This window comes from Dipteris shenzhenensis, chromosome 8 (assembly GCF_047967505.1).
Source record: "Dipteris shenzhenensis isolate YYH24624 ecotype China chromosome 8, Dip_SZ_1.0, whole genome shotgun sequence".
Taxonomy (NCBI): Eukaryota; Viridiplantae; Streptophyta; class Polypodiopsida; order Gleicheniales; family Dipteridaceae; genus Dipteris; species Dipteris shenzhenensis.
In genome coordinates, this window is record NC_141603.1 from 21,979,254 (window position 1) to 22,051,342 (window position 72,089).

The 72,089-nt window shown below is 41.8% G+C and overlaps 1 protein-coding gene across 1 annotated transcript; it reads right to left on the bottom strand.

The window, feature by feature from the left end:
• Positions 1 to 9,137: 9,137 nt before the first annotated feature.
• Positions 9,138 to 38,515, bottom strand: LOC147899279 (uncharacterized). The gene is made up of 5 exons (XM_087377681.1): positions 37,881 to 38,515; positions 36,431 to 37,360; positions 24,613 to 24,657; positions 10,945 to 11,604; positions 9,138 to 10,451 (listed from the first exon to the last, which is right to left on the bottom strand). Exons 1-5 carry the CDS (start codon positions 38,310 to 38,312, stop codon positions 9,507 to 9,509), a joined length of 3,012 nt encoding a protein of 1,003 aa, XP_087233807.1. The 5' UTR covers positions 38,313 to 38,515; the 3' UTR covers positions 9,138 to 9,506.
• Between the last annotated feature and the right edge of the window lie 33,574 nt (positions 38,516 to 72,089).

Below are 72,089 nucleotides of genomic sequence, written 5' to 3' on the forward strand. Positions count from 1 at the left end.
AGAGCAGCATGCAGGTGATGCAGGTTGGGTAGACTAGCAGAGGTCTATTGTAGGACATGTGCTTATGGTCACAGGTGGTACAGAGACATTTTCTTTGCACATTGATAGTTCAGGTGCTATGGACTTAGCACAGAAGCACGTGGTGGTGAGAGTTTACTCTCCCAGTGAGATCTGGCATGAGATCTTCGTTGATAGACATCTACAACTTGTCATTTTCTATCTTGCAAACCTGATGTCTGCTAGCAACTTATCCTCTATGCACTTTGCACATTGTAAAGTGCTGATGGGCATAGGATGATGGTCTGGTCATCTTGTTTTTCAGCCTATGGCTAATTGTATTAGATGTATACTATACTCCCTTAAAGGCACACTGCCTTTAAGTGGGAGGTTATTGGGGTAAAGTGCAATGTGCCCACCCACTGTATAGTGCCCATGTATACTCATATATATATGATAGAGGAATAAGCTGGAGTAGCTTTTGCTTCACCACTTTTGGTATCTCCTTATCCCTTTGTGTGTGCTCTCCTCTTCCACACTTTGCTCCATATTTTCCCTTAAGGCATCTAGAGGTCTTCCTCATCTCTCCATAGTCGTGGGAGAGAGCTATCCACAAGAAACACAAAAATATATACAAGTGACTCTTGTACCAACCAACCCTAGGCCATGCTACCTTCGGGTCTTGCATTTCACCTCACAAAACCCTTCAAAGTCTTCATGAAGCGCTCGAGGAAGAGCAACCATCGTGCATGTACAGTGCCGCATATAGCAATCTCATCCACCAAATGCACTATGAGATGTAGTTGGCTTATGAGAATAGAACGTGAAAACGTCTCCTCCACTAAACAAATCACCTCCATAGACATAACTTGAGCATCCTTACGCATGGTGGGATCTATTTTCTTTGAGCTCACACACCTAGAAAGAAAAAAGTGCACCATATTAGCAATATGAATACCTTGAATCAAGCATTGATACGCTTCACATTTGTATAGTGTAAAGTACCTCACAAGTTCACCCATCTTATAAATACAATCCTTCACATCCTTCAGTGCACTATGAGAAATGCTAGTAGGTAGTATGAACTGAACACATGAGTGATGGTTGATTAGTTGCTTCTACACTCACAAATTTGAAAGGAAAAAGAGATTATGCCAAGTCATACTTACTTGGAGCATCTTGTGCCAATCATGAGATTTCAAGCCTTGTAATTGCTCTACACCTCGTTTCTTGCTCTTTGTGAAGGCCCCCTTTAAACACCTCTAGTGGGAGTACGAATTGTAGTGATAGCTCGCTTCACTCCACCACCATCTCTTTCGTTGATAATGTCCATGGTGGACGGGGTAAAAAGACACACCCATTTGGCCCTTCTTGTGGCCAAGCTTCACGTATCCTCCCTGTGGTGCATAGATCCTCCCTTATGCTCAAGGAATCTTGTGTCCCATTCAAATGTTCCCAAAATTCTTGAAGATATGCATGGGATCAAGTAGGTGAATGATCTTTAGGTGGGACCAATATGGTAGCCGATAAAAGATGGAGTATCTAAACAAAATATGGTGTTAGCATGCAATCTTTATTTTCATTCAATATAGAACACAATAGTTACGAACCCTTACCGACTCATGCCACGTGGAGGAGGAGTCATGGAAAGGTCCGAAATTTGCTTCCAAATCTTTTGCAGTGAGTGGCTGTGGGGAGACTTCATTCCAAGGGGCAACATATCTAGGATGATCAGGTGGGATAAATTGATGGTGATTCTCATAGATGACCTTATTCAAGTCCTTTGACACTGAAGCCGAAGGACCACAAACATGACATGGATGGTAACCCGATGTAGTGAGACCTAAACAATAGACACAATTGCATAATCATGGTGGGTTCCCAATACCACATCGATTGCCTACTTATAATTAAAAGTTCAATGCTTACCTGAACATTGGCTATAGCCTGGGAAGTCATGCATCATCCACATCAACACTGCCTTGCATGTGAAGTCTCATGAGAAGGGAGGCCTACTTAGGTCATGCACCTCAATACGTCTCCAACGTATCTCCAGCTCATCAATCAAAGGCTCTAGATAAACATCCACGTTTTTGACTAAGTTATGTTTCCCTAGAATTAGAAGGGATAACATAATGTCCTTTCTTAATCGCCATAGAGGGTGGAAGATTATAATTCACCAATATCAATGGTCATACACTCTAAGAGGTGCTTTTGAGACCAAATGGGTTCACACCGTGCATACCTAATCAAAGTCTCAAGTTCCTAAGTTCTTCCTTGAAACTTAGCCATGTGTCCTTCCATGCAGGAGTGTCTGCGGGAGATCTCCACTTGCTATCGGTTGATCGATGGGAGGAATTTCGTGACATAAGCTCTACAATGGATTTGCACTTGAACATATGTTGGATGTGAGGGATTATGGGAAAATGTCGTAGAACCTTTCTAGGCACATCCAAATTTTTGAGATCTGCTCTATATCTTGACAAAACATGCATGCCTCAGGATCGATGGAGTGCTTTAAGGCAGATGGAACCTATGTGGAGACATGATGAAGAGAGTGCTCATGACATGTACCTCAAGTCATTAGGTTCCAAGATAGATTAGCTTGGACTCATAAACAGAATCTTGAGTGAATGTGCATTTCTCTCTTGTACTCAACAATACATGATAGGCCTCTTATATAGAGAGTGCCCTTGAAATAGTCAATTGTGTGGGATCCTCTCATCCACATATCTCCTTGTGGGTATCCTCAATCCACATCTCCACATCATGTAGTCCACATCCTAGGGTGGCTACTTGAATTCTTTCCTTAGCACATACCTTAGCCTTTAATCTATGTTCTCATGGCACCATATCTCAACACCTACCCTTGGTGCCATGATCCTTTGGCTACTGCAAGGTGATCAGATGTGAGTTATAAATCCATCACCTCCCCTTAGTACATGCATTGCTACTTAAGGTAGTCAAGTGTGGTTTACATGTCAATACCTCCCCTGGGTGCTTTCATAGCTACTCTCAGGTGGTCAGGTTTGATTTACAAACATATAGGCTGAAGGTGGCAATGATGTTCCTTCTCAATGCTTGATGTTAATGTCGCTATCTTCTTTGCTTGACGTAGCTTGATGCATGATGCTTTGTTTTACCATGTGCCTTGATGCTTTATGTGTGGATGCCATGTTCTATGATATGGTCATCTCATGCACTTGTGCTTTTGGCATGCTTTTTGCATTCATGCGTCGCTTTTCCATTTATTGCAAAGGTCTTACCAATTGATTTCTTTCAATATTGGCATGTCTAATTGTGTATAGTGATACTAACTTAACAAGCATGTAGAGCTCAAAAAGTCGATCACTTTTTCTTTTTTAAGCGTGCGCAAATTCTTCCTGGATTGGAAGTTACGCCTTGTCGAAGTTTTGATTAAGAAATTGCGCCATTGATGATGTGGCATGGGGATTCATATGCTGAATTCAAACTGTGCTTAACAAGGGCCTCTATGCTTAGGTGGCACTTGGTGATATGGCATTTAACCATTCCTGAACCTAAACCAGACCTAAACTAGCTTGTTGTAAACTCGACTGCTGGTGACTTAACTGAACCAGATAGCCTCAACCAAGGTTAAGTATGCTTAACCACAGCTACTTCTAATATGCCATGTGGCACTCTACTAACCATTGCATGGGCTTGAAACTTAACCAGAATTGAACCATGGTTTGGTCCTATCTGCAACGTGTCTTTTTGGTAGAGACCTTGGAGAGAAAGCTTTGAGCTGTTTATGGCATCGCTCGTGGAGGAGGCGATGCTTTTGCAAAGAGTCACAGGCAACGGTTGGGTCTTTCAAGGTGTTTGGAGAGGGTGTGAGGCTGCTGGTGGATAGTAGAGAGAGATCCAATGGAGGTGCAATCGTTGGAGATCCGTGAAGCTGTAGGAGGCGGCTGTTCTAGCGTTGAAGACTACCGTGGCTGCAGATGGTTGTTTCGCAGATAGTCCATCTCGTTGGATGGAGAACTCTACTTGTTTGGAGGAGGCACAGGATGTAGATCGTCTACTACAGCATAGCAGCAGGTTGTGGAGCCTAGGTGCTATCACCGCTAGAGAGGGTCGAGCGTTGGAGCCTCATCTATCAAATGTTTAGCTGCCTTTGACGTGAGTTGTAGGCCGTTCGAGAAGAACCGACTGGGCGGAGCTTTGAAGGTGTTGAGAAGTTCTGCCCATTAGCGATGTTTGGAGGTACCCGTAGGAGTTGAATCAACTAGAGTGACATTATTGAAGAAGCGCTTGTTGCTAGAGCTGTGAGGCTGAGGCACCTTAGGAGCAAGCACGGTCGCCCATTGTGGTCATTGCGGGCTTTCTTGTTTGTCACAATTTTCAAGAAGATGGAGCTCGGTCCATGTGAGCGTTGTAGTTGCTTGGAGCGGTGCTCGAGTTGAGGCTTGCTGGAGTCTCTGCTGGTTGAAGGAGGCTGTGGCATCACCCATGAGCCTTGTTCACATTTGGAGGCTCGTTTGTTGCTTGCCAGAGGAGCTAGAGACTGCGTTGCGAGTCAATGGCAGTGAAAGAAGCTAGTAGCCCATGACGTTGGAGCTCGTGGGGGCAGACTGTTGGCTGAGCAGCCGTGTTGATTTGTTGAAGAATAGTAGTTGCTAAGCTCTATGGCTCAGGCTGCAGGAGCTTGGCTAATCGAGAGAGCTAGAGGTTGTTGCAGCATGGAGTAGAGGCTACTACAGTCAGTCATTTGATGCGCTGTGAGTCTTAGAAGGTGCCAAGGGCTGTTGGAGTAGAGAGACTTAATGGAGAAACAAGTCGAGATGGTCACCTCCGTAATGATCTCTCAAAGAGATGTCTATAAGAGTCCCTATCTCTTTCGGAAAACTCATAAATGGTTTGGAATGCTCTCAAACAAGCAGCTCTCAAATCCCAATGGAATGAATAGAATTTTCTCCTCTCAAGAAGAGAAGAAAGCACTAAATAACCTTTCTCACATGGATGAAAGTTCCCTCGAAAGCATTTTAGACAATAGTCTACACATGAAGACCGTAAATGAGAAAGTATTCTAGTAATTGATCCATTAGCATAATTCACCATGTTTACAAAACTAAAAGCTTACTTGAGTAATGCATTCAAACTTGCATTGCTCCATCCAAAAATCCTCTGCAAGTTTAGTAACTCAAGGGAGGCACGTAGAGAATAGAGAATGTGCATCCCTCAATTATTGGTGTCGATGCTGCAATAAAAAGATTGTCCTGCTCCATGCTATCATCCCTACCTAAGGACTGATGGGCAAATAAATCTGGACCCATATCATTGAACACCTCCTCCTCCATGGCCTCATGAGGTAACAGTGGAGGGCTACTATCACCATCACTCCATGCATCCATAACGGTCCCTCTTGAAGATCCCATCTCATATTGCCAACGCTTCGCCTCCTCACGAGATGAGCTGAACTCTTTAACACTTACCATGGATATGGTGTCATCCCATTCTCCGTACTTTGAGATGTGACTGAGTGCAATTCTACGCGCACGATACATGTTTCCTTAACATCGATCACACATACATTTGATTTTTTGCTCCAACCGCATTTCTCGATGGTGGATACAGAGGGATTCATCCTGACTGAAGGTACTTGTTGAAGATGAAGGCATCCTACAAATAATAACAACTCAAAATGAAAGTTCAAAATATTAGTGCTTGCAATTTTTACCCCAAAACTGTGTAACACATCTATCAATGCGTGTATCAGAGCATTTATTCTGTGCAACGCGTCTATAGGTGCATCTAATATACAATATAGATGTGCCAATAGACATGTTTTCAAATGCGCTAACTGGTTTGTAAACCTACATTTCCTTCATTTACTCACTCCGCTGCACTTGCATTCATTTCAACTTGTATACCCATCTCCAAGCAACTTACACCTCATCTCCAAGCATACGCATTCATCTCACTGAGAATACAAGAGAAGAGGGTGAAGAAGGAAGCCACAAGAGAAGAAGAAGAAGATGCTTTTGAGAAGAAACAGAAGAAGCTTTTCATACCTCTATCCAAGGTAAGTCTCTTGTTAGTTGCTCTTCTCTCTCAATCTATGATGCTTCTTGTTCTTATGGAAAGTTGTTCTCTTCAGATTCGTCCTTTGTCACATGCAAAAAAGAATGTCTTTGGGTACTTTTGTTCTATGTGGGGGTCGGTCGATCGATCAGTCTGTTGTTGTCATTTTTTGTTGAGATTCTCTATCGAAGAGCATCTAATAGTGCATCAAAATGTATTTTGAACTGTGCACCCATGCCTATAGATGCGCTATTAGCTGTGTGTATAAATGCGTTGCAACAGTTGTCTCCCTCTTCAACCCTTCTCCTTCTCCTTCTCCTTCTCCTTCCCCTTCCCCTTCCCCTTCCCATCTCCCTTATCCTTCTCCTTCTCCTTCCATTCTCCCTTCTCCTTCTCCTTCCCATTCCATTTTCCCTTCTCCTTTTTCCAAATTTCCTTCTTCTTCTCCTTCTTCTTCCCTTTTCCTTTTGCTTCTCCTTCTCTTTTCCTTTTTTCCATACTCATTCCTTCTTCTTCTTCTTCTCTTTCTCTTCTCTTTCTCGATCCTTTTCTTCTCCTTTCCCTTGCATGCATGTTTAAGTTGAATTTTCAATGCTTAAGCATTCATGAGGAAATAAGGGATTGCATTCATGATATGGAAATAAGGGATTGCATGAGGGAAATTGGGACTGTAGCATGAGGGTGGGATAGAGAAAGAGGGCATGCATGATGGAAATCAGGGGATTGCATGAGGGAAACCATAGGATTGCATGAGGGGAATTGGGATAAAGCATGAAGGCATTGATAGGGAAAGAGGGCATGCATGATGGAGATAGAGGATTGCATGATGATAAGCACATGCATGATGGAAATACTCTTTCATGCATATGCATAACTCTTTTATATATGCATATGGAAAGAGGGCATGCATGATGGAAATAAGGGATTGCATGAGGGAAATTGGGATAAAGCAAGAGGGCACGATAGGGAAAGAGGGAAATAAAGGATTGCATGAGGGATTTCCATTTTCTCTTTTCTTCTCTGCTCTTCTTATGTTCATATCTTTTCTCTTTCCTCTTTTTCTCTTTTCTCTTTTCTTCTCTGCTCTTCTCTTCTTTCTTTCTTTCTTTCTTCTTTCTTTCTTTCTTTCTTCTTTCTTTCTTCTCTTCTCTTCTCTCTACACTTGTTTCTTTCTTCTCTTCTCTTCTCTATTCTTGTCTTCAACCCTTCTTCTCTTCTCTTCTAATCTTCTTCTCTTCTTTTCTACAATTCACCATGTAGCTAGGAAGCTCTTCAGGAGCCTTGCCTGACCCTTGAGATCCCTTTTTACAGTAGTTATATAACATTTTGGATCACCCTCCCACTCCACAAGGGACTTCTTGTAATAGAGGCTCCCCAAACACAACAACACATTGCATCCAAAGACGTGCTTTTAGACGCATTTACTGAATTTTTAAAAATAGTGGTGAGTGCATCTATTCGCACATCTATTAGCACGTCTACAGACTTGCATCTATAGGCACATCTATATAATAGAGGGATGCACCTATAGATGTGCTATTAGACGCTCTAATAGTCGCTCTATTGTGTGGTTGCAGGAATCCAGTTTCTATAGTGTGCGATGCAATTCTTACACAGCCAACAATATTTTAATTTGCACAATGATGATTAGAATTCTGAATAAAACATTACAACTCCAAATCATTTACATCACAAAGCATTCATTGATAAAACATTGCACAAGGAAATTGAATGCCAAAAAATAAGAGGAGTGTATATTAATTCATAGCCCAAAAAGTACTTGTATATATATATAGCACGAAGCCAAGCCACCTGTGGCTTCAAGTTCAAAAAAGAATAGCTAGCACTGCCAATCAGCTTGCATATATAAGAGTATAATATGACATCATCTAACCAACTAGTTTGAATAACATTGCATTTCCAAGGCAAGAGAATGTATAGTATAGAGTATCAATTAACAAGTTATTACTACCAACAAGTTCGTAGCATGGATTCAAAATCATTCAACATGAATAGACACTTCTAAATACCATGTAACACATGATTATAATGGGATACTACTCAACCAACTAGTTAGAGCAATATTACAACTTTTTCAAGGTAACATAACCTAGAGTATTGATCGATGAGTTCGGTCCATCTCAGCACTAGCTAATTATCTAGTAAATTTGACATCAATAACATGCAAGTTGGAACATGGGATTTTTTTGTTATAGGATGTTAAATATTGACTAATGAGTTGGTTTAATATCTCCAACATCATTGAACTTCATTCAACATATGTACCAGCTAGCTAGTCACATCTTGCTAGGATCTTGAAATCTAGTCATTCAGTATAAGCTGAACCTATCATCTAGAAAGTATTCTATAGGTAAGTTTTAACTTTTTATATAGGTTGAACCAATCAAAGACTAAGACAACACAACGGTGAGAGACATCCTATTGGTAAAAGAAAATCTATTCAAGTCAAACTTAAAAAATAAGCATCATGTAGTGCGAGTGCACATGTGTGTGTTTGTGTGCGTGTGCGCGTGTGTGCATGTGCATGTGCGTGTGCACCTGCATGTGCACGTGTGAATGCATGTGCATGCATGTGTGCACGTGTGGATGCATGCCTCCATGCACAAGTGTCACTCAAGGCATTGGTAGTTTTAACACTTTAATTCATCCTCCAATGAAGAAAGAATATTTTAATGATGTGAGGTGAACATTAGACATTTTGTGTGCAAATATATGTTTTCCCTTTAGCAAAGCTTGTGGTAAGGCATCCTTAGCTTGCAACACTCCCACCATATTCAATTCCATTCAACTCAATCCCATTTGTTGCATTTTATAATAAAAGCCACATCACCATGCCCTTTCATCATACACCAATAAGACCTTATTAAATAAAATAGCACACACTCCTAAATGCAATCACATCCACATAAGGGGTCCAAATAAAATGCAAGCATATGAAAAAAAGTATGGAGGCTCTTATACTGGCCCACCACTCGTTTGATAATAAGGGGACAATGAGGAATCAAATGAGCTCATATTTGGTAAGACAACTAATTAAGATGCTTCTATAGTTGAATTAAAGAATAATCAAATAATAATTAAAGAATAATCATGTCTCAAAGTCAATTATGGCAAAAAAACAAGACAAGGCCAACCTTTAGGAGAAAAAACATGTACCTCAAATGCACCTTTTATGATGTAGGGGTCTCTAGTAGAGTGAATTCTTGGGGAGAATGAGGAATCAAGTGAGATCATATTTGGTAAGACAACTAATTAAGATACTTCTATGGTTTAACTAAGGAATAATCATGGCTCAAAGTCCATTAGGGCTAAAAGCAAGACAAGGCCCACCTTTAGTAGAAAAACATTATAATCATCAAGAGTTAGTTTACTAGGCTATTTAATAATTGGGACAAATGGCCTCATGGATGACTTATGTAGGGCAATAAAGATCATTACGATAATTAATGGGGATATGTGGCGAGGAACTCCGGGTCTTGACGAAGCTTTTGCAAGGTGCTAGAAGCTAAGCACATGCATACTTCCACATCACTAGGAGCCTTCGGGTTGCCACCAAACAACACCATCTCCCCATTGGGCTCAACCTTGGGAGGGCGAATAGCAACTGGTCGACCCCACCCAAAATCCACTTGGTACACTGGGAACCTAGGTGAGCTGGCCACATTCATCATTCTACCTGAGAGCTGGTGTAGATTGAACTCCTGCATTAGTTGATTGTCATGCAACTCAAGCCAATGCATGAATGCTTGTAGGTTGCTCTCCTGACATTGTTCAATGGTGGCGTGGATCTGGCCAGCAATCTTGTCGATCCCCTGAAAGATGAGGGTGCCAACAGTGGTGTAAGCAAAGTCGAACATGATAACGTTACCGAAGTAGCCAGGTGGGAGGGGCGGGGAGAGGCGAGAGCGGCAATTGGCAAGGATGAGGATGTAGATTGGCTGGGACGGAGGAGACTGGCGAGCGAGGGTGACATGGCGCCAGAAGTGGGCGCAGAGGACCTCGTAGGTGGAACGAGGGGGGGAACCAGCGAGGCGTTTGAGATGCTGAATGGAGGAAGAGGAGATGCGGAAGAGGGCCTGAACCAAGGGGTCGTCTTCTCCGGTGCCCTTATCTTTTCCCGGCCCGCCGTTCCCGGTCGTCTTCTCCGACGCGTCCTTCTCAACCTCTTCTGCTCCATCTAAAATCTCCTTGAAGCCTAGTTTTGCCTTCTCCTCTGATGGATTCTTCAGCTCTAGCCTCCTCCTATCGTGTACTGGCTCCAGCGATAGCTCCACCCCCCTCGCTGTCTCCCCCCATGCCACCATGAAATTCCACAGTGATTGCCCGTCCGCCACCACATGGCTCTGCGCCACCGCCACCGCCAGCCCTCCGTCCGAGAATCGTGTTGCCTGTCCAACAATATCATTCAATCAATTCCGCAATCTTCCACAATCGATTATATCTCCTACTTGCTTGCATCCAGACTACAGTCCCATCCCATCTCTACAAAACGGGCGTAGCCTCAAGAACACTTCGCACAACTAACAATATGAGTCTTCAGCGCCTTAACATCATCGATATTTAAGACCATTCTAGACAACGCATGCACCTATCTCAAACTCCACATCGAATACCTTCTACTTCAAGCTCGAAAGCGTCTTATATAAGTTCGACTGAGAAAACCAAAGGCCGACTGAAGACCATGCTGATTGTTCTACATGGGGACTTCGAAGCTTAACAGCAAAAATCCAGACAGTTTTGTATTAGGGTGCCCACCTTGCACCGAGAGTATTTAGGTTGAGCATAGAGGCTATTAGATCCACAATCGATATATACTTTCAGACTAGCTTCATTGACCCAACCGTAAGCTTAAGAGATCGTCTAAGCCTAATCTTATCTCACCTGCACTGATAGCAAAGGACTCGTGTATAAGCTTTCTCCTTTGTGCTCCACGTGCTGGCATAGATTGTCGAAAAAGGCTTTCATCTGGAAGCCATCTTGTTCCAGATAACTCAACGGCAAATCGATCGAAGCCTCCACGAATTCGACGCCCTGATCGTTGCAATCGATCACCAGTCTTCTATCCTCCCCTAGTGCCAATCTTCCCGCCCAGGGATAGTAAGGGACAAGCACATGCGACAAGCTTGTCTTCAAAGTATCAATTGCCTTTGACAGACCTTCAAAACTGGCCGTGTAAAATATAACTCTCCGGTTGTAGTGTATGTCCTGCCAGAAAATATCGAGACCTGGGAGAAACATACGCCCTATCTTTGTGGGCGTAACCGGCACGATGACGGACTTTTCCAGCAAAGTTACTCGAGGGTCCGACTCCATCGCTTGTGCAGTTCTCAAGTCAATAATATGCGGGACAGCAGGAGATTTGGCTGGCCAATTCAGATCGAATAAACTGGCCACAATAGAGAGACTACTTGAACGATTTATCACTGACTTGGGTGTGCGAGTAGTTCCAAGCACCCGCAAACAGGAGGAATATTGCAGCATGCGATTCGGGGAGGTCGTTGAAATGGGCAGGCTGACAGAGACCGCAAATAATTTGCGAGGCTGTGAATCCCAGAGTGAGTGAGGGATTATCCTTATATATATTTATTATCCTTATATTACATATAAATATAGAGAGAAATTTAAAAGGAAAGTAACATTTTTCCAAACCCCCTATTTATTGGCCCGATAGAAGCAAAAAATAGTTTTCTTTGTCTTATCTCATCTCATCTCATCTCACTATGCCACGTGTCATCAGGTGGAGAGCCTAGAGAGCACCATGTATCACATGACTACGAACACATAGGAGGAGAGCTTAGAGAGGGAAGCGGCACACCTTTCAATGCTTCCCTCCACTCCCCCCCTAATTTGAATCAGTTCCTCCTCATGTGCTCTAATATTCCAGCAAAGCTAAGCGCGCTCATTATCATGGCCTCCGGGTACATCGTCATCCCTTCCTTACTTCCTCTTGTTAGATATCAATGCTCCACTCTCGTGTAACTACGCGGGAACCAGCTAACTCTACTTGTAAGCCCCCCATATGAGGAGAAGGCATTTGAGTAGCTCGGTTATCCGGTAGGTCCAGGTTTGGACACCAAATGGGGGCCATCTGTGGCCTGATGGCTGGACGGCTTCAGATAGAGTTGGCACACCGCCAACTAGGCTACATGCAAGTGCGGAAAGGCATCCCTTGACTGACTGCACTGAGGGTAGATGGAACATTTTTCGAGGCAGCCCACTCTCGGGTTGCGGGGCCCGTTTGGAGCCTCCGATAATCCCGGATGGCTGTGGGCCGAACGGATGCCGTAGGTTAGTTGCTCTGTTTTGTGCACCGGTTCTATCGTATGGTCGGTGGCCTATTTCGGGACTAACCCCCAGTCGACTATTTTGGGCGGACTGGGTCGGCCACCCAATTGAGTCTAACCGACTACAACTGGTGGCTATATAAGAGCAAGCCCGTGAAGCCCATTTTATCACTGGGTATAGCAACCCTGATTCCTTAGCATCCAACCTCCATCTTCTACTGTTTCTGGCACACCATCGAAGCTTCTTTCACAGGAGCGCACGGTTGGGAGGCAGCGCCATCTATTGTATCAGTTCTGCAGTAATCAAATTTTTGATTCTCCATACTATCTTGTTTTCTCTCTTGCGTACGAGATCTTGTTATCTGTTGAGCACAGACGTATTATTTTCTTACATGGTATCAGAGCCTGGACTCTAGCAAGAAGATTTGGTAGTGTGTTTCTGTTTGCGAGCAGATTGTGAGAGATGGCCCAGCCCGCAAGATTGCGAATCCCACCGTTCGGTGAAAGCGGAAAGTTGGACGGCTCTAGCTATCCTCTCTAGAAGTTCAAGATGAAGACCATCCTAAGCGCATATGAGCTTTGGGACACTGCTACTGGGGTGGACGTGAGGCCGGTTCCGAGACTGGATCCAGCCAATGCAGGACTACAAATAGTACCAACTGCGGATGAGATTCTCGCGTGGACAAGAAGAAATGCAGATGCGATGTGTTCTATTGTCTGCAGTGTTAGTGATTCCATGATGGCATTAATTCAACATGTCACCACAGCGGAGGAGGCATGGACGATCTTGGAAAATCAGTACAAGACCACGAATCACACGCGGATTTAGAATCTAGAGACTCAACTCGCGAACGAGAAGTTGTCTGATTTTGAAGCAGCAGAGAAATTCATCACTAGGGTGAAGAATCTGCACGATCAGATGACTATGATTGGCATCACCATCACCAGCGAGAATCTAGCACGAAGGTGCATACGGATTCTCCCACCAAAGTACGACGGTCTTGTTATGGCACTGAATACGCAGAACAAAAATCCACCCCTCAACTTTGAGGATTTCAGTGCGATGCTTCTAGAGGAGGAGATGCATCAAAAGACGAGGACTGGAGAAGATTCGGCTTTCTGGACTGGATCAAAGAAGGGTAAGGGTAAGGACTCTGGTAACCCATCTTCTTCTGATGATAAAAAGAGAAAGAAGAAGATCAAGTGCTTCTATTGCAACAAGGCAGGGCACAAGCAGAATGAGTGCCGAAAGAGGATTACAAATGAGAAGAATGGAGTCAAGAAAGAGTCCAGCAATAGCACACAAGCAGTACTAATAGAGCTGTTCGTAGCAATTGAGGAGATTTACACAGAGGCAGTTCATGTACCTGTGGATGAACCTTGGATCATTGACAGTGGTGCATCACGCCACATGACCAGTCAGAATGATTGGTATACCTCTCTACAACCGGTAGGGAATGACATCATGGTAGCAGTCGGCAATGATGCAAAATGTCTAGCAAAAGGAAAAGGTACGATTGCTCTCAAGTCAGATGGAGTTGTAAAACAGTTGTCCGATGTTCTTTATGTGCCATATATCAAGAGGAACTTGTTGTCCGTTTTTGTGATCACGGATCAGGACCTCAAAGTCGATTTGATAAGAATGGTGCACAGATTCTGGATCTTCAAGGGAAGGTCATTGGAAAAGGTACACGGCACAACAACATTTATGAACTCTCAACTTTCAGTGCTTGAGTGGATGTGAAGAACACTAAGCTGTGGCATGAGAGGTTTGGTCATCTAAACCTTAGTTCTTTGAAGGAGATGGATAAAAGTGGAATGATTGTAAACCTACCAGAAATTTTAGATTTGCCCGATGTATGTGAAGCTTGCATGATGGTTGGCAGCCCTTTTCTAAAGAGGCTAGCAGGGCAAAGGCTCCTCTAGAGCTCGTTCACACGGACCTCTGTGGAAAGATGGAGATGGAAGCTTTGGGTGGTTCCTTCTACTTCATGACGCTGATCGATGACTATAGTAGAAGGATATGGATATACTTCCTGAAGATGAAAGACGAGGCTTTCAGTAGGTTCAAGGAATGGCATGTAATGGTCAAGAAAGAATCGGGGAGGCATGTAATGGTCGAGAAAGAATCAGGGAGGAAGGTGAAGAAGCTGAGATCAGACAGAGGTGGAGAGTTCACATCGACTGAATTCGAAAGTTACTACAAAAGTCATGGAATCAAGAGGCAGAAACCCTCGCCACATACATCACAACAAAATGGAGTAGCAGAATGCAAGATGTGCATCATCTACGAAATGGGCTGGAGTATGATGAAAGGGAAAGATTTGCCAAAGACTTTCTGGGTTGAAGCATCTAACACTGCAGTTTACATCCTCAATCGTAGCTACACGAAGGCTGTGAACAAGATGACTCCACTGCAAGCCTTTTCTGGTAAGAAACCTTCAGTTGCACATTTCAGAGTTTTTGGATGTGACAATTTTGTGCATGTCCCTGATGCTACCAAGACCAAATGGGAACCGAAGAGTCGGAAGTGTATTTTCTTGGGCTATAGTGAAGAGGCAAAGGGTTACCATCTCTATAACCCTGTTACCAAGAAGGTAATTATAAGTCGCGATGTGGTCTTCTCAGAACAGCCACATCAATTGGAGGAGGATGCTTCCTTCCCAGACAACTAGGACCAAGATATCCATCTAGTACCGCCACCAACAGCAGACCGAACTCCCCCAACGGTGCTTGGGAGGATTCAAGACAAAGAAGATGAAGAAGAGCCTGCAGAACCACAATTGCAACGGCCATTCCTGAAGTGGGTAAAGCAGCTTTTGGATGGCAGAGAACCTCTAGCCATTGAGGACGAACCATCCGAACACCACCAGTCCAAGAGATTAGAGGAGCAAAGAAGGGCGCAGGAACACTTGGTCAACTATGCTTTGATGATAGAAGTGATCCGTGCTGAAGAACCCAATGTCTTGAAGAGGCACAGGGCGATGATAGGTGGATGGAGGCTATGCAGTTGGAGTATGGCTCCATAATGAAGAATAACACTTGGGACCTTGTGGATCGACCACCAAAACACAAGGTAATCGGAACCAAGCGGGTGTACAAGACCAAGTACAAGTCCGACGACACGTTGGATAAGTACAATGCTCGGCTCATGGCAAAAGGATTTGCACAGTGTTTTGGCTTTAGCTACCCAGGGAAGTTGGCCCATGTTTCAGATGGATGTGAAATCTGCCTTTTTGAATGGAGATCTTAAGGAGGAGGTATACGTGGAACAACCACCAGGTTTTGAGATCCCCGATTCAGAAGGTAAAGTCTACAAACTGAAGAAGGCACTTTATGGGCTGAAACAGGCCCCACGAGTGTGGTACCAGCGAATTGATGCCTACTTTCTACAAAATGGGTTTAGGAGGAGCCCATCTGATGCAAATTTGTATATCTTTAGAGAAGGAGGCAGGTGTATGATCGTGGTCCTTTATGTGGTCGACCTTGTCATAACATGGAACCATGAAGAGAAGATCTCGCAGACGAAGCATTTGCTAGGAAGAGAGTTTGAAATGATAGACCTCGGACTGATGCATTTTTGTTTGGGGATTGAAGTTTGGCAGGAGCCAAAACAGATCTTCATTTCATAGCTGAAGAATGCTGGAGAGATACTGAAGGCATTTGGCATGGCTAAGTGCAAGACAGTTGGTACCCCTATGGAGGTTGATGTGAAGCTCTCAAACGAGGATTCATCACCACTGGTGGACGAAGCGAATTACAAAAGGCTTGTGGGCAACTTGATCTACCTGTGCAACACACGGCCGGACATCAGTTTTGTGACTGGTGTACTAAGCAGGTTTTCCAATAAGCCTCGGGAGAACCATTGGAGGGCAGGGATGCGGGTGCTGAAATACATCAAAGGCACACTTGATTATGGCATCACCTATACCAAGGGCAACATCTTGATTGGATTCTATGACTCAGATTGGGCAGGAGACGTGGATAGCAGGAGATCAGTGATAGGGTACTGTTTCTCACTTGGATCTGGAGTTGTGTCATGGATCAGCAAGAAGCAACCCATAGTTGCTGTTTCTTCTACCAAGGCCGAGTACAAATATGCATGCTTTGCTTCTTGCGAGGCAGTGTGGTTGAGGAGGATTTTGGGGGACATGGGTGCAGTGCAGAACAAGCCTACGTAGTTATCATGTGACAATCAGAGTTGCATGGCGATTACAAGGAACCCGGTGTTCCACGCTCGCACAAAACACATTGAGATTCAATATCACTTTGTACACGAGCTGATCATGGATGGAGAGGTCGACTTGGTGTACTGTCCGACTACAGAGAATGCTACGGACATCTTCACGAAGGCTCTTGGAAGAGACTTGCTAGAGACGCATCTTCATCGACTTGGCATTAGGCCAAAAAAGTAAGTTCACTTGCAGGTGGACATTGAGGGGGGGTGTTAGATATCAATGCTCCACTCTCATGTAACTACGCGAGAACCAGCTAACTCTACTTGTAAGCCCCCCATATGAGGAGAAGGCATTTGAGTAGCTCGGTTATCCAGTAGGTCTTGGTTTGGACACCAGATGGGGGCCATGTGTGGCCTGATGGCTGGACGGCTTCAAATAGAGTTGGCACACCGCTAACTAGGCTACATGCAAGTTCCTGGGGCAGCCCACTCTCAGGTTGCAGGGCCCGTTTGGAGCCTCAGATGATCCTGAATGGCTATGGGCCGAATGGAGACCGTAGGTTAGTTGCTCTGTTTTGTGCACCGGTTCTATCATATGGTCAGTGGCCTATTTTGGACCCCAGTCGACCATTTTGGGTGGACTGGGTCGGCCACCCAATTGAGCCTAACTGACTACGACTAGTGGCTATATAAGAGCAAGCTCGTGAAGCCCATTTTATCATTGGCTATAGCAACCCTAATTCCTTAGCATCCAGCCTCTGTCTTCTACTGTTTCTAGCATGCCATCGAAGATTCTTTCATAGGAGTGCACGGTTGGGGGGCAGCGCCATCTATTGTATCAGTTCTACCGTAATCAAATTTTTGATTCTCCATACTATCTTGTTTTCTCTCTTGCGTACGAGATCCTGTTATCTGTTGAGCACAAACATTGTATTATTTTCTTACACCTCTTTCACTGCACTTATCTCCTCCATGGCCCCTCTCTTTGCAGTGCCTCGCAGAAGTCTTCCATTAATCACATCTTCCTCAACCACCAAAAGAACTTCAAAACCTCTGTTTGCAGTGTCTTCACTTCTCCACCTTCTTCGACAAAGATCGCTTTCTCATGGGCAAAGAAATCTCCCCACACATCTACCGCAGCATCGCCACCTATACGGTGGGCATTTTGGTGTTGTTACCCAAGTTCTTCACTACAGAAAACTGACCTATGTAGGAGCTAGCAGACACCAAGAATCGCAAGTCCGAAGGTTTCCACATACTGCCTCTCTTCTACCATCTATGAAGAGATACATTCAAGGATCCTTCCGTCTGCAAGACCTGAAAAAACGACAAGGCTGGGTGAACAAGGAGGGAGCGCTTTGCTGGAGGTTGGCTGCTCAACATGGTATGCATCCACAAGGACCCAATGGCATGGACTTCCGGAATGCCGTGATTGAAGCAATCTGCAAACCAGTTTGAGTCCACATATTCATTCTCATGCATCTTTGAGTCACTCGCGCTTACCTCCCTCCACTCACAACTCCGCCATCCTACTACCATCGACTCAGTCCCTCCCAAGTCTGCAAGCATTCCGTGGCTGCTACCTCCATGTCTTCATTGATTGATGGATCGTTTGACCCTCGGGTGTTCATGCCGCCTTTCATGATGTTGCCTTTTTTGCGTCTTGCCTTCCATGTCCTTGAGGCTACCAGAGGATACTCTCTCAGTTGGTGATGATGTCCTTCAATGTCCATGTTTTTCTCAATGTTTTGGCAAGCGTTGGGTGTTGCCGTTTTGCTTTCAAGAGATGGCTTGAGTTCCAAGTGGTCTGGGACGATTGCTGCAAGCGTAACTTTGCTAAGCATAGGATTGAGTACGAAGGCTTGAATTTGAGTGTTCAAGTGAAGTACTTGATCTTCTATTCCGAGTTGATTTGTAGGTGGAAATTATCTATTAATGTAGCTATGGATGAAGAAGTTTAGCAGGCCGTTCCTCTGCTCCTGAAAGTTTCAAGGTGCCCAAGGAGGAAATCTACTTCTAAAAAGGTTGTGGACGAGCCTATAGTCACAACCACATAACATAATACAATAGTATGCTCCTCTATTGCATGCGGCATGCGAAGTCTCGGTGTAGCTCACTCCACAGCATTGGAAGTCACCAATCAAAGCCTTTATCATCGATTGAAGGCTAGGGCAACATAAGAGGTCAAGGGGAGCAAATTCACACCCAAAAGCATTATTGTTTTTCAAAAACTCTGATGACAGCCAAGGCTAAATCTAACAGTCAATCATGAAAGGCACTCTACTATCATATAGTGAGGAATGGATTTCGCTCTTGGATTTTGCTTCAAGGACGTCACTACTTGAGTACCATTCGTGACTTGCCCTCTACATCTTACTAACTCATGATGACAGAAGACTCTTTCTCTAATAACTTTGCAGGCCAACAAACCTAGATGACCTTCAGTGTTGGAGTTGAATGTGACAAATGCATTGAGTGCAACGACATTGCTTGATGGCTAGTGATTGGCTCATATTGCCCTAGAGGTATGCCAGGATTTGTCTCTATTTAGTTTCTAATTATTTCCCACTTTCTAGATGGATGAAATGCTGGTGTCTATCATAAAGAATTTATCGGTCATCTACTTGGTGCATATCACAAAAGTGTCTGACTTCAGCACCATCTTCAGCACCATGTATGAACTTTATGACCCCTGCATAGTGAGCTGGGGGCTTCGGGACTGTGTACGAAGGCACTCTTCCGGATGGCACCAAGATCGCAGTGAAGAAGCTAGAAGGAATCACCTAGAGTATCATTATAGATTGAAGCATAGGAGCATGCATGAGGAAGGTTTTTTGCAAAAGAAGAGTTTAGCGACAATGTCTTTTTAGGGGGCTCACATTTTTTAAGGTGAGTGAGAGCTTGTTAACATTTCAAGGCAGAGTCAGAGGTTTTTTAGCCACCTTGTAATAAAAATAGCACAACACTAACTAAAGGGCTGTGACCTTATCCTACCATGTGTCTAACCCTATCCAAAAGGGTAACCTTACTTGGGTCAGTTATGTTGAAAAGCCTAATTGGATATTGATTGGCGCTATTAGTGCTTCAAAATTTCTATTCCTCCAGCAATTGCTAACGGCTCCTTCTACCAATCTCAAACAAGTTGGACATAAAATGGGTTTGCGACATGGGGATCAGACATAATAGCATTGAATCCAAAAGTCTAAGTTCAGCATTGTGGGCGATTTATTTTCACATCAACTTTCTTCATCGACACATTGCATTTCAATCAAGTGATCGTGTAGTGTAAGGAATAGGAAAGATGCTTGTATATGAAAAAAAACATCCACCTCCCCACTTGGAAAATTTATGCCCTTGTAGTTAACAAGCTGCAACATCGAGAGGGCTTTTGTGTTTACTTTGTGATTCCACAAAGGATCCCAATGATGGAGTGGTGGTGTGCAATCTTTTGCATGAGGTTTATTGCCCTTCACATTGGTCACCTTATTGGTTGCCTTGAGGTGTTTAGAGATGCATCAAGAAATGCAGCAATGCTATAAGTGCCTTCGAGATGTGTGTACAGGAGTTTCTAGTAGATTTCTTGTTTGATAGCCCTTCTAATGTCAAAGGCACCAATTTAGGTTTCAAATCTCGAATAACATCTAGATTGTGCCTTCCATTGGCATAGTGGGTGGGCTAGTTCACTACCCACAATGGAAACTATAATACTGCTATTTGGATAGAATTGGCAATGAACGTGGAAGGTGCAGGTCAGCTCTCTTGCCAACTTGTCAAGTTCATATTTTTCATACATTATAATCCTTAATAAATGAATCTTTTTCATGAGCTACATATAAAGTATCCAAAATGAGAAAATGTGGACCTGTGAATAATAACTAAAGGAAAACAAAGTATTTAAAACTTTCAAACTTCTTAGGAAACTATTCCTATTCAACTGCAAGTTTTCTTTCCCAAAAGAAGAGTTTTGAGGTCTTTTGAATAGGGAGAATCATGTATTATTAAGTTTCTTTTTGTTTCCAATCTACGTTACCATTCAAATTCTCTAGGAATTTACTAAGCTGGATTACTTGGAGAAGCATCTATGGACATTATTCAATAATATATATGCATTTTTTGCATCATCTGGAGTAAATGATACTTTTGAATCTACAACCTGTCCCTTTGTCTATAGATTTAGAAATTGGTCTTTTAATTAGAAAGTGATATATATCTACAACTTAGTTAAGTAGCGTGATGAGGTTGTGATTGTAACAGAGCACAAGCATGAAGGAAATCAGGTCTTTGATAAGGGCAAGAATTCTAGAAATGAAACAATAGAGGGTATCCCACATGGAAGACTGATAGAACATCCCAAGAGTTTGCATAGAATTCTTTAGCTATAGAATTCAATATTTCTTTACTTGTGTGTACTCAATAAACATGTGTATATGTGCAAGCCAGTAAATAGACACTGCTCCAAAGGAGTTATAAACCAACCAAAATATATTTCCATCCAGCCACTAGACACAATACAAACAAAATCCAAAGTCCCACCAAATTATGGTCCTCTGGCCTTAGCCCAAAGGGTCATTGTTTGCTTGGGTGTAGCCATTTTTGGTGAGGTTTAGGGACTTTTCTATATATGGAACACACTATTCAAAATTTTTGGACTTGTGTAAAGTCCAATTTGAGAAATGGACTAAAAAACAGTCCAAAATTTTTGAATATACTAGTAATGTTGTTTTTTGAACTAGATTTGACAACTCAAAACAAAAGATTTGATGATTAAGTACTAAGAACATCAATGCATAACCAAATCTCTTACAAAGGTGGTCTACATAAACATCTTCATAACTTCTTGTGAATTGAGCTACTATCACCTAAGAACATCAATAGATGACCAATAATAGATGACCAATTCTCCTAGAAAGGTGGTGTAAATAAACACCTTTATGTATAAGTGGTGTGCACACACCTTTATGACCATTTCTTTTAGAAAGGTGGTGTACATAAACCCCTTAGAAAGGTAGTGTAGATAAATCCTTTTATGTGTAAGTGGTGTACATATACACCTCACTTGGTATTAAAAAACACCCTTAACTATAAAAATACATTTGACATAAAGTTTAAAATACACCATTAAGTATAAAATGGACCTCATAAACAATCTTTATACACAATAATGAGAGTAAAGAAATAAAAAAAGTAGTAAACTTTTTAACACCCTTAACTATAAAAATACATTTGACATAAAGTTTAAAATACACCATTAAGTATAAAATGTACCTCATAAACAATCTTTATACACAATAATGAGAGTAAAGATATCAAAAAAGTAGTAAAATTTTTATTAGATATTCGCTTTACATAGAAGTTCAAAACTTGTGATTACAAAGCCGTTAGCCATTATGTTACTCAGTACTAATGTCCTCAATGCAAGGCCCTTGACTACTAGGGTCCTGACTAATAGGCTGCTCTAAGACAATACCTATGTCCTCAATGCACCCTTGACTAGCAGGGTCCTGACTAATAGGCTGCTCTAAGACTAGAGTCTCAGTAGCAAGGTCCTCATTAGTTTGCTCTTCAGTTCCAAGCACCTGACTAGTAGGCTGCTCTAGGGTCTCATGACCAAGTTCTTGGTGAGTAGGGACCTGGCTACTAGGTTCTTGACTAGTAGGATACTCTGGAGTCTGTAAGGTCATGGTTGAAGAACCATCTATGCCTCCTGGTAACTCCTCCTGATCATGCTTTGCCTCTCGTCCATACCTTCTTTGAGTAAGGCTTCCTTGCTTGATCCACTTGCATGTCCTTCACCCAAGATCAAGGGTGCCTTCCTCACTTTTAATTTCAAGGGAAGTGCTTCCACCTCTTTAGCCTTACCTTTTCCTATGACTTGCTGTACTACTACTTCTTGCTGCTGCGAGCCTTCCCATATGATGAGTGGAACCTCCTTGACTCTAGTTGACAATTGATCACCCTTATTCTTTGTGCAGATTTCTTCTTGGCATAAGTCATCGGATGCAGAGCTTTCATCCTCATCATCACCTGAGCTAGAATCATCACCCTCAGACTCACTACCCTCGTCTTTGACATTTTTCTCACTACCCTCTTCTTTGACATTTTCCTCTTTAAAGAAGGTAGTGCAACTGTAATATGTGTCAAAGAACTCAATTTGATGGGGGATATCAATGACATTTACATTTCTACCTTGGCATAGCAATTTCTCAGTAGCAAAACCCATTATACAATGCTACTTCCCACCCATCATTTAGTAAATTCTTTGTCATCTCTAGTATCACATTAGGATCCATCGGTTTTCTGTAATCCACCATTGCTACATTAAGCTTAACCTTATTGTCCTCAAAGTAATGATGCTCGAGATCTTTTCTTATCTGCCATAGGACCTTCTATGATAAACCGCACAAGTTCAACTACCCGTGACACTGCAAGGTCTTGCAATTCATCTATGAAAAATATGCATGGCATCTCCCAAGCATGACCGCTCATTGTTATGAAATGCTCTGTATCAATGCCATTGATGTGTGCAAATTTTGTATCATTCTCTGATAGTAGGATATCATAGGAGAAGCTGAATGGAGAACCATCATCTAAACCACCAATTGCTCTACCTTGGGCAGTGGACTGCAAGACCTTTTTCTTGATGTCCATATATTTTGTCTCAACAACCTTTGGCATTTTAGCTCTTAGATCCTTTGTTGGTGTGGCATCTGCATCCATTGAAGCCAACCACTTTCTAGCCCATGTCTTATCAAGGAGTTGACCTAGGCTAAGTGCTTTCTTCTTTATCCACATCAATTAATTTGCCAGCTAACTCATCATCAGATTTCAATAAAAAGAATAGTGCTGAGAGAGCAGCCTCACTTTGAATCATTCGGGTGACCACTTCATCCAAGTTGCCATGCTTGCTCTTCTTTCCAAAGAAGCAGTCACAACTTAGGATCTTCTTGCATACTTCTTCTATTATTGCATCTGGAACAAACCTTAATGCTCTCCACCAAACAATAGACATCGTTTTCTTTATTTCTTTCCTTTGAGTTGCAGTGTGCTCTAGTGCCTCAAAGGATATCTTCCTTATTTCATATGCTTGGCAAACATCCACCATGCTCTGAAACACTGAGTCCTCGTGAAAGACAATGCAAGTAACATCCCTGTATCTTGCAACGGCGGTGTTCAAATCCTTTGCCTCAACCTTATTACTTGGTATGCCTTGCGTATTGCTTACAACACCTTTCAAGCATCTATAGAACCGAGTCCTCTTTGCCATGTACTCAGATGTAGGTCTCCTACCCTTCACTGTTTGTGGCTTTCCATAGCCCACCATAATTCCCTTGCCTTTATCAAGATCTCAAAAAGAGAAGAGTTTTTTTTCAACCTAAATGGAGCAGAATTCAGCCTTTCTGATTCGAGAATGTACTTCGAGTCATCGTTAAATATGCATACATGACAAATGACCCATTGAAACTTTTCCATCCACTCAATCTGTGGTAATTTTCCTTTTCTTCCCTCATCAAGGGCGATCCTGCAAGCTTCACAAAAGGTTGCCCATCAATGCGCTCAAACTTGCATCTTTTCAAGAATCTATTCTTTGCCAGCATGTATCTCTTCTCGATGTCCTCTTTGCCATGTACTCAGATGTAGGTCTCCTACCGTTCACTGTTTGTGGCTTTCCATAGCCCACCATAATTCCCTTGCCTTTATCAAGATCTCAGAAAGAGAAGAGTTTTTTTTCAACCTAAATGGAGGAGAATTCAGCCTTTCTGATTCTAGAATGTACTTCGAGTCATCGTTAAATATGCATACATGACAAATGACCCGTTGAAACTTTTCCATCCACTCAATCTGTGGCAATTTTCCTTTTCTTCCCTCATCAAGGGCGATCCTGCAAGCTTCACAAAAGTGTTGCCCATCAATGCGCTCAAACTTGCATCTTTTCAAGAATCTATTCTTTGCCAACATGTATCTCTTCTCGATGTCAGTCCCATATCGGCTTTGGTACAAAGCCTCTCCACGAACAAAGTCGCTCCTTCTAAAGTTCTCAAAAGCATCAAGAAAGTTCACGTGCTTTTGAAATGTGACATCAGGCAATGTAGGATCATCTTCTTGAAGTCTCTTAAACACCATAGGACAAAGAGTGATATTAGTGGCAACTCGAGTTCTTGTTTTCCTCGTATCTTCATACAATTTGCAAGCAAATGCCTTATCTATCTTTCTTTGATTTGTGAACAATGAAGCTCGATCAATAAGCATTGTGGCCACGCTGAATTGTGAAAATCCCCAAATGTACCCCTCATCCTCTGGAGGATGTAAGTCTGCCACACTTATAGAAAAGTCTACGAGACTTGTATCTTCTTCTTGCGGATCCTCCTAATCATCGCTATCCAATTTTTTGCTTGGTTTTACGTAGCTTGCACTTGAACGATCTGCATGTGGAGTAGGAGTTATTTTTTTTCTCTTTCTGGGAATAGCTGTAGAACTTGAATCTGCTCCACGATCACTCCTTCTTATTCCTGTAGTTGCAGCAGTCGATGGTGTAGGTACAGTTGGAGATACTGTAGTTACTACTGCAGATATTGTAGTTACTCTTGTCGGAGTTACCATAGTTATCGCCACAGATATTGGTGGTACAACTTGAGGGTTACATGTTATAGATGACGTACTTACTACTATACTTACTGCTGCTGAAGGTACAACACCACCACTTGGAAATGCATCCCACATTTTCTTCAATGCTTCTAAGGCACTAAGTAATTCTTGGGATCCCTCAATTGAATCTGGTAAGGGCTTCAAGAAGTGCTTGTGCGTAACTCGTAACTTGTAAACCACCTTGCCGTTCTTCCCTTTGCACACAACTTCTATCAAATTGTTTTCTTTAATGTTGATGTTTGAGACCATGCCACCATTTCTTACTGCCTCTGGAGAATATTTCATGCTTTGACACATTCTCTATAGTGATCACCAAAAAATACTTTGAATTTCGCTCCATAAAATACCAAGCATATTCAAGGTATTTGAAAGACACCTTGGAACCAAAACTAGAAGCCATAGTTTTTTGAAAAATAATCAAAAATAAAAAATGAGAATTACAATGATTTTCAAACTCAAAATATTAAAAAATTTCTAATTACATATTGTTTTAAGTTTTATTTATTTTTAATTTTTAAAATTAAATTAACTTGGCTTGATTACTCTTCACATTGTTTGGAACATCGTTGTCTTGGTCTTTCTTTGTGTATCATTTTCTTAGTCATGGTCTTCATCATTTCTTGCAACTGATTTGTCTTGTCCTAATATAGCTTTTATGAAAGTCTTCCTTGATAACTTTTAAATATTTGGGAAAAGAATGGAACATATGCAACACTAAGGTTTATGTTTTGCAAAAGGTAGAGTTTGTGGTCTCAGCTTAAACCCAGCCAAATGTTAATTTTTCATGAGTAGAGGAATTCTCCTAGGGCATATTATCTCACAGGAGGGAATGGAGATAGATCCCAACAAAGTGTCATCCATACAACATGCAAAACCACCCAAAAACATAAAGCAACTATAGAGCTAATTTATAGGCTAGATTAAATGGCACTCTAGTTTTCTTAGATACCTTGCTCATATATGCTATCCACTCACAAAACTCACAAGGGGAAATGAGCCATATATCTGGGGTGATCCACAACAATATGCTTTTAATATCCTGAAGAAAATGTTGATGGTAGCACCTGTACTACAACCCCTTGACTTGACTCTTCCATTTGAGGTTTTTGTTGATGCTTCCGATGCAGTAGTAGGTGTAGTGCTTATGCAGCAAAAAACACCTAAGTGGTTCAAACTAGTTTAATATGCCAATAGAATCTTAACAAATCATGAGAAGAACTATGCAATTATAGAGAGGGAAGCACTTGGAATGATCTATGCATTGCACAAATTTAGGCATTATTTATTGGGCAACAAAGTGAATTTTCATGTAGACCATCAAGCTCTCATTTACTTGGTGAATAAACAACAATTAATAGAAAGATTGGCAGGATGGATGCTCTTGTTGCAAGTTTGACTATAGCATTGTGCATAGGTCTAGAAAGCAACATGCCATTGCTAATTACTTGAGCAAGCTGCAATCAAGGGAAGCTCCAATAGGTATACTAGATGAACTTCTCGATGTAGACATTTTTATGGTGAGAATTGAAAAACCCCAAATTGGTATGATAAAATGATGTTCTTTCTTACTGATGGTTTGATCCATGAAACATTAACTAGAGATCAGAGGAAGAAACTTGTTATACAGAGCATCCCTTTCCTAGTAATTGATGGTGTTTTGTATAGAAGAGGAATTGACCAGATGATCAGAAGGTGTGTGCAAGATCATGAGCACAAAGTTGTCCTAGCTAAAGCCCATGGAGGACCAGCAGGAGGACACTTCTCTGGAGATATTATGTAGGTAAAAAGATTTTGCAAGCTGGTTTGTGGTGGCCTACAATTTTAAAAGATGCTCATAATTGGGCCAAAGCATGTTTGCCATGTCGGAGAGATGATAGGCCACTTGACAGTAATAGGATGCCCCATCAACCAATTCTCCCCTTGGGAGCTTTTCAAAAATGGGGACTAGATGTTATTGGATCCATCAAACCTCTAGCAAAGTTTTCAGGTAATCAATATATTTTGGGTGCCACTGACTATGCGTTGAAGCTGTAGCACTCAAAACATGCAAGGCTAGGACTTTGGCACATTTCATTTATCAAAACTTTGTCACTAGATTTGGTGTTCCTATTGAAATAATGTTTGACAGAGGGACTGATTTCATCAACAAAATGATTAGGAAGATGACTAAAATGCACATGATGTTGCATAAAAGGTCTACAGCCTATTACCCACAAGCCAATGGGTAGGAGGCTGAGAGCTCCAACAAACTGATGAAAAAAGTGTATAGAAGAACAATACCTGATCACCCAGAGGATTGGGATCAGCACTTGGATTCAGTGCTGCAGACACTTAGAACATCACACAAGGTTGCAACTGTATTAACACCTTTCAGATTGGTATATGGCTGTGAGGTAGTAGTCCTATGGAATTTCTCACAGGTAGCTTGAGAGTGGCAATAGATAATAGACTATCCCCCGAAGATTCCATCAATGCCAGATTAGAACAACTTCTACAATTGGATGAGGATAGGCTCACAAGCTCACATACTCTTGATACTATTCAGAAAAGGAAGGCAGCATGGATTAATAGAAACATAAAGTTCAAGTTGCTCAAGAAGGTTGATTTAGTGTTGATGTTCAACACAAAGTTGGGACAAATGCCAAGGAAGTTTAAGTTGAGATATGATGGCCCATTCAAGGTACTTGAGGTTTTTGATTAAGGCACCTTCCAATCCGCTGGCCTTCATGGCAATGCATTTGACAGACCAGTGAATGTTTTTAGGCTAAAACCTTATATTGGGCTTGCTAGAGATGAGACAACTTGTTTCTTTTGTGTTTGTTGGAGACTTCTGCCAAAGTCTGTTGTACACAAATCCTTCAGCCTGAATAGCTGAAACACAAACATCATCTTGATTGAGGTCAATAGAGAGCTACAGAGAGATTGTATTTATCTTTGCTTGAGTGGGGTCAACCTTCGCAAGTCCCCATTCTAAGAAACTGGCCAACCTCAAGTAACTACAGAAAAACACAAAATTCAATACCAAACTAGCTACAAGAATTGCAACACAGTTGCATATACATCCCTTGCCTATCCATCGTTTACCCGACCTATCGATACACACACAAGTTGCAAAAATCCTTATGAATTGCATGTATCGAATCACCGATAGCATCACTCAGAACCATTATTTGAAAGTGGGACTTGGGAGGATTCCCTAATATCGTGTTTAGGATGGACTCCACTTTCAAGTAATGGGTTCAGATTTGACCATGTGACCAAATCTTAACCATATTGAGAAGTCCCAAACTATTTGAAAATTCCCAAATTCCCTAATATTTTCCACTCTTTTCTTATTTTCCCCTCTTATTTCCTCTCTTTCATCCTCTTTTCTCTCTTTTCATAAGCATATGCATTTGCATATGCTTATGCTTATGCATGCGCATATATTGCTCATATGCTTATGCTTATGCATGAGTATATGCTCATATGCTCATGCATAAGCATGAGCATATGCTTTCTGTCTTTTTCTCTTTTTCCCCTCTTTTTCTCTCTTTTTTCTTCTTTTTCCCTCTCTTTTTTCATTCACTTTTCCCCTCTTCCTTCTCTTTTTTCATAAGCATATGCATCTGCATATGCTTATGCTTATATGCATGAGCATATGCTCATGCATAAGCATAAGCATATCCTCTCTCTCTCTTTCCACTCTTTTCTTCTTTTCCCCTCTCTTATTTCCTCTATTTCATCCTCTTTTCTCTCTTTTCTCTCTTTTCATAAGCATATGCATTTGCATATGCTTATGCTTATGCTTATGCATGAGCATACGCTCATATGATTATCCTTATGCATGAGCATATGCTCATATGCTCATGCATAAGCATAAGCATAAGCGTTAGTTTTATTAAATTGAATTTGAGTTTTAATTTCATGATTGTCTTAAGTAATTAATCGTCTTTTCACTTCTTACCTACTCTTGTGTTTGTTTTTGTTTTCGTGTTCGTGTCTGCGTTTGTCCAATCCCCACAAATTAGGCATGGCATCATGTCGCACGTCCTCTAAGTACGGAACCCCTCGTAGGAGGAGACATCATGATTTGTACTCTCTAGAGGACTTTGATTCCACTTGGCCGATTCCTCAAGGGCCTACTCATGTGACTACCCCTTGCCCGACTCCTCTCGTCCCTAGCACTGTGATGACCCCTTGGGGAACTCCTTTGCTAGCAGCCCATGGCTTCATTGGGAGGAGTCCCGATGAGTTTGTCGCACAGATGAGTGATGCGGAGGCAGCGAGATTCTTCTCTCTGGTATCCCACAGTACCTCTACTATTCCCTCTCCTGCACTGACGGCTCGACCTACTTCAAAGTCGTCCCCTCTAGTCCCTTTGATCGAGGGGTCATCACTTGGGCATACCCATTATAAGGGAAGGAAGACTAGGAAGGGTCGACGCTGTTGTGGTGACTCGGGGGATGTAGACGAGTCAACACACTCACATCCCTATAGGTCTCCACTTGGTCATGAGACCCAGTACCAGTTAGGTCCCTTGCCCTCTCCCACTCCCACTCCCTCTGCTACTTCTTGCTCCATAAGTACTCGCAGTACCACCCCTCACTCTAGCTTTGCTTATTGCCACTCCCATGACTTCTCCTTTCCCCTCGAGGACCTGTACTATGAAGTCACTAGGAGTGGAGAGATAATAGAAAATAAGAAGGGCTCAGAAATCCTGAACACCATGAGGCGTTGATAAGCCACCACTTCAAGAGCGACATAGCTACTAACTGACGGTACCAAGATGACGAAAAGAAGAAGGCATTCATCGAGAAATTGAAAAGACAATACCCTAACCCCCCAAATTGAGAGTTCAATGAGGATTACATGCGAGAGCGCATGTGCACTGTCTTGAAGCATCGTAGGTCAACCTCGCAAACTTCCATTGCAAAGGGGAAGACTAAACCCAGCTGGGCAGACAAAGCTAGCTTTTGAAGAAGAAGTACAGGGACCAACCCCAAAAGTTTGACAGTCAGAGGAGGGCTGCAAGGAGATGGCTGGACACCATAGGTGCTTCGCACGTCGGTAGTGGCCGACGGGTTGCATGGGTGGTAAGTCTACTTCTTCTCATTTAATTTTGTTTTATTACATATTGCATGCAATTTATCTAACCCTCATAATTTGGGCCCACAGTAAGCTGCAATCGGTCACCTTCCCACAAACAAAGAGATGAGATGCGCATTCCGCATAGGAGCAAAGCCGTGGTTTATTGATATGGAGGTGCAAGGAGTGATAGTCAATTGGGCTGAGGTGGTTGCTCGCTTGGTATAAGTCTACTCCTACTTGTAATCTCACTTTTTAAATTGTTTTATTCTTTAAGTTCCAATCTAGTTTCTAATTAATATGGTTTCACTCTTAGGGCACAAGCTTGAACGTCCCATCAGCGGAGGTGAGCAGTGATGACAAGGAGGTAGGGAGGAGGTAGGTCTCAAGGGATTTGGCTTACACAGCTTCGACGAGGGCCAGGCAATAGGTATAGCTCACGAGGGCCAGGGATCATGCCAGCGCAACCACAATGACAATTCAAATGATAAGTAGTAGTAGTAGTAGTTTGCTTATACTTCGGTGTGCTTATGCTTTTGTATGTCGGCTCATTTGAGTGATTTTGTATCACCCTTTTTGAAAGGGAAATTTTGTAACAAACAAGGTTGTATATACTTTGGCATCTGTCTCTTGGCTCGTTTGAGCGATTTTGTATCACCCCTTTCATCAGAGAAATTTTGTAACAAACAAGGTTTGAGAGTTTTATCTTGCCTGTGTGCTTGTAAACATTCTTTTGTAATGCAACAAAAAAAACATTAGTGGGGCAAAACAGGGCTTGCTGTGGCCCTATTTAGCCCCACTAATGTTTTCTTAAAGTTTTGTTAAGGGTCGCTATATAGCGATGCTTTACCAGTGTCTCTATATAGCGACCTTTACCAGTGTTGCTTATATAGTGACATATCTTTTTCAATGTTAATAGCGATGTAAATCGTGACTTTTGCAGCCATTAAAAAAAAAAGTGTAAAAAAGGTCAGTATTTCCGTCCAAAAATGGCATATGTCTTGTAGTGGATGAGCATTAGTAGTAGTTTGTATATACATAGGTGTGTATATGCTTTTGTGTGTCGGCCCGTTTGAGCGATTTTGTATCACCCTTTTCGAAGGGAGAATTTTGTAACAAACAAGGTTGTATGTACTTAGGCATGTATATGCTTTTGTCTGTCAGCTCGTTTGAGCAATTTTGTATCACCCTTTAACAAACAAGGTTTGAGAGGTTTATCTCGCCTATTTGCTCGTAAACGTTCTTTTGTAATGCAAAAAGGAAAACATTAGTGACTAAAAATGGTGCCATAGCAAGCCCTGTTTTTCTCCACAAATTTTTTGTGTGTGTTATGTTAAAGGTCGATATATACCAACTCTTTACCAGTGTCAATATATACTGACCTTTACCAATGTCGGTGTATATCGATGATTATATACCGATGCACATTTTTTGACGGTAATAATGACGTAATTACCGACCTTTTTTAGATTTCCCGCAAATTTGCAATGACTAGGTGGACTTTGATCCGTGCAATCATTTTATGGTTCTACATAACTATAAGAATTTGATTCTATGAAAGTAGGGCCATTGTTTTGAGGTACTATGGCAATCAAGACTTGGTCAACAATGCACAGTGGATAGTTTTGTAGCCTTTTTCTTGAATCTTTTGCCACTATTTTTGCTTTGCATTCATATCTTTCTTTCAAGATCATGACTAGAATATCATCACTAAATCATTATGTGAATGGCCTAGAGACTATGGGGCTTTGTGATTGTAGAGGCTTACTCATCTTCCTTTGAGAGGATTTACTTATAGAGGACATTTCAATCAGTCACTATGGAAGGCTACTAAATGTAGAAAGAAAGAGAATGTTGATTTATTAGTGTTCAGAAATTTGATATATTAGAAAACCTTTTGAAAAAATTTATTGAAATAGTATGCCAAAATGTGCCAAAGAGGATTTATAAGGTGAAGTTGAAAGATATAACTATCAAGCAACCAAAAGGTTCATGATGCCCATTGAGGTACTTACACGGTGACTATGATATTTCTCAATGATAAAGGTACTAAGGTGCTAGATCTATTGTGGAATTCATGATAGATCCAAGGGACTTATAATGCCATTGAGAGTTTAAATACAAATTTTTTGGGAAAGGGCCTACATAGCTTTGTGGAGTTTTATTTCTCTATAGATGTGCTACTCTCAAAACTAGATTACACAGAAGAAATAGTAGCATAAGGAATTTTTTGGAGAAGTGGATGGTGTGCTAGTCTCAAACCTAGACTACACATCAAAAAACGAAGCATAAGAATTGTTTTGGAGAGGTGGATGATGTGCTTCATGTGGGACTCTCTGATCCTCTATGTTCTTCTTCTTGTTCCATATCTTTTTATGGGGAGCTTTTCTTGTTTTTCTTGTTGCTATAGGTCATGGGATCTCTCATTAGTTGCCTATATGGATTGGACTCTATAGCATTTATTCTCTTGAAAGAAATGTTGCCACACCTTTGTGATGGTTGAGAAGGTCCTCCATCTGAGTGAGTATTATCAATTATGACTCCGTATCTACTTCTTAGGGTGTGGCCATGTGCTTAAATGACTTTTATTCATGTAGTCCATCATGAGCAATAAGTGGAGAGGGTAGAGAGGGGGGGTGAATGTAAAGGATAAGTGTGTGAAGAGGTGATAGGATTTAAAGGATGAGTGTGTGGAGTGGATAAGGATGGGAGAATATAAAACGAGAGAACAATAAAAAGAAGCTTATTTCCTTCACATAGGGCCTAAAATCTTGGATTTTAAAAAGGAAGGCCTTTTAAAACAAAAACAAAAAAGCCTTAAAGGACTAAGAACTTATCAAAATTTGATAAAATATCATTAAAACATAAAACTATTGACAAAATGTGGATCTTATCAACTTTTCTACCATCATAGATCATTTGACTCTATCCATGGATGCCCTTCCCTTTGATGAAATGCACGCCATCTTGCATGCTCTAGTCTTGGTAGTGAGAAATTATGAATTCTCCTTCTTTCCTTTGCATCTACCTTTTGCACTACTTAAGACCCAAAGATACTTTGTATGCTAAAGTTGCAGTAGCCCTTATTTCAGTTCAACTGCACCATCAATGATCATTGAGCTAACTATAGCATTGGACTACTTTTAGTACTACCACCTCCATGTTGGGTGGACAGATTATATGCACATCATGCTTCCCAATGAGATCTCTCAATGCCTTGAGATGACCACACTCCAAGGCTTTTGTAGTGCCATGCCATGTATGGTGCATGAGCACATAAAATGTGCGAACAATGAACAAACTATATCTAAGAAATCACAATACAAAAACCAATTTATCAAAAAGTATAAAATCTCACAATAATGAGAAATGATTTTAAAATGCCACATATAAAAACTTACAGTGTGTGGAGTGGTTTTTTCTACATGCCATCTCCATATTCATGGAAATTTAATTTACAACAACCATAAAAGTCTTGACATCATCTTCCTCAAACCTTTTTCCTTTGAAATATAGGTACTAAAGCATCAAGGGATAACCATACTTGAGCTTTTTCCAACCTTTTCTAACCTTTTCTCTTGTTCATAATAGGCATTGTGCAACTTTCTCCATACACCAAACTCATTGGCATGCTTAAGTCTAGCATTGGTTTTCTATATAGATAAAGTCTCAAAGCTTTTATACCACAAAACTTTGTTTGCATAAACTCGTCTAATTTTGCCAATTTTTATAATAATTTTAAATCTTTACTTGGCCAAAGTGCAATCCACTATTGAAAGAACTTTCTAAAATTTTTCAATCATCTTTTGACTCTCTTCTCTAGCTTCAAGTTATTTGCTGCATCATTGATATACAAATGAAAAACTTTTTACATGGTCCATTGAAAAGTGTATGCTATTCTAGAGGAATGGATGTCTATGCAATATGTTGGGCCTTTTTTATAAGGATTCTAGACCTCTCTTTGAGATAGTAACTAAAAATCTAGCTTATAATAAAGGTCAATGAATGGAATATAAACAATGTATATGAATGGGCAGCCACATGTTCATTAGACCAAGCGGATAGCTTATTTGCATGGCTTGGATTCAAGGGTTTTCTTTGCATCATGTCCTTGGCATGAAATGGATCTTCCAATTTGGTGTTTAGACCAAATTGACTTGTTGTAACTATTTTGTTATTTCATTAAAAATGTGCCTTAAGGTGTAATCACATGGGATATTTTAGGTGTTTGATGTTTTTTAGTGTTTGCTAAACTAACATGTTGATTGGTCTTTTGAAATATTTTTAGCATTTGCCATTGTATAATTTATAAAATAAATAATATTATACATCAACATTAGAATGTTTTTTTAATAAAATCTTATATTTGGAAGAACGATTCATTTTTTCTTGTTTGTATATCTATTCCTTGGGCATGTTACTTGCATCTTAAATATCAACAACTATGTATAACTTCATTATCATGTCAAAACTTTGTTAATGAATACAACGGTGAGTCATGGCACATTATCTAGCCAAGTAGGAGAAAACCAAAGCATTCTAGATGATACAAGTACTCTTGCCCTACTGGGAGATTTAGCGAAAGTTGCATGCTAGAAAGCTTTTTTGCAAAGGAAATCCCCAACTAGCCTCAAAAATAGTGAAAAAGATTACTCCCAAGGGTGTTTTCCAACAGAGTTGGACAAAGGTTTTCTCTAGTGGGTGTGCAGATTGAGCCATAAAAGATTGCACATGTGCATGGACACAAAATCATACTACAAGGAATGTGGAAAAGTTTCTCATTCTAGTTGCATTTCGATGTTCTTTGCACAATAGTTGTACAAACATTTTGAGATGGGAAGGGAGGTAGACCTCTCTAGTACAACTTCTTACAAGAAATGGCATGTCTCGAGAAGTGGAGATGAGTTTGTGAACTCAACTCAGTATATCTTACATGTCAACCTTTGTTTTTCAGTTCTAAATATTCTTTCTTATTTAGAGATATGCAACATGAACAACTCATAGTACAACATATGTAGAACATCCATTGGTTAAGAAGGCAAGAAGTGCAAAAAGTGTCTTATGCAATGCATACATACCAAAGGGTTCGTATGATGTCTTAGGAATATCTTTACAATTTGGACCCACAAATTAGAAGCATTTGCATAGGCTGTCTTGTGGATCACAATTTCATACTTGACTTTGTGGATGGTGTGACTAGCTTGAGTGACATGAGATTCTAAGAAATTCAATTCTATACAACTTCTACATGATAAGATTCTTTCTTTACAATGTGATATTTCTAACCATCGTAGCAAAAAATTCCATGTGACGGTTTAATTGCATTCGTTTGTGAAGGGGGGAAGAAATTAATTAATCAAATTTGGAGTAAAAGTGCATATTTTGTATAATTGAAGAAAAATTTTATCATTTCCCAAAGTTTGCTAGGGGCATATATTTTGTATAATTGAAAGTTTGGTAGGGGCAAATATTAAATGCTTGACACTAGTTCACTATTCAGTCTACTCTCTTCACAAAGTCATATCTATCACTCTAATGACGATTCTTGGCTCGAATTGATCATTTGCATCCGATTCCTAATTTTGTGAAGAAATTCTAGGAGCGTGTGTGCTGTCTGAGAGGAAGGTGCGAGAGGGTCAATTCACTCTTTGTTTGCATGCTCAATTAACCTAAGTTGTTTTCATTAATTAATAATTTGTTTGCATTGTGTTGATTAGCAGAGAGAGAGAGAGAGAGAGAGAGAGAGAGAGAGAGAGAGAGAGAGAGAGAGGGGGGGGGGGGGGGAGAGGGGGGGGGTGCAGAGTGAAAAAGAGAGGAAGGGGAGATATAAGGGAGTCGATGAACGGAGGGGAGCCAGAAGTTTCCGAAACCCAGAAGCTTCACCACTGCCTCATATTATCGATTAACATCGTAACCTTAGGCTTTGCCAAAAAAAACAACTCAACCTTAGCTTAATTAATTGCTTTGATCAAGAGTGGCAACTAATACAAATTACGAATAAAAGTCATAGTGGGCACCTTTTTTTTAATAATTAAAAGTTGGGTAGGGGCAAATATTTTGTAATAATTGAACTAAAGAAGCCCATGAGGTCTAAAAGAGGCTAGGCACATCTCCGTTAGAGAAAGGACTCTCTAATCAATTTGAGAGAGAGTTTAGTAGGCTAGCAAATAATGGGAACAAAATGGGAAGATTATGATAGATATGTGGCGAGGAATTTGGGGTCTCGACGAAGCCTTTGCAAGGCGCTAGAAGCCAAGCACATGCATACCTCCACATCACCAGGAGCCTCTGGATTGCCACCAAACAAGACTATTTCACCGTCGCCCTCAACCTTGGCCGAGCGAACAGCAGCTGGTCGCCCCCACCCATAATCCACTTGGTACACTGGGAACCTTGGTGAGCTTGCCACATTCATAGTTTTGCCCATTGGCTTGAACGCATGCTCCATTCGGTTCTCATGCAGCTCCAGCCAATGCATGTATGCTCGTAGGTTGCTCTCCTGGCATTGTTCGATGGCGGTGTGGATTCGACCGGCGATCTCGCCAAGCCCCTCACAGATGAGCGTGCCGACCGTAGTGCAAGCGAGGTTGAACATGATGACGTTTCCGAAGTAGCTGGGTGGGAGAGGAGGGGAGAGGCGGGAGCGGCAATTGGCAAGGATGACGAAGTAGGTGGGCTCCGAGGGTGGAGATTGGCGAGCGACGGTGAGGCGGTGCCAGAAGTGGGAGCAGAGGACCTCGTAAGTGGAGCGAGCGGGGCAACCGGCGAGGCGTTTCAGGTGTTGGATTGAGGAAGAGGAAATGCGGAAGAGGGCCTGAACCACGGGGTCGTCTTCTGACGTGTCTTTTCCCGGCGAGTTCCCGGTCATCTTCTCCGACGCGTCTGTCTCCTTGTTTCCAACCTCTTCTGCTCTTTCTAAAATCTCCTTGAAGCCTAGTTTTGCCTTCTCCTCTGATGGATTCTTCAGCTCTAGCCTCCTCCGATCGTGTACTGGATCCCTCGATAGCTCAACCCCCCTCGCCGTCTCCCCCCATGCCACCATGAAATTCCACAGTGATTGCCCGTCCGCCACCACATGGCTCTGCGCCACCGCCACCGCCAACCCTCCGTCCGTGAATCGTGTTGCCTGCCCAACAATATCATCCAATCTTCCACAATCACATGCTTGCATGTAGTGCCATTACCCTCTATCCTGTCTCTACAAAATGCATGTAGCAACATAACACGCATCCTCACCTCAGTCCTCATCAGCACCTTAGCATCATCGAGAAATAAGAACATTTTAGGCAAAGCATGCACCCAACTCACCACATCGAATACCTTTTAGTACTTCAAGTTCAACAGAGAAAATTCGAAGGCCCACTGTAGACCATGCTGATTTTTCTACATAGACGTACGGACAACTTCAAAGCGTCACAGCAAAAATCGAGACCGGCGTGCACAGCTTGCACCAAGAGTATTGTGGGCTGCCCTGTAACCGTTGAGCACAGAGGCCTTTAGCCAGCGCTCTTGGATCAACAATAGACACTTGCAGACTAGCTTGATTGACCCTTGCAGATTGACCCACACTTCTACGCACAGTTTGAGACCCTAAACTTACGAGCTTATATTAACTTGATTGTTCTTACGGATATATGCGGGCTCACCTGCACCGATAGCAAAGGGCTCGTGTACAGGCTTTCTCCTTTGTGCTCGACGTGCTGGCATAGGTTGTCGAAAAACGATTTCATCTGGAAGCCATCTTGTTCGAGATAGCTCAACGGCAAATCGATCGAAGCCTCCACAAATTCCACGCCCTGGTCGCTGCAATCGATCACAAGTCTTCTATCCTCTCCTAGTGCCAATCTTCCCGCCCAGGGATAGTAAGGGACAAGCACATTCGACAGGCTTGTCTTCAAAGTATCAATTGCGTTTGACAGATCTTGAAAGCTGGGCTTGTAAAATATAACTCTCCGGTTGTAATGTATGTCCTGCCAGAAAATATCGAGGCTCGGGAGAAACATATGCCCTTTCTTCGTGGGCGTGACCGGCACGATCACGGATTTTTCCAGCAAAGTCACTCGAGGATCTGAGTCCATTGCCCTTCTACTTCAGAGTGCAATTCTCCAATCAATAATATGCGGGACAGCCGGAGATCCTTTCAAACTCTAGTTCAATTGATCAGGTCGAATATAGTTGAGCGACACACAACAGCTGCATAAGGCGACTATACTTGTACCAATTATCACAGGCTTGCGTATGGGAGTAGTCTTTGATAACCAGAACAACTCAAAGCGTTCCTGAGTTCCAAAATTTGCAAGCACCGGTGTCAAAGACGATTAAAAGTACAAGCAGGAACGGTGCGCATGGGATTGACCTGAGATCTCGCAAATTGCGAGTCTTGGCAGGTCGACGGAGGGGGATCTCAAATACGTAGCGTTAGGGAATGGAACTGGCGAGCTTACAGCTGGGAAGCTCTGTGAAGCTCGAGGGATTTTTGAAGTGGAAGGTTGGGAGGAAGACTAGACTATTAAGAGATTACGGTTCTGCAGATCCGTGATGCTTTCCGTTGGACAATATACGCTTTGACTGGAAGTCGTGCCGCACCCACAAGGCGGCAGAAACCAATATGGCAATATTTTGGAATATCTAAAACAATCTATTTTTGCTAGACACCTGTAAGAGAAGGTGTACACGTAATCTAAGATCTCGAATGCTGTCCTTGCTTTGGTTTTTGGCCTGCCCTTGTAGGGTAGGTCTTAGTAACGTATCTTCGCTCACCAAAACGAAAATTATTTTTGGCGTGATTTTTTGTTGCATCTCCATTTTGTTGCCATCGGATTGGCTAGTTAGCACGTGTGTCAGTTTTGTTCACGCTAGCAGAACTCCCTGTTGTGTCTCCACTGTATGGCTAAGTGCAGTCGTCTTTGCACCTTGCTAATCGCACATGTCGTTGCATTGCTTCTTCCAAACTTATCTGCCATTGGGTCATTACAAAGCTCGTTGGAGGCCGTGGGATACAATCGACCATTCCAGCTTTGGCATAGATGACGAGCTCAAAAGCGTTTCAAGAGTCGATGGATACCAGTAGTTGCAGTGCGAGAGGCATGGGTTCTTTGAAGCATGGCGTCGGTGCGTAGCATCCCCTATATTCATTCGTTCAAAATTCTTTTCCATTCTTTTGAGAACTCTGTATAGTTGCTGCTATGGTTCTACGAATCGTGCTTTGTTGTAGTTACACGAATTGTGGTATGTGCTATGCAGGGGCCGAAGGAGGAACGAAATACATTTGCGATGCGTGCTTGGAGAAGTGAATTCATACGTGCCGAAGATTGGAGGCGGAGGACAAACGGAGGCCATAAATATATGTATAATATTTGAAGTTGCTGGTCCCATCATCACGGGCATTCCAGAGTCCATGCAGGTTCTCCTCTGTCGAGCCCATGGTGAGCGAGAACCCCCAGTAGGAGTCGAGGTGGTTTTTGTCATTTGGCCAGCGAGCGTTCCATAGTGCGGTGCAATGTTGGAGACTTTGCATGTCTACCTTGCATAAGCATGTGCGCAGTTGCGGGTACGTGCTACCATAGCATAGGACTCTCCTTTGTTGGGTTTAACAAGGGCACATCACAAAGAGTCAGCTAGAAAGTCTTTCACTTCGACCGTTTGTAGAGCCTCTTGCATTCTCTTGCAACGAGCTAGAAACGATGGCGCTGGGGCGTGCAAAAAACGTTTCATTTGTAGTTATTCTCCAACAGAGTTCGAACGTTCTGCGCTTATGGAAGACTTGGTTGTCTCCATGTTGCCCACTTCCTTGACGATCGCATTCATTGGTGGCCACTCCAAATGAAAGGCAACTTGACCACTCGCATGCTTTTGTCAAGCCAGTGTTTTCCAGAAGGTGAAAACCTTGTGTCAACATGTTTTCTCCCACCATCCTCACTCTTAGAGCTCATTGCTTCATACATGCATCCACTTCAATGCATGACATAGATTTCCACCCATGTCCCCACAAGAGCACACATGGTCAGACAAATTCATGTAGGTAACACTTATTTCATTAATTTTGGACTCATATGTCTACTTTTGGACTATTCCTTAAAATCCTTCCCAACTGAAAAGTTTACTTTATGAAACTGTCATTCGAGAATCAAAAGTTTACTTTCTGGCACTATCATTTTCACATAAGACATTTCAAAATATATCTCTACAATGTTGTACAAATAATGCAAAAACTACTATTAAATCCTAAATTTGTATTTCTTGTTTATAAGAATCATATTCTTAAAATAAAAAATCCGAGTTATTAGTTTAAATCCATGAAAAACCATGCTATTGAGGATTCACAACATTTTAAAAATGTATACATAAGAGACCTGTAAGACTCTTTTTACTTTCAATGCAGAAAACTATAACACTCTTGAATATTCAAGAAATTAAAAGGTTTATATACACATGAGACATGATGGAAGCCTCTTTTGTACTCCAAAAAATAGCAATAGCTATGCTTGCAATTTTACATTATCATGTCATAAGTTTTACAACAAATATTGCTCTGGATGAGTCTTTGTACAAAGGATCTCCTGTGGCCTTTTCAATAATTTAATTTTTCCTTTACAATGAGTTTAGTACAAATGGGCGATCCAAACATTTGCTTGTTTGAATGTCCTTTTCTATCATGATCATAGAAATGAGCGATCCAAACATTTGCTTGTTCAGAATGTCCTTTCTGTCGTCACTTGTCGCTTGGGTGCCATCTTCATTCACTCTCATCTGACAACCACCACCACCTTCACTCTTTCTCGATATTTGAATGGTGTTATCATGGGCATTCTTCATTTGCGCTATCTCCTTCTACTTCCTCTCGGGCGAGCATCTTTGTGAACTCTGTAATGTGCGTAATAATTGGTTGCGGTAATTTTATTTTGTCTTCTACATCATACCCCATGTGCTTCTTTGTTTTCTTTGACCTTGATTTCCAGGATACTATGATTGTCTCTGTGGAAAGTCTTGAAATTACTTCATGGTTTGGGACCCACTCCTTTTTCAAACAACTACTATACAATGTACTGTTATCTTGGTTCTCCTTCCTGCCCCTTGGCTCATACCATACCGCTGTAAATGTTGTAGCTCTCCCCCGGTCATCCATGCTCACGTCAACTACTTTCGCAACCCAAAACTTCACGTTCTCATGTTCATCATCCAATGGTCGAACTGCAACAAAACAATGGACATCTATGTCTATTACTATTTCCATTTATAAGAGGCCTTATTTGATGTCCTGAACTTCGCCTTCTCTTATCATTTACAAGAAATCAAGACAATCTCGTGAGTAGGTATTCATTTCTTCTGCTTCCTTTCCTTTGCCAGACATTTTCTCTACAACCGTTGATGTCATGTAAGTTAATGGATCGCATACATGTATGCTTACAGCATGTAGATCGCATTGCTTTTAGCATAACATCTTCATTCATTACTCTTATTCTCTTTGGTTGCTTTTCTGGATCTGCCTGCACTCGTTGTCTTTTCATGCATCTGTATGTTCGTTTTGGGACCTTCTGTTCATTCTTATTTGGATTTGTGTAGTTCTCCTTGTAAGATTTGTTTGTCACGTTGTTTTCATGAGATGTTGCATCCTTGATCTTATCACTCTGACAGTCAAATACTGAATATTCCTTTGTTGATGTCATCCTTGCTTTTGATACATTCGTCAAACCATTTGTAACATTTACAAGTTCACAATCAAAGTCAAACACCGAATAGTCCTTTGTTGATCTCATCCCTACTTTTGATACAATCGTAGAACCACTTGTCACAATGGCATTAGAGTGTCCCGAATGATCTTCAAACTCATCTATTCCTGAGAGAACATCACTCATTGATGCACTTTCTATGGATTTCATAACTCCATAGTCAGTGGTGATAGAGTGTCCAGAATGATCTTCAAACTCATCTATTCCTGAGAGAACATCGCTCATTGATGCACTTTCTATGGATTTCATAACTCCATAGTCTTGAAACTCCTCTACTCCAGAGAGAACATCACTCATTATACTATCATGCATGATTTCCATAATTCTATAGTTACCTGCTTTGACTCCAAGAACTTTATCAGTATCCATGAAGCCATCCATGCTTGAAGATATAACACTTTTGACATCTTTGCCCAAGTTCTCAATGTGCATGAACTCATCCACCCCGGATAAGGCATCACTTGTGAAATATTTTTCTTTCTCGGTACCAATGAACTCATCGACTTCTAATAAGACGTCAGTGCTATAGTTGAGTGCATTGGAATCATCCATCTCTGAAGGAATAGAGCTTGGTACATTGGCATATTCTTTCAATTCTTTGATGTTGTAGTATACATTATGTTTATCATTAAAAACCACATGCCGAGTCTTTCCAATCTTTAAAAATTGCATGCTCCATCTCAAATCCTTACCTACCTCATAGTAGGGACCATCCAATGACATTGAGTTATCATCCATACCATCATCAGTAACTTTTTGAATTCTCATCTGCGCAAATGTCCAGTGTTCAACTTGTTCAAATCCCAAGACTTGACCTTCTGCTACATACTTATTTGTAAATGATAACATTTGTAAAATATCTCCCACTCTAAAATCCAAAGATATGCACTTTGTATTCCTGATGGCATGTGTTGGATAAGTCTCATCTCTGTTCCATGCAATAAATGCTTTGTTGGAAGTATTATAGGGCATAACATCTCCAAGGATTTCCATATCCCCACACTTATGCTTTAGCTCAACATGTGCACTAAGAATCCTTGATACGATAACCGCCACCTTATCTTCGCCAAGTCTTCTAAAGTGACAAATAGAATTTGGATCACTTTCATGGATTGTAGCAAATGCAACTACTTCTCTTTTGCAACATAAAATCACCTTCATCCCCGGAATAAATTTTGTAGCCATCTCCTTTGTGAGTTTCCTCTGCAAACAAGCTGTAACAACCATTATAAAGAACATTAGTCTCTTCTCAATAATCTACTTTATTAATGATTTAAAAATCCAGAACGTGTTTGAAAATTTAATTAGACACTAACCAATAATAACCGTAAACCAATAACAACCCTAAACCGTAAACCAAAACAACCCTAAACCCTAACCAATAACAACCCTAAACCCTAAACCCTAACTCCCAAACCCCAAACCCTAAACCCTAAACCCTAACCCCCAAACCCTAAACCCTAAACCCTAACCCCCAAACCCCAAACCCTAACTCCCAAACCCTAAACCCTAAACCCCAAACCCTAAACCCTAACTCTTAAACCCTAAACCCTAACTCCCAAACCCTAAACCCTAAACCCTAACCCCCAAACCCTAAACCCTAAACCCTAACTCCCAAACCCCAAACCCTAAACCCTAACTCCCAAACCCTAAACCCTAAACCCTAAACCCTAACTCCTAAACCCTAAACCCTTAACCCTTAACCCTAACCCCCAAACCCTAAACTCTAAACCCTAAATCCTTAACCCTAACCCCCAAACCCTAAACTCTAAACCCTAACCCCCAAACCCTAAACTCCTAAACCTTAAACTCTAACTCCCAAACCCTAAACCCTAACCCCCAAACCCTAAACCCTAAACCCTAAACCCTAACTCCCAAACCCTAAACCCTAAACCCTAACTCCCAAACCCTAAACCCCAAAACCTAAACCCTAAACCCTAAACCCTAAACCCTAAACCTTAAACTCTAACTCCCAAACCCTAAACCCTACCCCCAAACCCTAAACCCTAAACCCTAACCCCCAAACCCTAAACCCTAAACCCTAAACCCTAAATCCTAAACCCTAACCCCCAAACCCTAAACCCTAAACCACCAAACTCTAAACCCTAACCCCCAAACCCTAACCCTCAAACCTTGAACCCTAAAACCTAAACCCTAAACCCTAACTCACCAAACCCCAAATCCTAAACCCAAACCACGAAATCCTAAACCTTAAATCCTATGAGTGTTTTCAAGTAATATCATTTATTTAAGTAATAGTTTTAATTAGAATTCATAAGTAATAGTGGAATTGATAGTTGGGAGGGTGGTAGTGGGAGAAAGGGAGAGTGGGAAAGTGGAGAAAGGGAGTGTGGGAGGGTGGTAGTGGGAGAAAGGGAGAGTGGGAGAGGGAGTGGGAATGGGGGCGGTGGGGGTGGGGGTGGGAGGATGGGAGTGGGAGTGGGAGAGGGAGTGGGAATGGGGGAGGTGGGGGTGGGAGTGGGAGAATGGGAGTGGGAGTGGGAGAGGGAGTGGGAATGGGGGAGGTGGGGGTGGGGGTGGGAGAATGGGAGTGGGAGTGGGAGAGGGAGTGGGAATGGGGGAGGTGGGGGTGGGGTGAGGGTGGGAGGATGGGAGGATGGGAGTGGGAGTGGGAGGGGTGGGGAGTGGGAATGGGAGGATGGGAGTGGGAGATGGAGTGGGAATGGGGGAGGTGGGGGTGGAAGTGGGAGGGGTGAGGTGGGAGGATGGGAGTGGGAATGGGGGAGGTGGGGGTGGAAGTGGGAGGGGTGGGGTGGGAGGATGGGGGAGGGAGTGGGAGTGGGGGAGGTGGGGGGGTGGGAAAATGGAGTGGGAGTGGGAATGGGGGAGGTGGGGGGGTGGGAAAATGGGAGTGGGAGTGGGAGTGGGAGAGGGAGTGGGAGGATGGGAGTGGGAGGGGTGAGGTGGGAGGATAAGGGTGGGAGAATGGGAGTGGGAGTGGGAATGGGGGGGGAGGGGTGGGGGTGGGAGGATGGGAGTGGCAGTGAGAGGTGTAGGTGGGAGGATGGGAGTGGGTGGGAGAATGGGAGTGGGAGTGGGAGTGGGAATGGGGGAGGTGGGGGTGGGGTGAGGGTGGGAGTGGGAGGGGTGGGGTGGGAGGATGGGAGTGGGAGAGGGAGTGGAATGGGGGTGGGATTGGGAGTGGGAATGGGGTGGGAGTGGGAATGGGGTGGGAGGATGGGAGTGGGTGGGAGAGAGAGAGAAGATAATCTAATAGAGAGGCCAATGGGAGAGGAGATAATGTTATAGAAGGACCAATGAGAGAGAAGCACTTAAAACCCTAGTTTTTCTTATATATACTCTTCTTCTCTCATTGTTTCTCTCATTTCAACAAGAGCAAGAGGAGAAGCAAAAAGAGGAGGAAGAGCAAAAGCAAGCACAAGCAAGCACAAGCATCGATTTCAACTTTTTTCCACGTACTTTTTTTAAAATTTGTATTCTTTGAAATTTTATTATAGAGAGAGAAAAGTGAAGGAAAGATTTTTAGAGAGAGAAAAGAAGAGAGAGAGTCTTGCTGCCTCCGCAGCAAAAGAGAGAGAGAAAGAGAGAGGGAGAGAGAGGAGAGAAGGGGGGGGAAAGAGAGGGGAGAGAAAGGGAGGGGGGAGAGAAGGGGAGGGGGGGAAGAGAGGGGAGAGAGGGGGGAAGCCACGAGGGGGGGGAGAGAGAGAGGGGAGGGGGAGGCCGCTGCCGCGGCAGCGCAGAGGGGGGGAGGGAGGGGAGGGAGAGGGGAGGGGAGAGGGAGGGGGGGCGGGGAGAGAGAGGGGGGAGAGGGAGGGGAGGGGAGGGGGGAGAGGGAGGGGAGGGGGCTGTTGCCGCTGCCGCGACAGTGAGAGAGGGGGAGGGGGGGAGAGGGAAGGGGGGGCGCGGGGGCAAGGGGGGCGGCGAGAGAGGGAGGGGGGGCGGGGAGAGAGAGGGGGGAGAGGGAGGGGAGGGGAGGGGGGAGAGGGAGGGGAGGGGGCCGCTGCCGTGGCAGCGGCAACGAGAGAGGGGGAGGGGGGGGAGAGGGAAGGGGGGGGGTGGGGGCAGCGAGAGGGAAGGGGGGGGAGAGAGAGGGGGGGGCCGCTGCCGGTGCCACGACAGCAAGAGAGGGAGGGGGGGGAGAGAGAAGGGGGGGCGGCGAGAGAGAGGGGGGAAAGGGAGGGGAGGGGAGGGGGAGAGAGAGAAGGGGGGGGCCGCGGCCGCTGCCACGGCAGCGAGAGAGGGGGAGGGGGGGGAGAGGGAAGGGGGGGGCGGGAGCAGCGAGAGAGAGGGGAGGGGGAGAGAGAGAAGGGGGGGGGCCGTGGCAGCGAGAGAGGGGGAGGGGGGGGGAGAGGGAAGGGGGGGGGACGGGGGCAGCGAGAGAGAGGGGAAGGGGAGAGAGAGAGAAGGGGGGGGCCACGGCCGCTGCCGCGGCAGCGAGAGAGGGAGGGGGGGGAGAGAGAGAGGGGGGGCGGCGAGAGAGAGGGGGGAGAGGGAAGGGAAGGGAGGGGAGGGGAGGGGGAGAGAGAGAAGGGGGGGGCCGTGGCCGCTGCCGCGGCAATGAGAGAGGAGGAGGGGGGGGAGAGGGAAGGGGGGGGCGGGGGCAGTGAGAGAGAGGGGAGGGGGAGAGAGAGAAGGGGGGCCGCGGCCGCTGCCACAGCAGCGAGAGAGGGGGAGGGGGGGGAGAGGGAAGGGGGGGAGGGGCGGGGGCAGCGAGAGAGAGGGGAGGGGGAGAGAGAGAGAAGGGGGGGCCGCGGCCGCTGCCACGGCAGCGAGAGAGGGAGGGGGGGAGAGAGAGAAGGGGGGCAACGAGAGAGAGGGGAGGGAGAGAGAGAGAGGGGGGAGAGGGAGGGGAGAGGAGGGGAGAGAGAGGGGGGGGGAGAGGGAAGGGGTGGGGAGAGGGAAGAGAGAGGGGGGGCCATTGCTGCGGCAGCGAGAGAGGAGGGGGGGGAGAGAGATAAGGGGGGGCAGCGAGAGAGAGGGGGGGGAGAGGGAGGGGAGGGGAGGGGAGAGAGAGAGGGGGGGCCGCTGCCACAGTAGCGAGAGAGGAGGGGGGTAGAGAGAGAAGGGGGGAGATGCGAGAGTGAGAGAGAGGGGGAGGGAGAGAGAGAGAGGAGGGGGGGGCCGCTGCCGCGGCAGCGAAAGAGAGGGAGGGGGGGAGAGAGAGAGAGAGAGAGACGGGAGAGAGAGAGAGAGGGGGAGGCCGCTGCCGCGGCAGCGAGAGGGAGAGAGGGGGGAGAGAGAGAGAGAGAGGGGAGGGGGGGTCGCGGCAAGTGAGAGAGAGAGTGGGGAGCGCAAGTGAGAGAGAGGGAAAAGGTGAGGAGAAAGGGAGAGAGAGAGAGAGAGGGGAAATGAAGAGGAGAGGAGAGAGTAGACTAAGATGAGAGGAAACGTAGACTAGAGCAGAGAGGAAAGAGAGAGAGAGAAGAGTGAGAGAGATGAAAATTTAGAGAGGGAGGACACGAGAAAGTACGATCGAGATAGAAAATCTTACCAATGAAGAGGAGAAATGAGTGGGCGACGATCGAGACAAGATAAAGGAGCTACGATCAATGAGGCATATGAGAGGAGATTGGTATGTGATTTAGTCGAAACTTAAACAAACAAAACTATAAACCTTGGTGTTTGATGAAAATTTAGAGAGGAAGGGCACAAGAGAAAGTACGATCGAGATAAAAAATCTTACGAATGAGGAGAAAAAATGAGTGGGCGACGATCAAGAAGAGATAAAGGAGAGATGTTTTGATGGAAGAATTTGGGAGCTACGATCAATGAGGCATATTAGAGGAGATTGGTGTGTGATTTAGTCAAAACTTAAACAAACAAAACTATAAACCTTGGTGTTTGAAAAGAGAAACGTGTGGAAACTAGAATTTCAAATTTCCTGCCTTTTTTTAAACTATGAATCCTTGTGTTTGAAAAGATAAACATGTGAAAACTTGAAAATTGTGATAAAAGACAACCTTGTGTTTCAAAAGACAAACGCGTGGATGTGAAAATTGTGATAAAAGACAACCTTGTGTTTCAAAAGACAAACGCGTGGATGTGAAAAGACAAATGTATGCTAAAAGCAAAACTTGTAGAAACTTGAATTTTAAATTTTTCTTTGTTTTTGAATTTAAAATGAGTTTCACTTTCATTTTTAATTTACTAGTTTAATTTAGACTATAATGCATTTTGTTTTGGAATATAAAAAGTATAATTTTAATTTTATTACATTTTAAATTAAAATTTTAAAAGTAGTTTAACTTACATTCGTTATTATTACTTTAATTTATTTCTTTTTAGGGAGAATTAATATATTCTTCTAGGTAAATATTAATTTTTTAATTTTAAGTCTTGTTTTCTTTATTTTACGTTATTTTTTCATAAACTTTAAGTTAAACTACTTTATAGTTTTTATTATTTAAATTCAAATTTATTAAGATTTTAACTTCTTATTAATGTGAATGTAGGTAAATATTAAATTTTTAATTTTAAGTCTTGTTTTCTTTATTTTACGTTATTTTTTCATAAACTTTAAGTTAAACTACTTTATAGTTTTTATTATTTAAATTCAAATTTATTAAGATTTTAACTTCTTATTAATGTGAATGTTCAATTCTTACGAGTTGTAAGTAAATTAGTTTTTGAAAATATAAATTTTATCTTTTTTAAAATGAGAAGGGGAAGGGAGAGAGAGAGAAGGGAGGGGGCTGCTGCCGCGGCAGCGAGAGAGAATGGGGGGGGAGAGAGAGAGAAAGGGGTGGGAGGATGGGAGAGGGAGAGGGAGTGGGAATGGGGAAGGTGAAAGAATGGACGTGGGCATGGGAGTGAGAATGGGGAAGGTGGGGTGGGAGGATGGGGGCGGCAGCGAGAGAGAAGGGGGGGGAGACAAGGGGCGGAGAGAGAGAGAGAGAGGAAGGGGTGTGAGTTTAAAAAAGATAAAATATAAATTTTATCTTTTTTAAACTCACAACCTTAGTGTATTAAAAAGAATAATGGAAAATAGATTATTTTTTGCTTTTAATTCGCAACCTAAGGATATTAAAAAGAACAATGGAAAAAAAATTATTTCTTGCTTTTCTTCGCTTCGACGGTTGGTGTAGTCTAGATTAGCATAGATTAGTTTGTCCTTAGAGGAGAGAACTCCAAAAAAACCAATCAAAGACATGCTCAAAATTTCCCGACTAGTTCCTAATCGGAGTCAGTCCATTCGTTCACATTCGGTTTCACAGTCACAATAACCCTACCATTTAAGCAACGATTAAGGTTTTTAAACTTTCAAGATGATTGAAAATTGTATCAGTGGACATGACAGATTACAGTTGTGGAAGTTGACAGAGCATTTTACACTTATATCAGTTGTGGGAGTTGACAGAGCATTTTGCACTTATATATGACAGACTTCAAATTTGTATTCAGAGATCATTGTAAATCCTTATTTTTTTTCACATTTATGCTCTAAGCCTTGTAAAGCCTTTTAGGCTATTTCCAAAGCATTTATGCTCTAAGCCTTGCAAAGCCTTTTAGGCTATTCCCAAAGCATGAAATTGATACTTATATGATTGGGAAGAATAAAAACTTGAGGTGTATTAATGGGATTCATTGTACTTTTGATTTTTCAAAGTAATTGTAGTTTGTCAAAGTACTTAAAATTTGTGTTGTGCTTGAATACAGGATGGATCTTGAGGCTACAGCATTTGTCAATGGTATGACACTGAAATACAATGGAAGAATTTATGCCCCAAAGGACTTCACAAACTGGACAGTTGTTGACACAACAAAGAAAGCATGGTTCTTGGTCTTAAGTAAAGGAAATCTCATTCTAGTGATGACAAAGAGAGAGTTGGAGAAAGATGAGTGCGCATCAAATGTATCTTTCTCAAAGAGCAATTTGATTCAAGGGGGCACCTTAGTAGGAATAAAAATTGAAAAAGACAGCAGTACAATGATGATTTACACAAAGTCAAGAATGAGCAACAGATCGTTTCTTCTTTCTAAGAAAGATGCAATGCACTTTGTGATGCCGCCGCCAAAAGCACCTAGATTTCCTGAATTGGTTCCTGCATTGGAGATCCTTCAACATGTGTGGGAGGAATTTCCCATTGAGGAAGCAAGAAAAATGCAGTCAAAGATTATCCTTGAATACTTTCAGGGTGTCATCCAACAAGGTTCAACTTCATTGGAGGGACCTAAGGTGCAAGAATCCACACATGAGAAAGGAAGTGATGAGACACGCCATGTAGACCTGGTTCATGGTAATACAAATGAGAGAGGAAGTGGAGTGGATGAGACAGAACACATTGTAGCAATGGATGAGGGTCTTGTACACGTGGATGCTTACAAGGGATCTACATCTGAGACAGGAATTGAATTGGTGGAGACCGGCCATGCACATGCATCTCAGAGAGAAATTGAATTGAGTGAGACACGACATGCATCAGATAAGACAGGACATGCACACACATCTCTTGTTCATGGTATTACTCACTTAGATGGTGTAACTCATGAAGTTGATGGAATAACAGAACAAGTGAAGCCCTTAAGTATACCTGAAGTTGAGGCAATAGAAGAAGAAGTAGGGCGATCTAAAGCAGTTCACATTGAGCCCCTAAAAAATAAACCTCGACGTCAAATGCAAAAGGCAAGTACTTCACGAGCTACAGTTCCAAGTCCTATAACTGGAAAAAGAGGTCGTTCATATACAAAGAAAGGGCAAAGAAGAGAAGAGGAAGAACATGAAGAGGATGCGGAGGGTCTTGAAATGGAGTCAGATCTAGAAGCAGAAATGTTATCAATGAAGAACCTAAATCTTCGCTTGAATGAGGCTGTGACAGATGAGGATCCAGGATATATATGGGGCCAGAAGACTCAAGTTATACATGCTTCAACAGTGGTCAAAGCAAGTGTCTTCACCAACAGTAGGACCTTAGATACAGCCTATGATGAAAAGATTTTTCAGGCTTTGATTGATGGAAAAAAACCAGTTGTTTCTAATTTGGTACGCCGTCCAAGAACATTTTGGCCAGTCATGGGAGATTATAGTCAATCCATCAATTTCTCTCAGCCTATAGATTTTGAGATGCAATTCACTAAGTTCCTCGGAAAACAAGTTCCCTCACTTCAAGAAGGACAGAGTTCAGTGAATGATCCAGAACGACATATAAGGGATGCCAAGAGAAATTTCTTAGCTCATTGTACATTTGAGGCAATAGATGGTCAGCACTATGCCTATGCTTGTAATGAGCGCTCTAGAGATGCATACAAGAAAGGAGAAATTACTTATCAAACCTTCGCGAGTGTGCCTCAATTTCACTACTATTCTGCATGCATCTGTATCTTCAAGAACGAGAAGAAATATTTGATTGAGTCTGAAAGACTTAATCATGACATTTATGCACTACGAAAAATCACCTCCACTTCAGAGATGTTGCTCAAAGCTAGGACCATATGGAAAACTTTTAATTCTCCTTTGACCACTCTCAAAAGAACTGCAACTAAAGTGGAAGCGGATAATCTTGTTGACTCCTACACATGCTTGAGTGCCATTGTACCAAGGGGAAAGCAGGAAAGAGCAGAGGTGATTACAAGCTTCAAGACAGTAAGGGATAGGTATCAAGACTACACAAGCATACTTTTCTGTAGTGATGAAGTTTTTCATCAGATCAAAGACGTGTGTCTTGCATGTGAGAAAGGAGATGTTACATATGAGGCTCCATCATTGATTAAAGAGAAGGCAAAGAAGATTGAGAAAAAAGAGATGACAGCTCGGATGTGGAGGCCTTTAAGAAACCTACCAGACAAATACGCAAGTCTTGCTGCAGAGAAATTAATGTCCAAAGAATGGTTTTTTGGCAAAAAGGATAAAGATCATTGCATGGAAGATTGCATCATCCAATAGGTCAAGCGTGATGCAGTAAAGAGTGCAATTGAATATTTATTGGGAGAAAAGAATATTCCAATTAGCCAATGTAAAATTGATCATAACATTGTGAGGCAGATGGCATCAACTTTACCGTCAGCTAAACAGAAGGCTTGGGTGCATAAATGGGTGAAGGTAGAAGATGATGGATCTGAAATTACTCCCTCTATGAGAATTGACATTCCAGAAAATGTGTATGCATATGCACAAAAAGTCATCAATAACCACACTCTCAGAAAAGAAAAAACTTTGAACAAGGGCTTTTATTTCATACATGAAATCATTTCAGAGTCTGGAAAGAGTGTTGAGTGCAAGGGAGTTTCATTGAGTGATTTTTTGTCCGACGACACTGCTTGGGAGAGACCTCAGCTTTTCTTTGTCTATGAAATATGACCGGATAACATCCGTCAACTCCTTGACAGAATATTACATACCACCATTGGTAGAGTGGGACAATGTAATATAGTCATATTTGCTGATAAAGATGACAAGGAACAAATGTCTGCTACCCTAGAAAAACAATATGGCAATGAGCTCAAGATTTACAATGGGATATACTCAAGAAAAAGGGACAAGAGAGAATGCGGTCTCAAGATACAGAGTCTAGAAACCTTTTTCTTGTGCATGAAGAGCCCTTACAATGATCACTCCTTACAAAACAATATAAGAGGGAATGCAAAGAGATTGCAACTACTGCTGGAAGAGCATGAAGCTTCAAGTCCCCTCCATCGCAATGCAAATCACTATGAAAGGCTAGCAAAAAGTGCTGATCTTTTAATTAGTATGATGGAATTTTTGCTACCGTCCGGATGGGAAGTCACATTGTGCCGAATGGGATATCTGTTTGAAGCTCTTATCAGAAAAGGACACAATGTAAATATTATTGAGAGCCCTGCTTGCTTGGAATACCTTGATACCGTGGCTTCTCTCACAATAAAGTTTGATAAGAAAGGTCCGATCTCACATGAAGAGGATGACATAGAGCAGATCATGTATGATGAGAGCAAGAAAGATGATGAAAATGATCAAAGCTCTGGATATAATAGTGAGGACACCAGCGATAGCAAGGAAGCAGAAGAAGATGGATATGACACTGACCTTGCCTCTGAAGGTTACATAAAAAGACCACAAAGATATGTAGAGGTATGAAGACTTATGTTTAATTTTCTTTATTCATTTAAAGGTCTTTTTAAATTTATAATTAATTTAAAATTTTGAATCTCATAATTATTTTATGCTTTTATAGGAGAAGGGAGAGGAGGAGGATGAGGAGGACATAGCTGGAGCAGAGAATATAGAAAGCTCATCTCAAGAAAGCAAAGCTGCTCTGGCTATCCATCGGATGACTCTAGAAAATAATCATACATTGCAGCAAATGGAGAAGTCATTTCAAGTTAGGTTTCAAGTTCGAGAACAACCTCTTACTTTTATATTCGATGAAGAGGACATTTCAATCCTCATAAACTTCAAGAAAGAGGTCAATGACAAGGTTATAATAGCCATCCTCAGGTTTGACACAAACTTTTTACTGACTTTATGCTTTTGTATTTCCATTGGATCAAATGAACTAATATTCTTTTCTTTTTATTGCAGTATGGTTTTACAACAACTTCCGCTATATATACAAAGATGTGCATATATGGTCGATCCTCTTGTTTCTAGTGTACTTAGCAATAAGCAGAAGACCATAGATGACGTTTTTAAGTGGTTGCAACCTATTGATTTGACTGCGGCACGACTTATCTTTACTGCATATCACGAGGAGTGAGTATCAATCCCTACCTAGCTTATCTCTTACATTGTGGAGGATTATATCAAATAATAATTATTCTTAATTGATAATGCAGCTTGCATTGGAGCTTGGTAATTGTGGACATCTTAGCCAAGCAATGCTTCTTTGTCAATTCAATAGCATCTATCGATGGCAGTGTGTCAGAGTAAGTATAACCTACTTGTGTCATAATTATGTCAATGAGATGCATCCTATGCAATGCGCACATTCATTTATGTTTTCTATTTTGATGTGTAGATCTGCTCGAAAGTTGGTAAGTGCTATAGATGCACTTATGCAAATGGAGGGTGACTTGGAAGATCAAATAGATTATGTAACATGCCCTGCAGTGAAGCAGAATGATGACCACAGTTGTGGGTGGAGAGTTGGATATAACTGCTTTTTGCTCCTTGCTCAAATTTTTAATTTGAGAGGCAATGAAACCTCATTGTCCACATATACAGACTTGCATCTATATGCATTTATGTCATCTATAATTAAGGCATTTATTGATAACGTGGTGGAGCATCTAGAGGAAACATTGGTTGCTACGCCCATAAGTTGTCCTAATGTAACCGCTGTATTGGACAAATGGGGAGCTCTTCTGAGGTTAAGGTCATCATTAGCAAGCAACCTCATGTTTTGACTTTTGGTAGCGAGGAAGTTACAATCCTCTCCGACCCTTTGAAAGAGGCTAATGACAAAGTCATGATGGCCATCCTCAGGTTTGATATGAACATCTCTTGACTTGATACTTCAATCATTTGATTCAATCTGCTTCTAACATTTGTTTATTTATTGCTGCAGTACGGTTATATCTCATTTTCCTAGATCAGTACAGAATCGCGTCTGTATGCTCGATTCTCTTCTTTCAGCTGTACTTAATGATACCAAGAAGACAGTAGATGATGTTTGTTCAATTCTACAACCTTTAGACTTGGATGGCATACTACTTGTCTTTATGCCATACTATGAGAAGTAAGTATGGTCTCAATCTTTCTTTTACTCTCTTATTTATAATATTGTGTCAATTAATACTTAATATTGTGATAAATCTTATCGCTCTTTATTGGTGATGTAGTTCACATTGGAGCCTGATAGTATGGGACCTTGATGACAACCATTGTTGGTTTGTCAACTCAATTACAGGCTTTCACGGGGTGTTCAAGTAAGTGTTCTTTTATCATATCATTATGAACATGCATCTTACTATTTACTACACAAATTCACTTTGTCATATGTCATGATGGACAGGTCTGCAAACAAGTTAGTTTCTGCGATTATGAAAATCAGGGAGCATCAAGACCAACCAAATTTCCAGACACGCCTCGCAGTGGAGCAAAAAGACATGTTTAGTAGTGGGTGGAGAATTGCCTACAACTTCATGTTGTATCTCAATGAAATTTTTGAACATGTCTCCATAGAAGCATATACCAAGCTCGAGCTACAAGATTTTGTGGCTAAGACTGTTCACTATCTAACTGCTATCATTGGGAAACAACATGATGGACTCAATGAAGAACCTGAGGGAGCCAAAGAAAAAGAAGAGACAATTCAGTCTCCTTCTGTATCGCAGCCTCAAGTAGAAGCATTATAGTCTACACTTGAATTAGAGACTCAATGCATTCTTCCTACACAAGAAGTGGAGACTCAATGTGCATCTACAACATCACATCTTGTAAAGGAGGAAGAGATTAAGTCTATCCCGATTGCACCAGAAGTAGAATCTCAATGTACACCATCCACACAAGTAGAGACTCAATGTACTCTTAGAGAATCACAGCCTCAAGAGGACTCATCAGACTCTATTCAGTTGTAAAACATGTAGAAAGAAACATGAGTCCTTGAAGATTTTTATCTTGTTTGTATTGATTAATGATAGTGTTTTTAAAACTTATGTTAAATGTTGTAATACATTAGGATATTTTATGATATTTATTCATTACAATACATTAGGTTTTACTTTTTTGAAAGTCTAATTTATTATGTACAATAAATATCTTATGATGAGAATCTAATAATTATATCATTCTTATGTTCCATCACTTTATTTTATAGATTTCAATGTACTCAAAATCTATCATTTATTATGTACAGCAAGTCTAACTTATATTATATTAAAAGAATATCTCATGATGAGATTCTAATAATTACTACCTTATATTATATTAAAAGAATATCTCATGATGAGATTCTATTAATTATATCATTCTTGTGTTCCATCATTTTACTTTATAGATTTCAATGTACTATCACTATCTTATATGTCTCAAATGTCTCCCATTACGGTCTTGCATCCCATCATTTTATTTTATAATGTCTCGCATTACGATCTTGCATCTAGTCATCTCGCATTACGGTCTTGCATCTGTAGTTCTATAAATTCCCTAGTAGTCGTTCATCTTCTATATCTCACCCGCAGCAAACACTTCTTCCACTTTGCTCTTCTTACCTTACTCCTCTCCTCAAGCTTGCTCCTTCCTCTCCTCAAGCTTGCTCCTTCCATCTTGCCCGCAGCCTTGCCTCCTCTTCTCAAGCATACTCCTTTCATCTTGCCTTACCTCTTCTAGTTACCTTCCTCACTCTCGTTACCTTCCTCACCTCGTTCGTCTTCTATATCTTTCCTCACTCTCATTACCTTCCTCACCTTGTTCGTCTTCTATATCTCACCCGCAGCAAAAACTTCTTCCACTTTACTCTTCTTACCTTACTCCTCTCCACACTTCTTCCACTTTACTCTTCTTACCTTACTCCTCTCCTCAAGCTTGCTCCTTCCATCTTGCCTGCAACCTTACCTCCTCTTCTCAAGCATACTCCTTTCATCTTGCAGCCATTATGGATCTTTTTGAGGTAATCGATTCTGTCGAGCAAGCCATTAGCAGCCTCAAAGAATGGATTGCCGAGAACCAAGGAAAGAGAGAGGAGAGAAAGCAAAATCCAGCTCCATTAACCCAGTACGAGAAGGATGACTTTGCTTGTCAGAAGGGCTTAGAGAAGGAAGAGGAAAGAAAAATAAGTATGGCTACTACTGAAATAGATAAATTGCAGTCATATAGAAGAGAGTTGATAGACTTTCAAAGTGAGATATCTTCGCGTGTGGCTCGTTATGGAAGATTTTCCCCCGAGGAAGCGCAAGCCATTCGGAACAAACAAAGTGTTATGCAGGAGAAAATTCATCAATCCTTACTTCTCTTCTATAATTTTAACTACATCGATGAGGAAGAGATGAGCTCAGCTCTTGAATGGGTTGAATTTAGGCTAAGGACTTGAAAATAGAAAATTCATCAAATTGAATGGCTGTAGTCTTGAAAATCTCAGGCTTAACTTTTGAAGGTTTTTATTAACACCATTAAATATTAAGAGAGTTTACAACAACTGAATCTTATTTTTTCATGTAACTTATGTAGTCTCGAAAATCTCAGGCTTAACTTTTGAAGGTGTTTATTAACATCATTAAATATTAAGAGAGTTTACAACAACCGAATCTTATTTTTTCATGTAACTTATGTAGACTGCGTTAAATTTTATAATTTTAGTTTCATGTCCTTAAAAAATATATAAAAAAATGCTTGTTTTTATGTTTTTATATGTGCTTTGAAGATTGGGTTTTTCTTAAATTTTATCTGAAAACTAGTCCTAAAGTATATGTAAAAATGAATTTGTACATTGACAAGTCCAAAATTAATGAAATAAGTGTTAGGTATAAAGTTCATTTTGTGTGCCTCATTCCATACGTTCAATACATTAATTTGGTGATGCCATTATCTCACGCCATCTATGAAAGCATGAAAACCTCACGACCTCTTCACAAAGTTTTGAAATGACTCCTTCTATTCGGCCAACGTAGTCATGTATAGCTTCATTTGATTGGAGGTTGTTTTGCTCCAAGAGATGCTCCAACCTCTTCTCTGGAATCATGATGGAAGGCGGTAACAATCCTTGAAGCTCTTGTAGCACTTGTAATCGAGAATTTATGTTAGGATATGACTCCTTCACATTTGAGAGTGACTAAACCCTGGACATGCAGATAATAGAGGAAGCCAAATTGTATAACCTTTCCTTCTTTATTTGCAAATGGGAAACCTTTGCCCTTAATGTTTGCAAAGCTCCTACCATGTCACCTTTGTCTTAAAGCTCAAATAAATTATGTCGCAAAATTAGAGAAGCTACAGATTCCACATTACCAGTATCCAAAAGTCCAATATTCCTTAGAGTGGCGACAACCTCATCCCATTGAGAATCTGCTGGCAAAAATTGGTGACAAACGGAGATCGGAGAGGAATTCCAAACTCTTCCTCCAAAAGGGCAATTGCTTTTCCTGAAACTCAATTTCCTAAAACAAAAAATATGAGAATAATTTTGAAAATTGTTGCATCTTATATTGGTTTACTTATGACACTAGTTTTTATCTCATAGACCAATCATTAATATGTAAGGAATTTGCTTCTACACATAGGCGGCCTGGTATTGTCCACCACAAAGTGCACTATTCAAACTGCCTCTCCCGCTGCAGTGATCAAAATTCCTATAGACCTCAGTAAGGGCAAGCCTCAAGCCAGTGCAAACATGCGTTCCGACGAAAAACGACCATACGGAAGCCTTCGAGACAATTTTGAGAATGTTGCTACACAAGGCTACACCGAGGGTAACAGATCTACAATGTCTCATTGTTTTGAGTTTTCATGGATCACACAACGTTCTTTTGGTTGCTCTTTCCATATAGTGCTTCGCCGGCCATTCCATAGTTTGATGTGTGTGCCCTATACCAGTATGCAAAATCCTACGCAGCAAAGGTACCTGTGGTAGTATGAAATGCACCATGGTAGTATATGTTGGTCTTGCGAATGAATCCCTTGATTTGAAGATTATATCGAGGATAGCGTATCTTCTATGATGTAATCTGCAAATGCAAGTGTGCATAGGCATAAATAATCCATTTGTACATATCATGCTCTCGAAATAAATGCACCCACAGTAAATAGTTGTTTCTTTTATTGGGATTTGTGCACACCATTTGGTAGGCAAACATTTGAAGCCGCCCCCCCCTCGTCAAGAAAAAAAACAAAAGCCATTCTATCATTTGCATAATTTTAATAGACTGTGTACAAGCACGACCCGTGTTTCTATATGGTAGAAGTGCCTTCGACAATTTCTAAAGCGAATATCTTGGATCTCCGAAGAGCAGTTGAGGTAAAAGCGAGAGAGGCCAACTCTGAAAAATGAGGTGCCACATCAAGCGAGCCTGGAACATCCAATTCGAACCCTAAGGCATTGGTACATACAATTCCCAAGGTTGGCAATTCAAACGCGCTACCTGTCCTCAAAATTGCACAATTGTTAGAGTACATCAACCACCGCTTTGCCTTCGAGGGTCATGCTGTGGCTAAGTATGGAATAATCAAGGCACGAGACGCTACGTACCCCACGTACATGTGTGTTGATTTTACTGACTTTGCCTATTATGAGATGGTGACTTTGCATGTTCCCCACAATTATGTTTTTTCAACTAAGAGACATTATAGAAGTCGATGAATTTTACTATGTTGAGGGCCCCTCAATCGCCAAGAAATCCATTGATGAGGGTGGTACATGTGATGTGACATTGCATGTGGATGCTACAACCAGTGTAGCAAAAGCATAGCCTTTTGATGGCACACTGTACTTCATGCCTAAGAAAACCATCAGTGTATATGTTCCGTGGGTAATGCAACAAATGCAAAATGGCAGAGTCCCATTCACTTCAGTTATGGACACCATCGCTTTCATGATAGTGAAGGTAGACTTAGATAGCCCTACAGCCGAGCAAATAATAATTGCGGATGGGCCTAACCCCGAAGACTGTGCTACGGTAAGTTCCTACAACATGTGCCTTTCTTTGCAGTAGTTATTGCAAAAACTTAGAGTCTAACACTCTGTGCTTGCATAGTTGTCATGTGTAGTGGATCGATGACCGCTTTTGTCAAACTTGATTCAAGAGTTCCATGATGGTGCTATTGTAATGTATGTGGCATGAAACATCTCATACATGCGCACAAGATATGCTCTTTCTATATTTGATTTCATAGTGCTTGCTAGAGTCCTAGAAGGCAGGCTACAAGAGAGGTTGGTGGTGGCCTTTGCATGGCAGGTATCCGACCTCAGGTATGACAAGAAGGTAACATTTACGAGTCAATTTTTATTGCGAGGCCACATCCTTTGTTGGCACTTTCTTTTTGAAAATTGGTTAACTACCCCTTGGCCATGCAGGTAAATGGTGTATTGCATTTCAATGACCTTAACGGCCCGCTGGTGGAGTTTCAATGCGGTGAATGTGCAGGCTCTCGTGTGAGCCGTGATCCCTCCCATCCATTTTGCTACATCTGTGACAGTGTGAAAGACATTGTTCGTATTCCTTTACCGAAACGGTCATGTGGTATTGTGCAATGGCTCCCACATTGAAGTTAAACTCTACGGGACATATGTGGATGACTTCCTTCGATTACAACACCCTTTCATTGAGTACTATACCCGTAGTGTCGTGGCCGCCCATAGCCTTTTGCTTGACCACAAGCCTTCCTATGATTTTACTATAAACAATGCGTGTTTTGTCACTACTTTCGACACCAGACTGTAGGCCCGATACAATACACCTCCTTAGCCAGCTTTTTCATCATAGGCATTTGTTGTTGTATATAGCCCGCAATAAATTGTGATGAAGCTTTGTAAATAGAACGAAGCCATGGCTGGAGCTGGAATACAGCTTCTGTACATATTTGAAGTACTTTTGAATCAAGTGTTCTCTTCTTTTGCAACTCCAAAATGGATCCACTCCTTCTGTTATTTGATTAGTGAAGCATTTTGATAACCAAAGCAATTGGCGTCTCAATAATGGAAACACATTTTAACATCAACTCCTCGAACCTTATGTGGGACATGGACTTCAAGGCGAACAACCCAAATTTCATTGACACACTAACTTGCGCAGCACACTTTCTTCTCAGCCAAACATGGGAATCTATCCTTGTCGTACTGTGTGACGACTTTACAAGTACAAGCCCCAATTACCAAAACCCTTTACATGATCCAATTGGGCCTAATGGACTACCTGGCCCTGCAACGTGCCCCCTAACGAGCTTGTCATTAGCTCTTGAGGTCGCAACAATTTCGATAGGCATGTTGCATGGTTGTTTGAAGTGCATTTCGAAAATATTTTCAATGGCATTCACGGTGATCCATTTCACAGAGTCCTCCTTGACTGAGACTATAAAAATTGGGCATGTTTCAGCAAGCCCTTGTCACACTATTCTCATGAACAATTCATGCTATCCTCTAGTGATGTCAGCATTAACCCCAGCTCCAAAGAAGCGCAAATACAGCGCTTGGACAACCGAACATGAGGCAGCTTTGAAATCTATAATGCATACACATCTCGAACTTTCTGCGAACAACATTGCAGCAGGATACCTCAATGAACACCCCCATGGGAGGTACACTTTGTGGGGCGCACGTGGCAAGGTATATAGAATGTGAGCAGCTGTATCACTGCAAAGTGCTTGTCCATTCTTACCATAGGAAATGCATGCAACCTCACCAACTAGCGATGTGCACGCAATTTATGCGACGATGGAATGCAAGACTTACGGGATCTCCTCTCAAGAATTGCCTATAGCCCCCCAAGTGGAGATGCTCATACAATTGGTATGAGCACAGAATGTAGGACGTACGACAGAAGCACTAGGGCGGCTTGCAAAAGAGAAAGACACTTCCAGCACGAAAACGATCTACATGAAAAAGGTAGAGGACACTCCAAGGCATCCATGTGTGTGCTGTGGGTCGCTGAGCTTCTACACAAAGCTTCAAAAAATTACACCCACATTGGTGGACCTTTTTGGAAGCATGGGAGTGCACTTATGGGATGGCTTGGAGGGTGACAGATGCATCTGCTCCAACTATGCACGCCAAGCGTGCCGATAAGAAAAGCCAAGGTTATGCCTTCAGACCATGTGCATGGCAACGAAAACCAAGTACACATCAACTTTGAATTGTGTGGAGGAAAGAGTAGTCGCAATATGAATCCCATTTGCGCAAATAAGGGAGCTTACATATGAAGGGCAATATGGCTTGCATGGTAGCATCGTGAATGTCTTTGCAGATACTGACTGAGCACAAACAGTGCTCCCCAGGTTCCCTACAGACAAATTTGCAACCGTCCTTGTTGCAATGAAATGTAGGCTGCATTACTCACACAACTACATGAGCAGTCTCATGCAGCCAACATCCACAATACGTGCACTATATGAGCTATTGGAATCTCCACTTTACAAGCAAAGCAATGTCCAAGTAAATCCACTTTGGTTGTTGCACATAAGCGTGCTACAAGAGAAGCTATAGGAGGAGCAGCAAGGTAGCCTCCAAATAATTGAAGCTACCATGGACGAGACCATCAACACAGACACACTTGTACATAAGCTATACACAAGCCAACAGGTAGTGGATTACTAGGACGCACCTGTGGTTATCGCACCATTAGAGGGGTTCTCCATTGAGCATATTCAAAGACAAACATTGTGAGGAGATGGCCTTCTTGACACTATTCTACAGCTAGCCACATGCATACAATGTTCCAGGCAAAGCAACATACCAAAAGATTACAAAATGGGAGTTACAAAACAAGGATAGGTGATTCGCTACTTGTATCGACAACCTTTTCTTCAAAACAATGAAGATCCTCGTATGGCAAATACTTTCATCAACATGGCTTCGAATGCGCAAAGGGCAGCTTAGAGGAGCTACATTGCAAGCAAGAGATGCATTGGTCGACACCAATATAGAGAGACTACTATAGTCCAACATTGGCTACTGTGATGTCACCTGCCTCCGTACTTCAGCAAACTACAAATAATGATTGAAGAGGGAGCCCTTTGCTATGGTGTGCCAACTTAGGCAACCAACTTTCTTTGTTACATTCTCAACCAACGGAGAAGCTATGGGAGCCACTGCTACGATGCTTGGAGAGTTTGCCCACAAACAACTAATGAGGCAAACCACATCAAGCCACAGAACAATATTCGCAAAATGATTCAAGTCGAAACCCATGACAACAACACGTTACTACATTCACAAATTTCACACCATGAGAGCATTACTGAAGGCAGACGAATTACTTTTGGGAGGAGTCGTCAACTACTTCTTCGTGACCGAGTTCCAGAATAGGGGCATCCATCATGATCACGAGGGTTGGTCTAGGTTGAAAACATGCCCATGTCAGGGTCCTCGAGCACCAATGAGATTCAACTATTCATCGATAAGCATATCACAACAGACGTAGCGCTCCTGCCAGCTCAAATGAAAGACATCCAAACACACAACCACCAAAAGACCTACAAGAAAAGAAATAAAACATGCAGATTCGGCTTTCCTTGACCACCAATGTGGGAGACAAGAGTCATTGAGCCACTAGGTGATCTCGAACAATGGTACTCATACAAAGCATAAAGACGCCAGGTTGGAGCAATGCTAGCCCAACAAACAACAATGATGCTGGCCTTCGATGGGTTCATGGAAAAAATAGGGCTGTGAGATGAGTACATAATGAATTTGCGTAGCGCAATCATAGAGCCAACCACGTTTTTGAAATGGGAACCGAAGGATATTTACATTAACAACTTCAACCGCTCCATGTCAACACTTTGGGAAGCAAACATGGACATCCAGTTCATACTGAACCCCCACGGTGTTGCATCATACTACACTTCATACATTACCAAACAAGATAGAGAAATAACAAAAGCTGTCTGGGAAGCCCTCGAATCAAGCATGTAGAGCGACGACCCCATGAATGAGCGCATAAGGAAGATTGGAAATGCAATACTAATGTGGGCGAGTGTAGCCTAAACATATTTAAGGACTATTTATCTTTAACAATGATATAGGATGTATGGAAAAACCTTAATGGGAGTTAGTTGTGCAACCATTGATGAGGTGTGTCTGCAAGTTAGCAAGCAACTACCATATGTAGTTATTTAGTCGTTCGATTCATGGATCTGTCACGCAGTATTCCAAATGCGGATATGGTATTGTTGATCAGACCCTATTTTGCCTAGTTCTATGCCTACTTTACATGTTGTTACAGAAGCATTTGCAATATAAGAAATATGTAGTTGTTCACTTCAATTGATCATGTCTATTGCACTCACAATCTTGACTTGGTGCATTCTCTTTTGGAAGCTCTGAATGCATTCATGAAGATATCGTATGTTTACTAATAGGTAGATTTTGGGATCTAATCTCTACCTATTACACTGGCGATCTTGCTGGGGAATTGGGTAATTCAACCGAATGCGGCAAAGGAATTGATAGATGAAGTAGATAGTCAACATGTCAAAGCCGCAAGTGTTCTACCCCCAAGGGGATGGACAATCAAAATGACTGAATTGAATCCTAAAATAGTTGGTGATCAAACAGATTAAGTCAACACAATCTGTGCCTACAAGCAATTCGACAATGCAAAGCAATTAGCCATTGTTCAATTGCAAGCATGAGAAGAGAGAGCATGTGGCTCCTTTGTGCAAACGCTATGGAAGTGGAGCGCATGTGGTAGAAAAAGCACACGTAGTATTTATCTTTAACAATGATATAGGATGTATGGAAAAACCTTAATGGGAGTTAGTTGTGCAACCGCTAATGAGGTGCGTCGGCAAGTTAGCAAGCAACTACCATATGTAGTTAGTTAGTCGTTCGACTTATGAATTTGTCACACAATATTCCGAATGTGGATATGGTGTTGTTTATTGGACTCTGTTATGCCTACTTTATATGATGTTGTTACAGAAGCCCTTGCAATATAAGAAATATTTAGTTGTTCACTTCAATTAATCATCTCTATTGCACTCAATCTTGAGTTGGTGCATTCTCTTTCGAAAGCTTTGAATGCATTCATGAAGATATCGTATTTTTACTAATAGGTAGATTTTGGGATCTAATCTCTACCTGTTACAACTAAACACGCAACACATCAATGCCCAGCAAGTAGCCTACCTCTGCCTTTTGCTCCCACTCACGAGCACAACTAGGAAGTTCTATTACATCAACACAAGTTAACCTGGTCAAATGGACACTGCTTTTGAAGAGGTGAGCACAACTAGAACAATTGGCCCCACAGAGCACATGCATTTTCTTTGATGACATCATAACCAAATACACAAACTATAACAAAGCATTGCACCAAATTTGCCTCACAAAATTTGCAAGTGAGCACGCGGTTCCAAAGCATCAAAAGAGTGCTTGGAAAAGGGGACGTATCATAAGGTTCAACAACTACAACAAAACTAAGGACTCTGAGAGCCAGTACAAGGAGCAATGCCTGCTGTACTTGCCATTCCATCATCATGAGCACACCCTCTCAATCAAAAACCCCACCTAGCCCGACATGTATAGCTCCAATGCCAACACAATCAAGAGAAATTAGCAACAATACAATAAGACTTACACCTGCAATGCAACAACCAGTCTTGCTATTGCATCAGGTACGTGGGTGACAGAACCAAGCATCGAGAAGATAGTCTAGGACAACTTCGACATTGCAAAAGAGATAGGATTCAACCAAAAGAAGGAAAAAAATCACTGACCACAAAAAATGAACATCAGCATCATCCCAAATAGGGAACATTATGCATCCATATGCAAACTAAACAAACAACAACAACGCATCCTCGATGGCATCATGCTCAAGAAAAGGTTTAGCCCAAACAAACCATTCCACCTATTCTTATCAGGAGAGGTAGGTACAGGGAAAACATTTGAGTTGCTAACGATATGGCAAGCACTACTATGGCTCTACTCACACAAGCAGACTTCAGACATTGAACTACCCAGAGCACTGGTCCTCACATACACCGGAAGAGTGGCACACGTAGTACATGGAATGACATTACATGCAGTGCTACACCTCTCCCTACTGACATCCACATACACTGCACTATCATCGAAGAAGCTCCAAATACTATCCATGCTATATAAATACGTGGAACTCATAGTTATTGATGAGATATCTTTGGTGGGGGTCAAGACATTTGTCATCGTAGACATGCGCATGTGTGAGATAAAGAACAACCATGATAAGACCTTCGGGGGGTTGCACGTCCTACTCTACGGTGACCTTTAACAAGCAACAGACTGACAAAAGACTCATGGATATTTATTGAGAAAGCAACAACATCAACATTGCTCGGATCATTCTGGAGGACACACATGCGCTATGACCTGCCCATATGCCAAACCAACACAGGCTTTCTCGTGCTACGAAATAGGATAAGGACCGGGTCTCAAACAAATCAAGATTTGAAAACATTGAATAATTTGCGCCTCCATGAACCACCGATTGCAACCTAAGCCATTTCTCCTTTGCTTCAAAAGATAACAACATAGCTAACGTTCTCCTCTTTGCAGCTATTGATCAAAGTGTGCACAACGTTCAATTTTTGTAGGCCATTTCTCAAGTTAGAGAGCATCGTGCATCTCCCAAGGTGTTGGAAGGGTTGTCACTCTACAAAGTTTAGGGTGAAGGCTAAAGCTTGTGAAGAGTTGAGATTGGGGCATTCACCTAAATGGCATGAGGTTGATACCTTGAATGCTCCCACCAATTGTGAGACTACATCTCATGTTCTTTGCTCTGATGGAAGTGATCAAATGCATGCATCTGCAACCACTTCCTACTATTGCACTACAAGGAGTTTCTTTCTTCTCATTGTTTCTCCCTCCGCAAACATTGTACAATTGTCTTTCATTTCCATTTTGATACCATTCCATTTCTTTCCTCACCCTGCAATTTGTTCCTTGTGCCTTGACCAAACTTTTCAGCTTTCCTATCTTGCAGGCTCGTTTGGTTCTCTTGCTAGCCATGATGAGCTGCATCTTTCCATTGATGGCATGGAGAAAACCAATGAATGGTCACAAATAGAGACCAGCTAGCTTGTTAGGTGAGCAAAGAATAGAAGATGAATTACCTGAGAAAAGAAGGTAACCAAAAGAATGAGATCACATTGAGCTAACTCTAAATGGGGCAAGTTGCAAAGCAGCAGAAGCATTAGGGAAAAAGGGAACTCATTTTGGGGCCCTGTAAGAAATTCACTATTTTTTGATTTATTTCTCTCCTAAAAGACCTCAAAAATAGTAAAATACAGAAACGTGGCTCAGAACTGTCAGTAAGGACTACAGAACTGTCAATTCAAAAAGGAATAAGATAATCTTTTGTCTGACTAACACGATTTTGCATTAAATATCTCCTTAGATTTTTTTTTGTTTACCAAAGATTCCGCATCTCTTTGGCCGACGTGTGCAGGCCTTTCATAAAGAGTCCATCACTGAACTTGGTGATTGCAAGTTTTCAAAATATTCACATGGATACCGCCACACTTCCACGATTCATGTTACAAAACGACTATGAGATTGAAAAACAAACTTTGCAACCTCAGAAGCACAAAAAATGGCCGATACTAGTGAGTCACTATCTCAGAAGAAGCGATTACACCATCTTCACATCAACTTAGAAGAACAATATGCTCCAGCACAAAAAAGACGAAAGGATACGGTGCTGAATGCTCAACAATAGGAAAATATGAGAAGAGAAGGGCTTCAACATATTGGCTTATGGTGTGATGGAAGCATATATCCAAAATGTCAAGTAAAAAACTCTACACCTCCATTTGTCAATCCCACCACATTACTAAGGTTTGCTGGCGATGGACAAAATGGACTTCTTGGTTATATTTCAGCGTAGTCTGCATTTGCGGAAACGTATAAAATGATGTACCTACAAGAAAAGGGGGCCAAGATGCAAGAGATAGCCATTCGTGCAAAATTGGAGCAGCAGTTGCAGAATGAAATTGAGGAGCATTCAAAGAGTAAAAAAGAGTTGACAAGAGCAAGAAAGAAGAGAACCATGCTTGGAGACAGACTACGTAGCAGGAAGATTAAAAACATTGCGCAAATTTGAAGGCTGGGACTGGTGGATGCAAGCAACGAATTCAGGAAGCAAGGTTAGATTGAAATTTATCATTTTGTATACTCAAAAAGGCTCTCTTCCAGACTATATCTATTTCGTTGATTGTCGTAAAATAAGAAAGGAGGTGCTGAATGATATAGTCATATTGTGTTGTTACTATAGGAAATTATTGGAGCCTGCAAAAGAAAATATGGACCCGAACCTTCTTCCTATTAAACAAATGAAAGGATTGCTTTCTTGCGGTGTAGCAAAAGGTTTGATTGAGGAAAAAAAATACAAAACAGTCAAACGCAATGTTGTAGAGGACTTTGTATCCAATAATCAAGTTGATGGCACTATAATCCAAGAGGCTCTTGATGTTAGTGGAGTTAGCAGGAAGGGATATAGTTTGATTTTCCATGCGATATCCTCAACTTTGAAAGATCAAAGGATTAAACGAGTTTTACTGCCAAATCTAGCAACCGTGTGGAGGATAAGAGGTCATTTGAATGAAAGTATAGATGAATTTATTGGGCAATATATCCATATTGAAGAAATATTTCATGGTGTTAAAGGAACCACTGTGTATGATCCTTGGAACAATATATTTTTAGATCTGCAACAACTTCAAAAAAGAATGGTCGAGTTTTATGGAATAACATTTGAGGAGTGCAAAGGCATTTTGAAATTTGTTATCAAACTGGATGAGTGTGAGGTTGTAAAGGAAAAGAAAATGGAAAGAGTTACTATTACATTGATGAATGGAGCAATTGATACATCATTGACTGAAGCGAGTTCGAAGTATTTTAGTGTGCAGTCAGAGAAACACATATGGTGGTTAGGCTCATTCCAGGTATGATCATTTTTTGTTTTATACTTAATTTTGGTCATTGTTTTCAAATCTGTGATAGTAATACTTTTGTTTTCTATAATCTGGCAGGTGAATACTGAAGACCATGAAACACTAGATTGGGTGTTTCACCACACGAAAATACCAAGAATAATCAAAAGAAAGTGCAAGGCGAGAATCTCCATGTTGCAAGAAAAGATGACTTTCAAGTAGAGTGGCACATGGCCGGGGATCTTAAAACACTTAAGTGCATGTATAACATTAGTAAAGGAGGCAACTCAAAGTCTCCTTGTCTTTACTGCAAAGAATCAGCTCAAGTAATGGATTCAAAATGGTGGAAGAGAGCACCTAATAGAGATAAAGTTGACCCTGACTTCAAGGCCATTCTGGACATTCCACTATGTAATGTTCACATCTGCACATTGCATGGTCTATGTCGAATTATTGAGAAATTGGTATTTTTATATATTGGATTTGCTTGGAAACTCCGTCCCGAAAAAAATAGAAAGGATGCTCTTCAAGCATTGGAAAAAGTGTTATCTGATATAGGTCTGCATGGAGGAGATGTTCAAATCATAAAGGATTTTAAAAAGTATATCAATGGCAGGGAGGTACCAATCAAGCCCTCTATTGGTGGTGTTAAGGCAAGAAGATTCTTGTCTCCACCCAAACACAGTAAGCAAGTAAGGCAAGGTAGAACAGTTTCAAAGATTAATTATGGATTGTGGAAGCAAGTCCATAATGCTGTGAAAGATCATGAGGCAGATGGGGAAGCACGAAATAGGAAGGCAGAGGTGTGGAGGTCTCTTGATCAACTCTTCATGTTCTGTGACAAAGTAACATGGACAAAGAGTGATTACAAGAACTTTGAGGAGGCAATTAAACATTTTGGGAAGTCAATGAAAGACGCATGGACAACCTGCAATATAACTCACTACATGGTAAGGTTCTGTCTTTTTCTTTTACTTAAGTGTGATCCTCTTTTTTTTATTACTTACTATGCATTCTTATGTCTTACAGCATATCATATACAACCACCTTCCCTATTTTGTCAAAAAGTATGGATGCCTAGCTATTTGGTCTACCCAAGGCATGGAGAAGTCTCACTACATGGCACGTAATGCATTTTTTAGACACACACAACACTATGGAGGGAGTCAGAAGGCAAATAGTCTGAAGGAAGTCTTCCAATGGTTTTACCGAGGCATACTACAGAGGCTACATGCTAAAAGAAAAGTTGCTAGCTCCAAAATCAAGCTTGCTTTTCTTCTACCCCAAAAGCAAAGACGAAGACAAGCTCTAGACAATTCAATTGCAGCAGAGAGACATAGACAATGGAGGGAATCGAAGATATTTAGAAACCATAAATGGACAAGTAAACATGAATAGGACTCATTTGTAACTTATTGGTGTTATGTCCACATGTTTTCAAACTCATTCAATAGAAAGTTTTTTAGTGGAACAAGTGACTCTTGGTGTTATGCATGAAAAGTATTTCTTTTGTGAAACATATGATCTAAACTTAATACAATTTGTTCACAATTTCAATATATTGTTCGTTTAATATTTAACGACACCACTCTATGTAAATGTACAAATCATTTCATCATCAACTTATTAATCATTTATACAAGATCATACTAGATATCAAAGACTTTGTACAAATCAGTTCAAATTTAATATAATGTTTGTGCTATATTTGATGACTAAATCCTATTTCTCCCAGGGCTTGCCGATCGGAACTCTCTTTTTGATCTCGATTGGAGTCTTTTTCTTCTTTATTGGCTTGATGTCGACTGTCTATTTATCCTTTTCTTCAGCTCTCTCCACCTGTTCCTCTTCTTGGACTGTGTGGCCTGATGCAATCATGGGTGGCTCTCGAAACCTTATGAGTGTGAAGATAGTGGGAGAGAGGGAAGGAGTCTCACTTGAGGCTTTCTCACAAGCACAATGGGGGAATACACACAAAGGTGGAGGCTGAAAACAATTTTCCTCTTCTTAGTTGTGAAAGCCAAAAGAACTCTAGTACAAAGAAATAGAAGAATCCTTTATGTGGGTCTCAAACCAAACTCAACTAACTAAGGTGGCATACTAACTGAGCCACGAACTAGTGTAGATAAAGATAGTTGTCATCCAGCTATTATTCATGGGCGGTGTACCAACCGCATCTGTAGCTAACAAGTCGGTGACATAAATACACAACGGTCACCCTGACATATCGTGAGTGGAGCTCGATATCTCAACACTCCCCCTCGAGCTCAATCCCAATTCCTGCACACCAAGCAGGTCTCTAAACTTGCGCAACTTCTCTGCGCCCAATGCTTTCATGAATATGTCAGCTACCTGATCCTCTATGCTGACATAAACTAGATCAATAAGACCTAGTAACACTTTCTCCCACACATAGTGATAATGCACCTCAATGTGCTTTGTTCTAGCATGAAAGACTGGGTTCTTTGCCAAGTGTATACTGCTCATGTTGTCACAATAAATGACAACTGGCCCATCTGTAGATTGATGCATATCATAAAGTAGCTTATGCAACCACGCTACCTCACATGCAGCCATTGCTGCACCCCTGTACTCAGCCTCTGTGCTCGACAAGGCAACTATAGGCTGTTTCTTGCTGCTCCAAGTGACTGCAGCACTCCCAAAAGAGAACACATATCCACTAGTAAATCGTCTATCAGAAATACTACCAGCCCAATTAGCATCAGTGTATCCATGCAAGTGTATCTGAACCCCAGCCTCATAAAATAGTCCATACTGCAATGTGGACTTCACATACCTGAGTATGCGTCTAGCCATATCCAAATGCGGTTTCCTTGGAGCCTGCATAAACTGACTTACCAATCCAACACAATAGCTTAGATCTGGCCTGGTAATGGTCATATAAATCAAACTTCCTACTATACATCTGTACATAGTAGGGTCTTCCAGAAGCTCACCTGCATCTGCGCTTAGCTTCACATTCTGCTCCAAAGGAACTGAAATAGGCTTACAGCCTGTCATCCCATATTTGGACAGCATGTCCAATCCATATTGCCTCTGCAAGAGCTGTATCCCACTTGGTGATCTAATCACCTCAATGCCCAAGAAATAACGCAGCTCTCCCAAATCCTTCATCTCAAACCTCTGCCTCAATAGCATTTTCACATGAAGGATATCTTCATCACTATCACCTGTGATGATCAAATCATCAACATAAATGACAAGCAGCATAATCCCTTTCTCTGTTTTTCTCACATAGAGTGAGAAATCTGCCTTGGAAATCTGAAAGCCAATAGTGACAAGAAACTGTCCTATCTTGTCAGACCATGCTTTAGGTGCTTGCTTCAAGCCATACAAGGCTTTCTTCAACCTGCAAACAAACTCAGGATGAATAGCATGAACATAACCTGCTGGCTGCTCCATAAAGACCTCTTCTTGCAAATCACCATGCAAGAAGGCATTCTTTACATCCATCTGATGTAAAGACCATCCCTTTGATGCAGCCATAGCAATGGCTGCTCTTACGGTTTCCATCCTTGCAATCGGGCTGAAAGTTTCTTCATAATCAATGCCATATGTCTGTGCATACCCCTTAACAACTAATCTTGCCTTGTATCTATTCACAGAACCATCTGCATTGTGCTTGATCTTATAAACCCACTTACAGCCAA

Coding starts and splice junctions, on each gene's coding strand:
- LOC147899279 (XM_087377681.1), bottom strand. CDS start 38,312: ATGGACTCAGATCCTCGAGTGACTTTGCTGGAAAAATCCGTGATCGTG. Junction 37,361..37,880: donor GCCCTTTGCTATCGGTGCAG/GTGAGCCCGCAT, acceptor ATTGTTGGGCAG/GCAACACGATTCACGGACGG. Junction 24,658..36,430: donor AATTCCTCGCCACATATCTA/TCATAATCTTCC, acceptor GCCACTAATATC/ACTCTTTGTCCTATGGTGTT.